The sequence below is a fragment of the Salmo salar genome, chromosome 08 (genome assembly GCF_965601325.2).
Source record: "Salmo salar chromosome 08, fSalSal1, whole genome shotgun sequence".
Classification (NCBI taxonomy): domain Eukaryota; kingdom Metazoa; phylum Chordata; class Actinopteri; order Salmoniformes; family Salmonidae; genus Salmo; species Salmo salar.
The window spans coordinates 22,094,312-22,166,400 of NC_138298.1; the positions used below are offsets into that span (position 1 = coordinate 22,094,312).

The 72,089-nt window shown below is 45.9% G+C and overlaps 2 protein-coding genes across 2 annotated transcripts in view; both read left to right on the forward strand.

Moving 5' to 3' along the window:
- The first annotated feature begins 1,177 nt into the window (after positions 1 to 1,177).
- LOC106610218 (hedgehog-interacting protein) lies at positions 1,178 to 46,225 on the forward strand. The gene is made up of 13 exons (XM_045722765.2): positions 1,178 to 1,885; positions 6,941 to 7,133; positions 12,223 to 12,367; positions 14,457 to 14,658; positions 23,737 to 23,888; positions 25,842 to 26,015; positions 26,720 to 26,863; positions 27,931 to 28,052; positions 31,530 to 31,653; positions 32,469 to 32,605; positions 36,056 to 36,137; positions 42,655 to 42,803; positions 43,072 to 46,225. The coding sequence occupies exons 1-13, from the start codon at positions 1,613 to 1,615 to the stop codon at positions 43,266 to 43,268; spliced, it is 2,094 nt and encodes a 697-aa protein (XP_045578721.1). The 5' UTR covers positions 1,178 to 1,612; the 3' UTR covers positions 43,269 to 46,225.
- Positions 46,226 to 65,398: 19,173 nt separating this feature from the next.
- The window catches only part of si:ch211-194g2.4 (nephronectin), a 17,174-nt gene continuing 10,483 nt past the window's right edge, over positions 65,399 to 72,089 (forward strand). Inside the window, exons 1-5 of the mRNA XM_045722766.2 lie at positions 65,399 to 65,604; positions 66,292 to 66,603; positions 70,693 to 70,817; positions 70,922 to 71,014; positions 71,209 to 71,331. Coding sequence (XP_045578722.1) covers positions 66,497 to 66,603; positions 70,693 to 70,817; positions 70,922 to 71,014; positions 71,209 to 71,331 — 448 coding nt within the window. The 5' untranslated portion in view covers positions 65,399 to 65,604; positions 66,292 to 66,496. The remainder of the gene's footprint in view (positions 65,605 to 66,291; positions 66,604 to 70,692; positions 70,818 to 70,921; positions 71,015 to 71,208; positions 71,332 to 72,089) is intronic.

Sequence of the window (72,089 nt, forward strand, 5' to 3'; positions counted from 1 at the left end):
GGAGAAGTATGTCCATAATAAAGCGCTGCTCTACCTTCTTAACAGCACTATCAACAAGGCAGGTCCTACAGGCCCTAGTTTTGTCATATCTGGACTACTTTTCAGTCGTGTGGTCAGGTGCCACAAAAAGGGACTTAGGAAAATTGCAATTGGCTCAGAACAGGGCAGCACGGCTGACCCTTGGATGTAAACTGAGAGATTATTTTAATAACATGCATGTCAATCTCTTCTGGCTCAAAGTGGAGGAGAGATTGACTTCATCACTACTTGTATTTATGAGGTATTGACATTGAATGCACCGAGCTCTCTGTTTGAACTTTCTGGTGCACAGCTCGGACACCCATGCATACCCCACAAGACATGCCACAAGAGGTCTCTTCACAGTCCCAGAGTCCAGAACAGACTATGGGAGACGCACAGTACTACATAGAGCCATGAATACATGGGACTCTATTCCACATCAAGTAATTAATGCAAGCAGTAAAATTAGACTTAAAAAACTGATAAAAATACACCTTATGGAACAGCGGGGACTGTGAAGCAACACAAACATAGGCACAGACATATGTATACACACACACACGATAACATACGCACTACACACATGTTAACATGGATTTTGTACTGTAGATATGTGGTAGTGGTGAAGTAGGGGCCTGAGAGCACAAGGTGTGTTGTGAAATCTGTGAATGTATTGTAATGTTTTTTATTGTATAATCTGCCTTAATTTTGCTGGACCCCAGGAAGAGGGATCCATAATAAATACAAATACAAATAGTGTATGTTAATGTTTCAGAGAATTGGTGTGTTTACTTTTACATTAAGATATGTAACCTAGTGTTGGCTAATGCTTGCCATTATGTAGATCACATTCCCGAAATATATAATCAAGTAAGTGCTATAGATAGGGGATGCAGAATACACATGAAACGACATATGTAATAGACTTTACAATCCTAGAAAGAATCATTTCTAGAATGTATTCTCAAGTGCACTTGACTTCTCAATCTCACCTCTTCAATTCTTCTGTAGGCTATCACTGACGACAGCCCGTCCAGTGCTGACAGCCAGGTATTCGTCGTTCCGTTCCACCGTAGTGTACAGCCAAGTGCGCGCTCTCGTGCTGTCTTACGTCACTGTGCTCGCTCCTCTTCTCGCGCGCTGGTTAAAAAGAAGGAGGAAAGAGCAAGGGGAAACATGTGAGCGCTCTGAGGATCTAGTGAGAGACAATTTTGTGCTTACTTTTTTGACCCAATGCACTGTGCTGAAACGGATTTTAAATCAGAAGGAAGGACACAAATTAAGCTTACTGCAATTCTCAGAGTTTGCTTATTATTTGCTTTGTTTTCTTTACGAGAGAAAAATGTGTATTTCTGGGGTATGCCATCATAACCAGCACTACCATTAATTTATTTTAAATAACTTTTTTTTTCTTTAGCAAATATTTAATTCTGATTATTTTATGCGTATACCTTTATTAAACTAAATGATTATAATCGTTTACCTGTGATACAGCATATATAAATATAGAGAATATAGTATTTTGTAGGTTTGCACCGTTGCTTTCAACAGTGATTGCTCTCATATCTTTTGGTTTCAACGTTTTTTCAATATGAGGCATTTGAAATTTGTACTCGTGTTGGCTATTGCAGTCAACGTTTGGGAATGTGGGGATTCGAAATTTGGCGAGAAGGGGGAAATAAGCCCGAGGAGAAGGAGATGTTACGACGGGAGCATGCCCAAGCGACTGAAGAAGAGGGAAAGAAAACTGTCAGTGGACAGCGGTGCAAGCAGCGGGGAAGTTTGTCACAGGTTGTACCCTCGTGTGTCATGCTGCCCAACCAGGCGTGCTGCTTATCAGATAGTCCACCGGCGTGATGCCAGGGTATGTTGGGCTCGTTGCATTCTTTCATTGTGAGAGCTGTCTGTAGGCTAATGCCAAACGCCCCGGGGAATGTATTTACTGCGTTGTGTGTCTTTTCGACTTGTTGTTAACAGTAGTAGAATTAACGATATATGAGGGAGGTTGGGACTGTGAGGGGAAAATTCAACCGTAGCCTACTTACAAATTCTGGCGTTGTCCTGCTACTCCAGGCTGTTTTTGAGGTTTCTTTATCAGTCACATTAAATATGTAGAAAATCCATAAAACTGTAAAAACAAATGAACATGATTTATCAGCTAACTATGTTGTTTAAAAGTGTTGAAATGATATAAGCCTCCTGATTGTTGGTCTCGAGCGTGTCCAAAGCGTTACCGTGTTACCATGGTTATGTTATAACCTTTTACGTTCATCCCAGCGCTACAAAATAACACCACAGGAGCGCAGTGAGTCAGCACCGTTCACTATCGTTAAATTCTACTAAGTTATTATTTGAGTCACACGCCACAGTTATGCGCACGTGTGGCATGTTTGTCAGCGCACTTACAATGTATTCTGCAACAATGTTGCATGTTATGTTTTTCTTATTTCCAATCAGTTCCTGCACAGAATGTGCGCGTTTACTGTACATATCCTACGCAGATGCCCATTATAGACAAATGATTATCGTCATGTTTAACTGCATGGATAAATCTTTAACACAGTCTTCATAGGCTACGTGGAGTTCACGGTAGAATTCGCCATATTCTCATGTAAACCGCTCCCAACGAATCGACATAGGCGGCTGGGTGGTATCTCACTTTGTGTTGTGACAAAAAGCCATATTGCATCATTTAATTTGCTCAAGTCATGCAAATAGGAGGAAAAACCCTGAACGGAACAAAAATAACCTCGACTTCTCCCTACTACACTGCCCACACACAGAGCTCTTTTTGCTTATGGCAAAAAGAATAACAACACCACCATTGTGTTTGTTAGTTTCACTAATGGGTGATGCTGGAGAACATCACTCTCCCCCTCAGTCCCTCTACTCTGTCCAAGTGTTAAGGCTGCTGAGAGGGTATTATTTGTCCTTCACCCCCCTCTCTCACACCCACCCCTCACTAACTTACACCTATTCCCAAAGGGCAAGTGTTTTGTTTAAGATTTTTAACACCAGTCTTAGTGTTGCCTACAGCACAGCCTCTTTTCTCTATAGAGGCTATGTGTGGTGGTCTCTCTCTCTCTCTCTCTCTCTCCCTGTGATTCCTGATGGTGAGACCTTATGAGGCTTGTCTAAGATTGAATGACAAGCAAATGTTTTCAAGTGTGACCTTTGTGCATTGATATGTTTGTTCCGGCAATTTCACTGACAAAAGCCATTGTGCAGATCCTATCAAAGAAATGAGTCCTCCTGTAACAGCTGCTCCTCTACAGTGAGCTACTTACACGTTGGCTTTTTGATCAAGTCTCTGTGAGGAGGACAACGACCAGCATAAAGGAGCTTATGGAAATGCATTTTGCATTTGGGCTGTCCATGTGAACTGGCAACCTTGTGTTATTGATGTGTTACGACACATTTCCCCCCACATGCCAAGGTATGTCACACAGATGGATGTTGTGCGTGTGTGTGGGTCGGTTGTTTACCTTCGGAGACGTGTGTCCCTTGCATTTCTGTTCCCCCAGTAATGCTATAATAGCGCTTGTACAGACCGGGATCGAGCCTACTGACTGAGAATTTCTCTTTCTCTGCTTTTGAGTAGCGAGTCAGTGGTGAAATTTTGCTGCTAAACACAACAAACAAAGGTCCTCTTGTTCTGGTTTGTGGTGATGGCAACATTGGAGCCCATCCCAGCAACATATGGGCACAGGGTATGGCTGAGAGCCCACAAATGCTCCTCTCCATGGACTGTGCCAGCCCATGGCACGCCGAATCAATGGGCAATTTAGAGCAGGAAGGCGGGTGGTTAGGAATGCCCACGGCGGTAGTACTCACATGGATTTGGATGGGTTAGTAGTAGTAATAGTATAGTAACATATACTGTACCACTTAGCAGACACTGTTATCCAAAATGACTTAAAATACAGTGAGTGCGCACGTTTTAGTATCTGTATACTGCAGGGATTAAACCCACGTCCCTGCCGTTGTTGGCGTCAATCTCTTACCAACTGAGCCACACCTGACCACTACAGTTACAGAGACCGAGAGTAAGTAAAACACACAAACATGGACAACCAGGTTTTAGCCCCGTCTAAGCCTACCCTGCCTAATGCTGACATGTCAACACTTCTAAAGGCTAACGGCTTTTAGCTGCTCTGCACTCTTTATTAGTATGGTATTAGTATGAGTATATGAATATATTTATTGCTTGTTTATAGCCGGGTTTATCAACCTCTGTGTGTGCTTCTGGCAAGTCCTAATCACCCGTGTTTTACACTGTCCCGGTAAGAGGAGTAGAACAAACATTCTTTGGCCATCTCTAGTCGTGGTCCTGAGGGGCTATAAAACAACCAAAGGGCCTGTGGTCACAAAACGGTCTCGAACACGACCGCAGGGTGGCTTTATCGTTAAGAAACAGCTTTCTCTTCCAGACCTAGTCCGGTTATTGTTGAACTGAGAGAGAGAGAGCGAGAGAGAGAGAGTGAGTTAAAGAGAGAGAGGGGGAGGTGTCCATATGTTGGACCCAGGTCTGTAGGCCTAATTGACTAGGACAGACTGCTAATTTGTTGATACCAGTGCGGGAATGATGTGCCTGTCTATCTCTAAATTGGTGTTTACACACGGACGGACCTCACACAGTGCAAAGCACTACCAGCCTGCCTGCTGCCTAAGCAGCACACATGTCTGGATGCAGGACAGATTACGTTGTGTTTTATTACACCTAATTTGCTACGTAAATAATCCCTGCTAATTTCTGGGGTCTAAATCTCTTGTTTACTTTTGTTTAGCGACCTAAGTAACGCTTCAAACCCTCTAATTCGGCTCCATCCATTTTGGCCCCAGCCGCCCTGACATATGAAATGTAATTTGAACTTAACTGTTTGTACACTTAGGTAAACAAGTCGTGAGGGAGAGAATCTTTTTCTCAGAAAGTGCCGCGTATTCTGGGTTTAAAAAGTGACATTAAAAGGTAATCAAGTCTAATTTTGGTGTGGGCTTAGTTTCTCTGGAGAATATTTTTTCAGTGTACCATCAATAAAGCTGCAGCGATGGATAATTAAAGTTAGGTTATATCATCTCCATGCTAATGTCTTACAATAATGTTTATTATAAACTGGGTGGTTCGAGCCCTGAATGCTGATTGGCTGAAAACCGTGGTATATACTTCTCTGATAGAGTTCAATGTGTCAAATCGGATGGCCTGTTTTCCGGGCCTCTGGCAGTCTCTATGGGGGTGCCACAGGGTTCAATTCTTGGGCCAACTCTTTTCTCTGTATACATCAATGATGTCGCTCTTGCTGCTGGTGAGTCTCTGATCCACCTCTACGCAAACGATACCTTTCTGTATACTTCTGGCCCTTCTTTGGACACTGTGTTAACAACCCTCCAGACGATCTTCAATGCCATACAACTCTCCTTCTGTGGCCTCCAACTGCTCTTAAATACAAGTAAAACTAAATGCATGCTCTTCAACCAATTGCTGCCCGCACCTGCACGCCCGTCCAGCATCACTACTCTGGACGGTTCTGACTTAGAATATGTGGACAACTACAAATACCTAGGTGTCTGGTTAGACTGTAAACTCTCCTTCCAGACTCACATCAAACATCTCCAATCCAAAGTTAAATCTAGAATTGGCTTCCTATTTCGCAACAAAGCATCCTTCACTCATGCTGCCAAACATACCCTCGTAAAACTGACCATCCTACCGATCCTCGACTTCGGCGATGTCATTTACAAAATAGCCTCCGATACCCTACTCAATAAACTGGATGCAGTCTATCACAGAGCCATCCGTTTTGTCACCAAAGCCCCATATACTACCCACCACTGCGACCTGTACGCTCTTGTTGGCTGGCCCTCGCTACATACTCGTCACCAAACCCACTGGCTCCAGGTCATCTACAAGACCCTGCTAGGTAAAGTCCCCCCATATCTCAGCTCACTGGTCACCATAGCAGCACCCACCTGTAGCACGCGCTCCAGCAGGTATATCTCTCTGATCACCCCCAAAGCCAATTCCTCCTTTGGTCGTCTCTCCTTCCAGTTCTCTGCTGCCAATGACTGGAACAAACTACAAAAATCTCTGAAACTGGAAACACATCTCCCTCACTAGCTTTAAGCACCAGCTGTCAGAGCAGCTCACAGATCTCTGCACCTGTACATAGCCCATCTATAATTTAGCCTAAACAACTACCTCTTCCCCTACTGTATTTATTTATTTATTTATTTTGCTCCTTTGCACCCCATTATTTCTATTTCTACTTTGCACTTTCTTCCACTACAAATCTACCATTCCAGTGTTTTACTTGCTATATTGTATTTACTTTGCCACCATGGCCTTTTTTGCCTTTACCTCCCTTATCTCACCTCATTTGCTCACATTGTATATAGACTTATTTTTCTACTGTATTATTGACTGTATGTTTGTTTTACTCCATGTGTAACTCTGTGTTGTTGTATGTGTCGAACTGCTTTGCTTTATCTTGGCCAGGTCGCAATTGTAAATGAGAACTTGTTCTCAACTTGCCCACCTGGTTAAATAAAGGTGAAATAAATAAAAATAAAAATATCAGAGTGTATACCACGCGTATGACAAAATATTTATTTTTACTCGTCTGATTAAGTTGGTAACCAGTTTATAATAGCAATAACGCACCTCAGGGGTTTGTGGTATATGGCCAGTATTCCACGGCGAAGGGCTGTATCCAAGCACTCTGCGTTGGTTCGTGCATAAGAACAGCCCTTAGCCGTGGTATATTGGCCATATACAGCACCCCCCGGCCTTATTGCTTAAGTATACAATATCGCTGACATGCCAGCAAATTACAAGCCATGTTGAGGTGTAAAACATGAATGCTCACTAAGTCCGTATTTTAATCAGTCATTGTTTCTTGTTGCGTGTGGTCCCTCCCCCTAGATCTTCTCCACCAATAACACGGAGTGCAGCCGTCTCCTGGAGGAGATTAAGTGTGCACACTGTTCGCCCAACGCCCAAGTGCTGTTCCACTCCCCCGAGTCGGACAAGGTCCCCCTCAGGGAGCCCCACCTGCCACGCCTCTGCCAGGACTACTGTCGAGAGTTCTACTATACCTGCCGCGGACACATACCAGGTAACCATTCTACTACACCTACCACTAAGATATACCAGGTAACCATTCTACTACACCTACCACTAAGATATACCAGGTAACCATTCTACTACACCTACCACTAAGATATACCAGGGAACCATTCTACTACACCTACCACTAAGATATACCAGGTAACCATTCTACTACACCTACCACTAAGATATACCAGGTAACCATTCTACTACACCTACCACTAAGATATACCAGGTAACCATTCTACTACACCTACCACTAAGATATACCAGGTAACCAAGAAGGATGATGATAGTGCCATCACTACCTCAGTCAGTGCTTGCACTGTATAGGCGGAGTGAGGCACACATATGAACACAAATCTCTCTCTCTCTCTCTCGCTCTCTCTCTCTCACACACTCTCTCTCATTCTCACTCACTCTCTCCCTCCCTCCCTCAATCTCACTCACTCTCTCTCTCTCTCTTACTGACTTCATGACACACTACATACAGCCTAATGTCTGAATAAGGCAATATTACATTTCTGAGCAGGTCTCCTCAAGGTCCCCTAATTCAAAGTCAGCAAACAGTGTTGAAAATATAGGTAGCTTGGTTTTACTTATGCAAGACGCAGTGGAGCGTAAGGACTCAAGAAGGAATATTTATTTATGTAGGCTTACCTCATCTGACCTCACCTCCACTTGGTGGTAGAGCCTGCCTGCCTCACGCCCCCATACACTGGGAGAGCCTCGTCTCAGTCTACCCACCCTGGCTGGCAGACGTTGCCTACTGCAGCCATCAGCCTAGCACTTTGTTAATTAGTCTGACTATACACTTTAGACCGGGCAATCAGGTCTCTCTCTCTCTCTCTCTCTCTCTCTCTCTCTCTCTCTCTCTCTCTCTCTCTCTCTTTCTCTTGTCCCTCAGACTGCTGCAGGTTAAACCAACCCAGTACAAGACGTTGTTTTATTGCACCAAGTGGACAGGATTTATTTTCTTGCGCTAGCCGAGTTGTACAAATGTGTAAATGTTTGTGGATTTTTTATAGATTTCTGAGTGTGGCAGCATTGTCAGTATTTTTAGTCCCACTTGGACTGGTTGTAGATGTGTTTTAAGGAACATTACTTTTCTTTACTCACATTTACTCAAACTCTTCCTCAATCTATTGAATTTAGACATAAATTGTGTACACACATGCGCGCACACACACACACACACACAGACACACACACACACACACACACACACACACACACACACACACACACACACACACACACACCACACACACACACACACACACACACACACACACACACACACACACACACACACACACACACACGTAACCACACGCCCTAAACAAAGCCTCTACAATCTGCCAGAGCTGAAAATGATTGATTTTATGACCCTTTCCTTCCCTCGCCCCGTCCTTCTTTGGCAAGCCCTCCTGAGCTGCCCTGGCTGACGTCAGGGGGCTGACGGTGCTGTGTGCTGTTTGGGGATGTGTAAGCTGTAAGCACCCTGGCTACGGTCTAGACATGACCGGCTCTGACACCTCGCGCCACCAAGGGAGCTCCTCACACACAGCCTCAGACACACACAAACTACGACCTGTTTAAAAAACGCCACTCACACCATCAGTTTGTTTTCCTTGGTGATAAATTCGATGGAACGTAAACACAATCAGAGCTGCCTCGCTGGACCCGGGCCTCGCCTCGGCCCTCGAACTGTTCCCCCGTACGCGTAGGCAAGGCAACACCAGCCCTGGAGGGAGTCTCCTCCCGATGTGGAATAAGCGAGGAGATGACATAGAGATGACATGACGCGCCGTTTCCTCCTGGATAGGATGGTATTGTGAGATGATAGGAGACCTGCTTGATAGGCCGCCCTCCCTGAAAGCTCCCCGTCCTCAGAAGTAGGGCCTTTGAAGGGCTGTTACCTGTCTGCCGTGCCTCCCAGTGAAGTGCACATTCCTTGTGATCAAACGGCCGCTGCTTGCCCCCAGCCAATTCTTCTTCCTATCTGTGTCGCCACGGCAGATTCAATCTGCTCGCGATTTGCTGAACAGAGAACAGTTTCAACCACACATGTGGTGGCTCTACACCACCACCAGCACTATCAACATCAACCCCCCCTCCCCCATGTACATATTACCTCAATTACCTCAACTAACCTGTACCCCCGCACATTGACTCGGTACCGGTACCCCCTGTGTATAGCCTCGCTATTGTTATTTTATTGTTGCTCTTTCATTTTTTACTTTAGTTAATTGAGTAAATATTTTTCTTAACTCTTATTTTTCTCAAAACTGCATTGCTGGTTAAGGGCTTGTAAGTAAGCATTTCACCTGTTGTATTCGGCAGAGAGAGAGAGGGATAGAGAGAGATGGACAGAGAGAGAGGGATGGAGAGAGATGGACAGAGAGAGATGGTGAGAGAGATGGAGAGAGAGAGAGACAGCAGCCAGTGAGCTGACAGACAGCAGTGAAAGCTTAGAGTTAAACCCAGAGCTTCATACCAGGAGCTTGAGCCAGAGAAGGAGTCAGTCACCCCCCCCCCATCAATCCTTCCCTCCCTTTCTCCCCCTCTACGCAGATCAGCATATGTGGTGACGAATGACACATTTATTTTTCTACAAAGGTTGTGTATATGTAAAGCTGCTGAAGTGCATCAAGATGTCAAGTACTTTGGGTGGCCACCCAGGTTGTCTTGGAAGACAACCAGATGGAAGTAGAACTATAGCGCTAGCTCACTGCCTGGGATGTGGACAGAGGTTTTTCCCCCCTCTATCTCTCTCTTTCTCTCTCGCTCTTTCTTTCTCTCTCTGTCTCTCTTTCTCTCGCTTTTTCTCTCTCCCTCTCTTTCTTTCTTTCTTTCTTTCTTTCTTTCTTTCTTTCTTCTCTTTCTCGCTCTCTCTCTCTCCCTCTCTCTCTTTTTCCCCCCAGGCCAGTACAATAAAACTGGTACATATTGTGGAGGGAGAGAGAGAGAGGGAGAGAGAATGCAGTGCTCGGTGCCACATGTTTATGGAAGTAGTTAACCTTAAATTGTCTAAAATTAGATGGCCCTCTAAGTACATATCATTCTGGATACAGACAGAGGTTTCTCCTCCTATGGATTTAAGAGTCCCTTTCTGGATTTGTGTCCTTATGTATTTTTCTGTTTTTACAGTTTGTTGGTTTTCTGTTCAACTTAAATTTGCATTTGTAGTAATCACTATTGCCTCTTAAGAACATGTTTAATTAAATCTAAAATATAAAGCACTGATAAACATTAGTTTTTTGGGCTCATGTACAGTATACATCACTAAAGATGAAATTCAGAACCCTTCCAGAACTGTACTCTGCATCAACACATGCAAAGTGCTGACCAACAGTATTAAACCTGAACGGTAGCCTTTACTGTGCCTTTAAATGTCCTCCTGCTCCCGTGAAACTCCCTCTCCAGCTCCCCATTAGGCTGTGTACTTAGCCCTCATTTCTCCATAAAGACATTTATGGCCTGAGTCTCACTTTAACCTAGAGGTCCCCCACCCCCCTCCCCTCCCTCCATCCCCCACTCTGTCTCTCCCCTCTGCATCTGAGGTCCTGGGACCAGCATGGTTAAGATAACTGCAGGCACAAAGTAGGTGGGTGGCATATGCCTGGGAGTGTTTGTGTGTGTGTGTGTGTGTGTTCTGAGTGTGTGTTTGATCTCCGTGTTGTATTTAGATGTTTAGTGGGATATCCTATCACCTCCAGTGGTAGTGTGGTCAGCCTTGTGGTCGGTGTGGAGGGGCCAGGATGGAGGGAGGGAGGGATGTGTGGGGTCCGGAGAGCGAGATGAAAGAGGGGAGAGACAGTCCTGTTTGTGTTTTTATCACTGCTGTGTTTGCTCTCCTCCTCCGCCCCTCTGAGGGTTGTGTTAAGGGAAACAATATTGGCACGGTTGTTTTTAGGTCACGCGCAGGTTTTAAGATACGCTGCTTGCTTGCGTTCTTTTCACCCTGTTAGTGGTTTGCCCTGCTAGCACAATAAGAAAGGGGGGGGGGGGGTTCCTAGAATCTTGGAATAATGTTGTGACTGTGGGTCTCTGAAGGTGGTCAATCAGGCGGGGTTGGGGCTGCTGTGTCTAATGAGGATATATTCCCAGATTACTTTGTGCCCCAGACCCTGGTGTTGAACCAACTTTAGCTCTAGTACAACTAGCCGCTCCAAGAGAAAACAAGGTGGTCTTGGGAAATAGCCGTGTGATGGGGACATTTTTGCTTTGAACTTCCCCAAAGCACAAGTAAGCAGTGGAACACAATCAATCAACATTTGGGAACATAATTTCTTGATTTGGGTTTTGAGGCAGACAGAATATTTCTATCCCTCCTAAAAATGTGCAAAGTTAGTGTTTGGAAGACTGGGCTGTTAATTAAACATGGTCAGTTTTGAATTAGAGTTTCTCACATTTCACATGCTGTGCCCATATGCCTGCCTCTGGGCTGAGGAGGGCGAAAGCATCTAGGCTGTGGCCCAAATAGGCACTGGTCAAAAGTAGTGCACTATAAAGGGAATAGGGTGCCATTTGGCACTGGCCCCTAACAGTGCTTTAATTGTATGAGAATTTCAGCCTATGTTATACTTAATATTCCAAATATCTGGAAAGCTATTAGGTATCCACAGCAGTCACCCAGGTGAGGTAGAGCTGCGAGGCATAGCAACAGGGGTCAAACAGCCATAGCAACAGGGGTCAAAGAATAAAGTTAAAGATGGATGGGGCCTCAGTGGTGCACTGCTGCAGAGTTGAAGACCTGAGGAACAGTCTGAACAGCATATTCCTCACATTCTGCTCGGATCTAACTCAGTTGGCCTGTCTGGCCAAGCGTTTCTTCACTTGTTCAGCCCAGGCCTAGCCAGGATTTGGTTTGGCTCATTCAGCACAACTCTCAAAAACAACTGTCTGAAAACTTAAGGAACTAAAGCTGGGTAAACATGAATTAAGGGAGACTAACTAGGAGGGGATTTAGCTTCAGCTCGCTGGTAAGTTGGATGATGTTGCATCATGGTTTGAACGAGGTGTGATGTCACTTGACTTGAATCGTCTTTCTCTGCCTGCGGGCCGTTGTCTGTGTCCATGGTGTTTTTCAGAGCTGTTCCAAGCCGATGTGGATGAGTTCTGTCAATACTACGGACGGAGGGACGGAGGCCTGTGCTTCCCAGATTTCCACCGAAAGCAAACACGGGGACAGGACTCCAACTACTTGGGAGATGAGAAAGTCGAAGACATCAACAGGTTTGTAATGTTTCACTTTCAAAATCTCTTTTACTTGTGTATGTTAGGAAGAGTGCATTTAAGGTATGCTTTTTAAATATTGAGTTAACCATGCAAAAAGGTCGCCTTCAGTGAGTTGAGGAAAGAGAGGCCATAGTGTGTATCGTGGCATCTCCACACTCTGAACCATGGGAGACACGCCAATGCCAAGCCTGGATGACCCCCCCCCCCCCCCCCCTCTTTTTACCCGTCACCCATCTCCCCAGTCATCACCAAAGCCTGCCGTTTGTTCAGGGTGCATTGGGCCAGGCTTTGGCCACACAATGGAAATGCTTACCCTGCAGGCCAACCCTCCCTCCCTTCTAGCTAGTGGCTGTACGTCATAGACAAACTTTCACCTTTTTTTTTGTCTGCTCCGGTGGAGAGAGAGCCTCTGAGCTCCCCGTCTCCGTCCCAAATGGCACCCTATTCCCTAGTGCACTAGTCCTATGGGCCCTGGTGAAAAGTAGTACACCGTATAGGGAATAGGGTGCCATTTGGGATGCATAACTCGTTCTAGCCCCTCTGACGCGAGCTGAGAGCGCTGCTGCTGGACATGTGACCAACTGACCGTCCTGCTATCTCGAGCCGGAATAGACCAGACCAGACCAGAGAAACTATGCTGATGCTGTCTGTCTATGATGTCTAGCTAAGTGCTGTCTGCATTCCTGGGGTTGATGGTGTTCTACTCTAGTCGTTTCTAGTAATGACCCCTTGCTATGCTAAAGAGCACTGTAATTGTAATTGCACTGAACTCTAGGATGGATGGCCGGGATGGCTGAGGAGAGATATAGAGCTTCTGTTGGCAGCCGCTCATCTAAAGGGAGTCTTGTTGAGCTGACTCCCCTTCTCATCTTCCGCCTGGGGCCGGCCAAGAGATGATGAGCAAGGAGAGAGGGCCAGGTTTTAACCACCGATGTCATCTAACATCGTAAGTCTTAATCAGACCTCCCACTTCAAAACTGGCCTGAGGGAGAGAGAGAGGCAGAGAGAGAGATAGAGAGAGAGAGAGCCAGGAAGGGAGAGAGAGAGGCAGAGAGAGAGATAGAGAGAGCGAGAGCTAGGGAGGGAGAGAGAGAGGCAGAGAGAGAGAGAGAGAGAGAGCGAGAGCTAAGGAGGGAGAGAGAGAGAGAGAGAGAGGCAGAGAGAGAGATAGAGAGAGAGCCAGAGTGAGGGAGAGAGAGAGAGAGCCAGGGAGCGAAAGAGAGAGCTAGAGAGAGAGGGCGCACATCTGCTGTGTGTATGAACTTGACACATGCGTCACGATGACAGCATAGCAGCAGACAGGAAACTGACGAGGCGAGATAACTGAACTGACACCCTTTTTCCTCCAATGAATATCCATCCTTCACTCAGGCTCTCAATGGCAAATTCCGCCCGGCGATTGGGAATGTCTTGAAACAAGTGTGTGAGGAGCGAGGATCAGCGTCACCGCCTTCATGTGTTAGCTAGCTGTCGCGATGTTGTATAATGGAGTTTGAATGTTCTGTTTCCCACATCAAATGTGTACTGTGGTTTTACGCAACACTTGTTGCACAGCTGGAGACCCCTCATCCCCCATTTAAGCATTGCTCCACTAAATTCACCCGTGGAGTGATATGTATGTATGTGTGCCCAATGCACATGAATCAAAGTCACTGCCTATGGAAGTGTCTAAACTCTTACTCAACCCTTCCCATCGTGTCATGCTATTGCTTCACTCTTACTTTGTAAATCACTGGTATTAATTTACTGTCAAGTCAACTCAATCAGTGTATGTTTATTGTGGGGGGTATTTTCTGTTTTTCCTCTCTTTCTCTCTCTCTCTCTCGCTCTATCTGTCTCTCTCACTATCTGTCTCTCATGCTCGCTCTCTCTCTGTCTCTTTCTCCTTCTCTCTCTCTATCTGTCTCTCTCTCTCTCTCTCTCATGCTTTCTCTCTCGCTCTCTCTATCTGTCTCTCACGCTCACTCTCTCTCTTGCTTTTTCTCCTTCTCTCTTTCTCCTTCTCTCCATCTCCCTACTTCCTTCCCTCTCAACGGGATTATCCATCGGTGACCCTTGACCTTTCGTTCCTCCTCCGGCCGCCCAGGAAGCACAAGCACAACTGCTACTGTGCCCAGGTGGTGTTGAGCGGGCTGAGGCAGCCAGTAGCCGTGGTGCACTGTGGGGACGGATCCCAGCGCCTCTTTGTCCTGGAGAAGGAGGGCTTCGTCCGGGTGCTGACCCATAACATGGAGCTGCTGAAAGAGCCTTTCCTGGACATCCACAAGCTGGTGCAGACCGGACTCAAGGTCAGTGAGGAACACAATACACATCCCTAATGACACCCTATTCCCTACATAGTGCACTACTTTTGACCAGGACCCATAGGGGCACCTGAAGACTGCTCCGAACTCTAATTCACATATAAGCGATGGTACTTGGTCGCCCCGTGTCTTCCCAATATAAACGCACCGTAACACCAGTTTTAACACCAAAACGGTTAACTATCAATGTAGGGAGCGGACACAGAGGGAGAGACACACTTAAGTGGTTTTATTTCTGTGTTGCAAACACTGAGGAGAGGGAGAGAGAGTGGAACACAGTCTTGGACACTCCTCAAACATTGAGGAGAGGGAGAGAGAGTGGAACACAGTCTTGGACATTCCTCAAACATTGAGGAGAGGGAGAGAGACTGGAACACAGTCTTGGACACTCCTCAAACATTGAGGAGAGGGAGAGAGAGTGAAACACAGTCTTGGACACTCCTCAAACATTTCTACTTCTAAGACCTACCTCTCTTGTCTGATAATTCCGACCAACCAAGACCCTTCCTTCCAGACTTAACCCCCCCCCCCCCTGGAGTCTGCTTGTTAGTCTAACACTTCATTAAACAATTAAACAAAACCATCAGCTATTTATTAATTGTCCCAACACGGCTAACTCACACGTTGTTATCTTTCAATGAGCTTAGCACACACGTTGAGAACATTGCTAATGTGCTGCTAATTTGTATAAGGTGGATAAATGGCTTTTTAAGTGTTACTCTGTACTCTCCCCCACCAAGCTGTTTCCGTATAGGTTAGCACTGTACAATCCCACAAGATGAAAAACGATCAGACTAAGACGTCACTGGCCAATACTTTATTTTGATAAATTGTGTCGTATGATATGATTTCACACAGCAATAGCCCCTCTCACAACAGTGGAAGACCAGCTGTATCTGTCTTTTAGTGGTCAAGCCTGTCTGCACCATCTCTCTCTCTCTCTCTCTCTCTCTCTCTCTCTCTCTCTATTCCCTCGCTCTCTCTCCCTCCCTCCCTCACTCTCTCTTTCCCTCTCCACCCTCGGTTGCTAAAGAAACATCTGGTGTCTGTCGAGACCGTTCTTCTAACGAGGGGTCTAAGGAGATGAACTGTGTTCACAGTGCACAAACACACACACACGAGAAGTACTCGTCACCCGTCCCTCTCCGCTGCAGTTTCCCCGAGACAGGAAACCATTGGCATGTCTGGTACTTCTGAAAAGAATTAGCACCTATCTGACATTTACTCACTCAGTCTGGTCTGCTCTGACCTCCCATCATCATGGAAATCTAACTTCCAGAGAACAGGGGAGGAGAAGAGGAGAGAGGGGCCTGGAGATGGGGCTCGGGTTGGCTGGCCTCCCCCTGAAAGATATGTTATACTGCCGTTTGGTTTGGAACCTTCTCCGAGAGAAGAGGAGCAGCACACCCACTAGAGCGAATCAAGAAGAAATACAATCATCACCGCCCGCCCGCCCGCCCGCCTACTCCTCCGTAGCTTTGTGTTGGAAGAGCCTCTGGGCAACAGTTGAATAGGAAGTCATCTTTTTTTTCATCGACGTCGTCTTGGAAGCCGGGGAGAGGATTGGTGTAGTGGAGCGGTATTCCATGTAGGCATCATTTCAACCTCAGTAGTGTGTGCACCATAGACATGCAGCGTCAGTGTCACGTCCTGACCAGGTTGTTTGTTTATAGTGTATTGTTTGTTTGGCTAAGTTTCACAATATAATAAAGATGGGGAACGATACGCACGCTGCGCCTTGGTCCGTTTCTACACACAATCGTGACAGAATCTCCCACCTCAACTGGACCAAGCAGCGTGCCCGGGAGGAGATGGCATCTTGGTCTTTGGAGGAGGTTGAGGAGAGAATAGCTTGGACTTGGAAGGAAGTATTGGAGAGATAAGAAAGCTTGCCGGGGAAGCAGGTGGAGGCGGCGAGAGAGGAACGACGACGGACCGGGAGTTCCGGCTCCACGTTCGAAGCGTCCAGTGATGATCCATGGCACGAAGCCTCCAGTGATGATCCATGGCCCGGAGCCTGTTGAGATGATCCATGGCACGAAGCCTCCAGTGATAATCCATGGCCCGGAGCCTACAGTGATGATCCAAGGCACGAAGCCTCCAGTGATGATCCATGGCGCAGAGCCTGTACTGATGATCCATGGCACGGAGCCTGCAGCGACGGTCCCCAGTCCGGAGCCTCTGGCGACGGTCGGCAATTTAGAGCCTCCGGCGACGATCTACGGTCCGGTTCCAAAGTGGGGGGAGCTCCAAGCGGAGAGGGTTCTTCGTCCTGCACCAGAGCTGCACCAGCACTAGACACCCCCCCTAACCCTCCCTCTTGGTTTCAGGTTATGCGGCCGGAGTCCGCTCCTTGGGGGGGGGGGGGGGGTGTTACTGTTACGTCCTGATCATAGTGTGCTCTTATTTTCTATAGTAGAGTAGGTCAGGGCGTGACTGGGGTTTTTTATGTAGTTTAATTTTTCTATGTTGTGTTCTAGTTTAGTTTTTATGTTGGGGTTTTTGTATGATTCCCAATTAGAGGCAGCTGGTCATCGTTGTCTCTAATTGGGGATCATATTTAAGTAGTTGTTTTTCCCACTTGGTTTTGTGGGAGATTATTTTGAGTTAGTGCATGTTGCACCTCTGTCGTCACGGTTTGTTGTTTGTTTATAGTTTATTGTTTGTTTGGCAAAGTTTCACAATATAATAAATATGAGGAACGATACGCACGCTGCGCCTTGGTCCGTTCCTACACACAATCGTGACAGTCAGGTCCAGTGCCAGTAGTTGGAAACATCTTTATAGCTGTGTAGGATTGTTAAGCTTTTGAAATGGCCTATAATTTACCATGTAATTTCAGGTTCAGTTTCAATTTCTCACCTGCTAGGACCTGTTAATGCTATCGTAGCTCTTACCAGCTCTTACCACATAACTTTACATGGAGACATCCACGTCTGCCACTGACGGTTAGCTATGTGTCACAGACAGGTTTGGGGTCAATTCCATTTAAATTCTAGACAATTCAGGAAGTACACTGACATACCAATTCTCTTCAACACTTTTCAATGAAGAACATTTGGAAATGGAATTGGAATTCGTTTTTTGGAATTGACCCCAGCCCTGCTCACAGACAGTTACATCTAGCGCTGTCTCCGAGAAGGAGTACTGATCTCAGATCATCTTTCCCCCTGTCCATGTAATCAAAGTCATTGTGTGAGCTAAAAGGCAACTCTTAATACATATGGCCCCTGATGATGTTTATCCGTATCCAAGGCGATAGCTGTAGTTCTTGAATTTGAGAGTGAACTGATAGTGTCCAGAGATAGGGAAATGGGGAAGAGGAGGAGGAGGGGGCACACTTTTTGGACAGGAAGTTTATCTATCACGCATGCCTCCCACTGTTCCTTTAGAAAGAGGACAGCGGAGATTACAGGGAGTGAAGCGGACCCTAGCGAATGGACATGCCAACAGGCCCACAGGGAGCCCAGGACGACCCTCCTGCTGTCTTATCATCATTAAACCTAACTGCTAGCGGATAAAACAATCATTATGACAATTAGAGAGTGGCTTGAGACCCGGCAGGCCGGCCGGTAGGCCCCCCCAGAGTCCTATTCTGTGATGTTGGCTGTTGGCTGCTACAAGACTCTGGCCGCACGGGGCCCCCAGCACCAGGGGACCAGGGGGGCTTCCAGAGGGGGCTACCAGGGGGGGCTGAGGTGTTTACTCACTGCATCAACAGGACATAGTTCCCTCTATACAGATAGAACACCCAGGAGCCTCAGGGGAAGTGGGAGATGAGAAGGGGGGGCTGGAGTGAGACTCACTGAGAGGGGAAGATAAGGGTTTATCATTGCCCTGACTCCCCTAGCTACCACATGCTTTGATTGTAATGTTCTGTGGTTCCTTCTGCCGGCCCGGCCGATTCCCCCCCCCCGTGACAATTAAGATGACCCGCTCAGACACAATGCTGCCGAAGGGAGGGAGCAATGGAGGCTCTCCTTCTCCTCTCTTCATTGCACCGTGGGTGTTCCCTGACACCCAATCTCCCCTTCCCCTCCTGTCGTTACTTGATTGTGTGTGTGTAACGCACTTGCTGGCGTCCTCTTCCCGGTAGGAAGCCTGCTAATTCCCTGTCACCCCTTCTCCCACACACAGTGTCCTCTCTCAAACTTTCCCTGTTTGACATTGTTTCTGTCCATCTGTCCCGGAGGTGTCACAGTCACCATCCTCCAAGCCCATTGCATCAGATACTCTCATCTCTAACAACTGATTGACTGATTATATTTCCCAGCTGCTTGGTGATTAAACGGAGGCTTGCGCCACCACTGCCAGGCTGTAGCTCAGATGTGGTGAAGGCGGCTCAGCGGCTCGGGGGCACGGTGGAAACCGTGTGGCACAGTCCTGATCAGGGCGCTGTTTTTCGACTCGTCACTACCAACTGTACCACACGGCATGTTCAGCACGTCTCAGCTCAGTACCAACACCTGATAGTGTCATGCTGACTATAAAGCCATCACGGCGCGTTAACTGAGGTGCTCAGCCAGTTAACTTGTTTTGGGTGTTCTGTTTCAAGCGGGAACCACTTCCAGATGCTGTTGAACGAGAGAGAACGCAGCCCAACATCCATACTTAATCTCCCTGTATCCAGCGGTGGCTGACAATATGCTGGCTTTGATTTCATTCATGGTGACACATTGCCTATGTACAAATAGAGCGACACCGTTGTTGGTTGCTTACATCAGCCAGCCTCAAAGGCAATGGGGCGAAAGCGGTTTGGAATGAAGACATCTGCTTTGAGCAGTGTGGGTTCGCCTAACACTCTTATTGAAGTGTGTTAGCCTGTGTGACAGGGCTAGAGGCGGGGACGCGCAATAAAATATATTCACTGTGAGACAAATATCTCATGCTGTGTTCTTGTGCTCTGTCACACTGCATCTACAGCTGTTGGGCTAACTCAGCCAGAGAGAGTAGAGGTTCCTCTCAGACTGTCAGGCTAACTCAGCCAGAGAGAGTAGAGGTTCCTCTCAGACTGTCAGGCTAACTCAGCCAGAGAGAGTAGAGGTTCCTCTCAGACTGTCAGGCTAACTCAGCCAGAGAGAGTAGAGGTTCCTCTCAGACTGTCGGGCTAACTCAGCCAGAGAGAGTAGAGGTTCCTCTCAGACTGTCGGGCTAACTCAGCCAGAGAGAGGTTCCTCTCAGACTGTCGGGCTAACTCAACCAGAGAGAGTAGAGGTTCCTCTCAGACTGTCAGGCTAACTCAGCCAGAGAGAGTAGAGGTTCCTCTCAGACTGTCGGGCTAACTCAGCCAGAGAGAGTAGAGGTTCCTCTCAGACTGTCGGGCTAACTCAGCCAGAGAGAGCAGAGGTTCCTCTCAGACTGTCGGGCTAACTCAGCCAGAGAGAGCAGAGGTTCCTCTCAGACTGTCAGGCTAACTCAGCCAGAGAGAGCAGAGGTTCCTCTCAGACTGTCAGGCTAACTCAGCCAGAGAGAGCAGAGGTTCCTCTCAGACTGTCAGTCTAACTCAGCCAGAGAGAGTAGAGGTTCCTCTCAGACTGTCAGGCTAACTCAACCAGAGAGAGCAGTGGTTCCTCTCAGACTGTCGGAGATAAGTGCCCTGCGGATGATAAATTAGCTCTTACTCCTACTGTTGACTCCATCTGAGAACTGAAGTGCTGAAGCTGAAGGGGGGGGTAGCAGCAATGTTAATCATACTATTATCCTATTTATGTGATGGGAAGAGGAACATACGCTGGAATACATCAAGAGAAAGTTCAGTGAAAGTCATAGTTTATCAAGATGGAGTCGTAGACCCAAGACATTACTCTGTTGGCTGACTTGTCGTGTGATACAGGAAATTGCCTGGCTGCTTCCTCCATTATAAAAGTGGTTTTGCATCCAATCTGATTGGGCTGGGTGGTTTGGTCTCTTTAGTTTTTTCTCCTCTCTCCCTTCGTTATGAGACTGAGTGATCTCTGGTCTAAGCTCCGACCTTGTCATAGGATTAATGTGTGTTAACAGGTGGGGTGGGGGGGGGTTGACTTGGCTCCCTGGTTTCATTGTGCTGGAGTAACCAGGGGGAGGTGGGGGGCTGAAAAGAGTGTGAACATTTCAGATTGCCTTTGAGGTAAAAGGGACTGCATTGTTTTTCTCCAATCAGCTCTCCTCGTGGTGGAATGTATTTTTGTGGGGATTGCCAGAGCCAATGAGGATCAAAAGGCGCTGGGCTAACAATGCAGGGAGCCAAACCATGCATCATGGAACAGAAAGGCAGCTGCCTGGCGGGATTGGAAACGGTAGCCACTCACTATGCTCCACTCCCTGCTCCGGCTCCCGTTCCACAGCTCTATGGAATGCTGCTGATGTTCTGGTGAGAACTCCAACTCTGCCTCGCCTGGCTCTTGACACCAAAAAAATGTTAAAAACGGAAGAATAAAGTCCGGCCTACGCTGTGAATCTGGAGGCAGGTGTTGGTGGAGCATCAACAGACAGACAGACAGGCACAGCCCCATGAGATTCCACCAGAACCCACTACCACACTGGGAGGAAGAATGATGGTGGTTGTAAAAAAAGGAGGGAGAAGGAGAAGAGCGGTTTAAGGAGAAAAGGAGGGAAGCTTGTTTTCAAGTCAAGGCGATGAAGTGATTTGTGGAGGGCCTGACAGAAGTGTCACAATGACATCATCGATGGCCATTGTCCCCCCCGCTACTAGGCTTTGTTCTCCCATGACCACAAACGGGGTGGTCAGAGGACATGTGGGAGGAGCTATAGGAGGATGGGCTCATTGTACTGGCTGGAATGGAATTAATGGAACGGTATCAAACAGATATCTCAACTGGAACTAATACTCAACACACGAACACTTCCAATGAGCTCTTTTGTCGCAGAGCTGCCTACTTACGTTGTCATCAATATGTCTGCTGTAGCTTTGGCAGTCATTTGATAGCGATCCAATGTATTTTTTTCTCTTCTCCTAATCAGGAGTTAAGATTGAATGGCACCCTATTCCCTATAGGGCTTGGGCCAAAAGTAGTCCGCTATGTAGGGAATAGGGTGCCATTTGGAACTCAGCCCTAGTTCCAAGTGTTTGTTTCTTATGACCTGGTGTTAGCTCTGCTGCCGTCCGTATGCCTTCTGGTTATGACGAGCAGTCATTAGCGAGAGAGCTAATATTTCAGCCCATTTACCGCTGCTGTGTTTTAGTGGTCTTTTAGCTGAAGATCAAACGGCTCCTTCCTTTTGGAATTATTGTCTTGACCCGCTCCTTCCCAGTGTTTATGTGGGGAATTCGGGTCACTGCAACCCAAATCTGACATATGGGTCAATAATTTTAAGTTGAGGGACGGGAATGGTTGTCTGTGGCAAACTGGAATCATCTCCCACTCATTACTGTCAATGTGCAGTTGATTGGACTCACTACCAACCCCACATAAATCCTGTTATTTTGAGCAACACGGAATTTACATTGAGTAGTTCTCATAAATTCTCGTTGAGAGGAACTCTCTTTATTCGTCAACGTTCACATTTTTTTTATCTTAACGGCGGTATTGAAAGGACCCCGGTGTCTGATCACTGTAGGCCTAGCTCGTACTTAACAGGGCTGACGACACGGACACTTCCATCACATTCCCATTGGAATGTTTGACTGGGTTCTGCCCTTCGCCGTCCAAACAGTTTCTGGGGGATCCAGTACACTTGAACCAATTTATGATCTGTGTTGCTTGGCCTGTGACCCGGGACTACACCTCTGCTAATGCCTCCACACTGTAGGCCCAACACAAAGGCCAGACCTCCTCGCTCTCTTTGCCTAAATTCCCTTTTAAATATTTTGAGAGGGAATTCCAAGAGGTTGACGCAGGCAGATCGGCATTGATTCTGGCTGATGTTGATGCTGCTGCTGGTTCGCCTCCTTCAGTGAGGTAGCCGTTCTAGGGGGGTTTGAGGTCGATTTTTTTGCTTCCACGCCAGCCAGCATCAATGCTTCTGTTATTAAGGGAGGAATGGGGCTTGAGCTGTTTTGGAGAGGGGGGGACAACAACATACGGCCAAAAATGTAAGGGGGCACGTTTTAAACATTGTTAACACCTAAGCCTGGCATTCTGTTCATTCTTTTGTTAAGAGAGGGAGAGAGAGAAACACAAAGACCTGATTGCATTGCCTAGGGACTGAAACGCTATAGCTGCTTATTACAGCTAACTATGATGGGAGGACCACCAGAGTTGTGACTGATGTAGCTGCCTCCGGGGTGAGACAAAGGTTTACGTATTACACAAGCAATTTAGATGGTTTCTAAACATGTTGCCAAGACACTGGGTGCTGGCAGCCCTGTCCTTGTTTAGGTTCTCTTTCTCTCTCTCTCTCTCTTCCCCCCTCCATCTCTATCCGCAAATTTTGCATGGTGCGGGGGGTGGGTGGGTGGGGGAGAAAAAGGACTGAAGGACTCTGCACTTTTGTGTTCTCTATGAACTACGAGTGAGCTAATAAATTCTTTCAGCCACTCAGCATAGCATTCACGGATATCCCCCAAAGATTACACACACAAATCACCGGACAATGGAGGCCGCCGGGATGGCCTGGGCGTCGCAGGGGCCCCGAGGACAAGCTGGAGAGAGAGAGAGAGCGAGAGAGGGCTGGGGTGGGGTGGACTGGAGGGGGATCGAGGGGGAGCACTGGCTGGAGTCAAATGTTTTATAATGGTTTGTAATGCAGTAGTCAATGAGGGCGGTAGTGGAGGTACGGTATGTGGGGAGGACAGAAGAGGGGGATTCGGTTGGGTGGGGTGGGCACTGGGTATCAAGATGGAAGGAGACAGAGAGAGAGAGAAGGAAATATAGTGAGAAAAGTAGAGAGAACGAGACAAGGTGGAGGGTGATTGGCTGTGGGTTATGGGTTGGCTTTGACTTTAGTTACTATCAGCACAAGCAGCAGAAAGAAAGAAAGAAAGAAAGAAAGAAAGAAAGAAAGAAAGAAAGAAAGAAAGAAAGAAAGAAAGAAAGAAAGAAAGAAAGAAAGAAAGAAAGAATGAAAGAAAAAGTAGGGACATAATTAACTTGTTGGTCCTTTGTGTTTGTCCTCTGACTGCAGGCAGGAGATGAAAGGGGTTTGCTGGGTCTCACATTCCACCCCAATTACAAGAAGAACGGCAAGCTGTATGTCTCCTACACCACCAACCAGGAGCGCTGGGCCATCGGACCGCACGACCACATTCTGCGCGTGGTCGAGTACACCGTCTCCAGGTAACTAGTGGAGAAACCCATGCCAAACATTTACCATTTACGGTTCAACCACTGATAATACAGAAACGTCCTGCGTGTGGTCGAGTACACCGTCTCCAGGTAAAATCTGTGAAATTACATTGAACCAAAGTTGAATAAACGTTGAATTGACATCTATGTCCTGTGGGCACCGTCTCCAGGTAAAATGGGAGAAACCAAACCAAACCACCCCCTAGATACATTCATTGACCACACATGGTTCAACCAATGATGCTGCAGAAACAAGCAAAGCCTAAATAAGATGGATTCCCAAGATAAATGTTTGCAGGTATAAAGAAAGGCTGGGAATTGCCAGGGACCTCACGATACGATATTATCATGATACTTAGGTGCCGATATGATATGTATTGCGATTCTCACTATTCTATGTGTATTGCGATTCGCACTGTTATTTTATTGCAATGTTATTCGATGTTTCAAACATATTGCTCACAATATGTCTGCTGCAGAGGGACAAGCGAGAGCCATGAGAAAACAAGTTTTGATCAGTCATGGAAATAGAAGTGCTGAAAACATATTGGCTCCCTATTTTAAAAAGAAGATGGAGAACAAGCTATGAGGGAAAAATCCTGGAGTTTTGGAGCAGTTACAGCCAACTAGTGCACAAATAATATTGCAATATTGCCAAAACAATACGATATATCGTCAAAAATAATATCCCGATATGTAACATAACAATTTTGTCCCCATCACTAGTATAAAGTACAGTTGATGAACAGGAAATGTTTATTTTCTAGTGAGTTTTGAATGCAGCCGGCGTCGGCTTGCTGCCAAGTCAAGTCCCGCACCGTGAAACGTGTTTTCTGACGGCGACAGCTTTTTCTTTTATTGAAAACTGTAATGGCGGCGTATAATTCTACAACGCCGCTAATGACAACATGTAGATGTTTGTGGCTTTGCTGGTGATATACCAGAGCTCCGTTGCACAACAAGCCGTGATTAACAACACAAACTTCTCGTAACTATACTTGTTAAAGTATTACGTTTTTATTATCATAATCACTATATGGTTGTATGGCTCGGTTTAAAGACTTCATTTTTCAAACTGTTATAATCTTGGAGGTGGTGGCGTTTTGAGGAGAAGCCATGGCGTTGGTGTTTGTATGTCACTCAGTGTGAAATAGTCAATCTCTTCCTGGCAGAGCAACGACCCTGAAGGAACAAAATAAGAAACTCTCTGTCTAAATACCCTGCCCAAAATAACACATCATTAAACATTTTGTGGCTGTTAATATGAAGCCAAATCTTTTCTCTGGACTTGGAAAGTCATCACTTTATGGGTTTGAGTTACAGCTTTGAGTTGAGATTCACCCCAACATCGTAATAACGTCCTAACTCTGAGCTTTAATGAAGCGTCAAATCCAAAACCCAATGTCTCCAGACAACAAGCTCATCAAACACTCTTCTCGTTGGTGTGTTGTCAGTGAGTTAGCTTGTTTTTACATGTCAGCATTTTCTCCTGCAGTGGTATCATCTTACTCACGTACAGAATTGCTCTTTTTCCATCCATTACATGAGCACCTCTCTGTTTAATCAGGACATCCTTTAAATATACGTTCTTTACCTTTTGTCTCAATATGTGTAGTAGGCCCCAATAGTGTCAACATATGTTTAGGGCTCATTTTGGTTAATGCAGGGGTGTGTTAGGGCTGGGTTGGAGAAAAAGCATGCACACACTATCCACCCTTGGTATGTAATGTATTGAAACGTCACGCCAGCCTCTGACAATACACTCTAGGTTCCTCTCATAGAGATACAAAACAATACACTCTAGGTTCCTCTCATAGAGATATAAAACAATACACTCTAGGTTCCTCTCATAGAGATATAAAACAATACACTCTAGGTTCCTCTCATAGAGATAAAAAACAATGCATTTGATCGAACGCTTTTCAATTTAATTTTGTTGATCAGGAAAAACCCGAACATGGTGGACAGTAGGACCATGCGGATGCTGATAGAAGTGGCAGAGCTGCACAGGAAGCACCTGGGAGGACAGCTGCTGTTTGGCCCTGACGGCCTGCTGCACATCGTCCTGGGAGACGGCATGATCACCCTGGACGACATGGAGGAGATGGACGGCCTCAGGTGAGACCCAGGGGTCAGGGGGTCAAAGGTCAAGGGCAATGTGTAGGCTATTATGGGATTAGTCTGTGGGGATCATTCTGTCAGAATCTTTAGCATGTGTATCTTTCTATGGCCATCTTTCTATGGGTATCTTTCTATGGCCATCTTTCTATGGGTATCTTTCTATGGCCATCTTTCTATGGGTATCTTTCTATGGCCATCTTTCTATGGGCATCATTCTATGGCCATCTTTCTATGGGTATCTTTCTATGGGAATCTTTCTATGGGAATCTTTCTATAGCCATCTTTCTATGGGTATCTTTCTATGGGCATCTTTCTATGGGAATCTTTCTATAGCCATCTTTCTATGGGTATCTTTCTATGGGTATCTTTCTATGGGAATCTTTCTATAGCCATCTTTCTATGGGTATCTTTCTATGGGAATCTTTCTATGGGCATCTTTCTATGGCCATCTTTCTATTCGCATCTTTCTATGATTATCTTTCTATGGCCATCTTTCTATGGGTATCTGTCTATGGGAATCTTTCTATGGACATCTTTCTGTAGGCCATTTCCCCAAAACTTAAAGGACAGTAAGTCTTCTAACATTTGGCAAGATGAAGCAATATGGAAGCAGTAAACCAAGACAGTAGCTACAGTTTTTCCACCTCCACCACTTTCCTCCCACCTAACCAGTTGTCCTTTCTTGTGTGTGCTGTCTGCAGTGATTTCACAGGGTCTGTGTTGAGGGTGGACGTGGACACAGACTGCTGCACGGCTCCCTACTCCATACCCAGGAACAACCCCTACTTCAACAGCACCAACCAGCCACCAGAAATCTTTGCCCACGGATTGCATGACCCAGGCAGGTGAGTGAAATGCTCCATGGCCATGATGTACCTGATGTTACTTCACATACCTGATACCTGTACCCACCCAGAGAATACCACCAATACTTCACATACCTGATACCTGTACCCACCCAGAGAATACCACCAATACTTCACATACCTGATACCTGTACCCACCCAGAGAATACCACCAATACTTCACATACCTGATACCTGTACCCACCCAGAGAATACCACCAATACTTCACATACCTGATACCTGTACCCACCCAGAGAATACCACCAATACTTCACATACCTGATACCTGTACCCACCCAGAGAATACCACCAATACTTCGCATACCTGATACCTGTACCCACCCAGAGAATACCACCAATACTTCACATACCTGATACCTGTACCCACCCAGAGAATACCACCAATACTTCGCATACCTGATACCTGTACCCACCCAGAGAATACCACCAATACTTCACATACCTGATACCTGTACCCACCCAGAGAATACCACCAATACTTCACATACCTGATACCTGTACTCACCCAGAGAATCCCACCAATACTTCACATACCTGATACCTGTACCCACCCAGAGAATCCCCCCAATAATTCACTATGGTGTGTGTGTATCTTCTCATATATTAATATTAGTATATAGTATGTCGTTTTTTAATTGTGAGTGACAGTTCATTCTGAGTGACAGTTAATTGTGAGTGACTGTTGCACCTATTCCTTTGTAGTGTGTATCTTCTCAACCATGGACATGATCAGATCACTCCGTGTGTTACTGCCTCGGTTGTTCTGTGTCTTCACATGGTAAAAGGTTGATCATGGATTGACTGTACTAGGCTATGAGCTTCATTAGAACGTGTTCATCAATCTTACTGAGTTGTAGCTGGGTGTGTGTGAGATATGCAGCTATTGATTTACTGTACCCCCGTTGCATGCCACCGTTTTATCATGTGGCACGACCACCCCAAGGTGATCGTTGATGCTCAGGGAGTGACGCATCATCGCAGATGGACAGTGCCATGACGTTCCAATGTTTTTCCCACTTATCCGTTCATTCCTGCCTTTCCCCAGGTGTGCCGTGGACCGGCATCATACGGATAACAACGGGAGTCTGTTGATCCTGTGCACGGACGCCAGCGGCAGGAACGCGTCAGCAGGGAGAATACTGGCGATCACTAAGGGGAAAGACTACGGTGAGTTCCTTCTTCTAATGGTTTTCCCTAACAGCACTGAGGATGTGTCCCAAATGGCACCCTATTCCCTACATAGTGCACTACTTCAGAGCAGAGTGCACGAGCCCCGGTTAAAAGTAGTGCACTTTATAGTGGGCAGGCTGCCATTTGGGACCTTTAGGAGCCTGAGAGTGCCCTTTAGGAGTCTGTCTGGAATACATCAATGGGACATTAATGTTGCTTGTTATGAAAATAGCTCTGTCTGCCTTACAGTCTCATGTCATGTCCTCTCTCACCTTGGGAAAGTGTGGAAGAATCTGATGGAATTCCTCACAAATGACCTTTTTGGATAACCTTTCATTTTACTGTGTGTTCTGCACGAGAAAAACGATGTCTGTTCTTTTGGAATACAACTGGATTCCTTCCTATTGTGAGAATGCGGTATTTGGTCAGCCTCCAACTTGTTCAGTACACAGTGTATCTGAGTAAAAAAATAGTTATTGTACAGGTATCAGAAGTTATTGTGATCCACAAACGATTCGTCCTCGCATATCGTTGCCAGGGGAATGTGAGTTTGTGTCCATGAATATGATTTATAGTTGTCAGCCACGATGAATATCTTGATGATGGGTTAGTATAGTTGAAAGCACTCTAAACAGAGCCATGAGGACCTGGGGTTCATATTCTCCTTGGTGCACGTCAAAAGAGCATAATCGACACCAGAACCCTCTTTCTAACACAATTAAGAAATTAGTGCTTTGGTTTGAATCATGTAGAGCTGTTTGTTTGATTCTAATAACCACACAATGAGTGCTATTTCAGCCACCCGCAAAACAACCCCCCCTAACCCCCTCCCCCCCAGCCCCTCAGCCTAGTTTAAAGCCCCCACCCATTCCATTGGCCACCTCTCACCCAGGACGACCAGTGATTGGGCCAAATTACCCCCGGCCCCGATTATACTATTGCCATGATGGAGGTGGAGTTCATTACCTATCTGATTACACCCTAATAGGGGCGAGAACTCCTCACATCATAATGTCCATTATTCCCATAATGACTACATAACGATTCATGTTGTCCCAAAAATACACAAAAACTCCATCATCAACCTCCTGCGCAATTTAGTACAACCATCACTTAATTTGTTCAGTTTCAACGTTAATGAAGAGGTATGGTGGCAGTTAAAGCCCTACATTGACATTACATTTTAATCCAGTTTAGCAAAGTTGTTTTTAACAAGGCAAGGCCTCAGTCACAGTAATTGAAACCACCCTCCACTACATACTAATGGACTCGTGACAGATGGCAGTAAACATGGATATCCTTTTCTCTTCCTACACCAACAGAGAAAACAGGACTCATTAGAGTGGGCATAAATCACACCCAGGTCTCAGGGAGTCACAGTCATTAGGCTAGGGTCTGACCATGGCAGCTCCAGGTCTCAGGGAGCCACAGTCATTAGGCTAGGGTCTGACCATGGCAGCTCCAGGTCTCAGGGAGTCACAGTCATTAGGCTAGGGTCTGACCATGGCAGCTCCAGGTCTCAGGGAGCCACAGTCATTAGGCTAGGGTCTGACCATGGCAGCTCCAGGTCTCAGGGAGTCACAGTCATTAGGCTAGGGTCTGACCATGGCAGCTCCAGGTCTCAGGGAGTCACAGTCATTAGGCTAGGGTCTGACCATGGCAACTCCAGGTCTCAGGGAGCCACAGTCATTAGGCTAGGGTCTGACCATGGCAGCTCCAGGTCTCAGGGAGTCACAGTCATTAGGCTAGGGTCTGACCATGGCAACTCCAGGTCTCAGGGAGCCACAGTCATTAGGCTAGGGTCTGACCATGGCAGCTCCAGGTCTCAGGGAGCCACAGTCATTAGGCTAGGGTCTGACCATGGCAGCTCCAGGTCTCAGGGAGTCACAGTCATTAGGCTAGGGTCTGACCATGGCAGCTCCAGGTCTCAGGGAGTCACAGTCATTAGGCTAGGGTCTGACCATGGCAGCTCCAGGTCTCAGGGAGTCACAGTCATTAGGCTAGGGTCTGACCATGGCAACTCCAGGTCTCAGGGAGCCACAGTCATTAGGCTAGGGTCTGACCATGGCAGCTCCAGCTCTCAGGGAGCCACAGTCATTAGGCTAGGGTCTGACCATGGCAGCTCCAGGTCTCAGGGAGCCACAGTCATTAGGCTAGGGTCTGACCATGGCAGCTCCAGGTCTCAGGGAGTCACAGTCATTAGGCTAGGGTCTGACCATGGCAGCTCCAGGTCTCAGGGAGCCACAGTCATTAGGCTAGGGTCTGACCATGGCAGCTCCAGGTCTCAGGGAGTCACAGTCATTAGGCTAGGGTCTGACCATGGCAGCTCCAGGTCTCAGGGAGCCACAGTCATTAGGCTAGGGTCTGACCATGGCAGCTCCAGCTCTCAGGGAGTCACAGTCATTAGGCTAGGGTCTGACCATGGCAGCTCCAGGTCTCAGGGAGTCACAGTCATTAGGCTAGGGTCTGACCATGGCAGCTCCAGGTCTCAGGGAGTCACAGTCATTAGGCTAGGGTCTGACCATGGCAGCTCCAGGTCTCAGGGAGTCACAGTCATTAGGCTAGGGTCTGACCATGGCAGCTCCAGGTGCAGAGTGAAGGTATGGTGCCATGTTTGCCACCACAGAGAATACTATTGTACACTCTTAGAAAAAAAGGTGCTATCTAGAACCAAAAAGGGTTCTTCGGCTGTCCTCAAAGGAGCACCCTTTGTAGAACCCCAAGAAGGGGTTCTACCTGGAATCGAAAAGGGTTCTCCTAAGGGGACAGCCACAGAACCCTTTTGGAACTTTTTTTCTATGACTGTAGGGAATAAACAGAGTGAAACTCCCTGCAATACCCATATTATATGTGTAATATCTAAGATGTAGCTAGTCATATTTTGGTCAAGCTGTCAAATGACAGCTATCTTAGGCTGAAAAAAATAACTTTTGACAAATGCTATATGTTCCAAAAGTTACTTTTTTGGGAGGGATACTCAAATTGACTTAAAATACCACAATCGTTCTGCATTTGTTTTTTGGAGCTTGTAGAGATCTAACTCTGTCTAAGTGTCATATGGCACTATATACTGTGTATAGTGCACTATATGTATAGTGCACTACTTTTGACCAGAGCTCTATGGGCCTTGGTTAAAGAATAGTGCACTTTAAAGACAATGGGGTGCAATTTGGGACACAGCCTCTGTAATTACACTGATCTGAGGCCTGTGTATCTGTATTTATGTAGAGAACGAGGCGTCCATCTTAATGATACTGATCTGAGGCCTGTACCTGTGTGTTTCTGTGGAGAACGAGTCGTCCATCTTAATGATACTGATCTGAGGCCTGTGTATCTGTGTGTTTCTGTAGAGAACGAGGCATCCATCTTAATGATACTGATCTGAGGCCTGTGTATCTGTGTGTTTCTGTAGAGAACGAGGCATCCATCTTAATGATACTGATCTGAGGCCTGTGTATCTGTGTGTTTCTGTAGAGAACGAGGCGTCCATCTTTGACCTGGCGACCAGTGGAGGAGCAGCACCTGTGGGAGGGTTCATCTACAGAGGCTGTCAGTCCAGAAGGCTCTACGGGAGCTATGTGTTCGGAGACAAGAACGGGTAAGTTTATAAGTTCTAAATATTATAACAGGGTTTTTATTTATCGTCAAATGATCTAGATTAAATGTGTAGCTAGTTTGAATCAAACGTCATTGTTTTCTCATTTGGAACATTCTCAAACGGTTCTAGTGTTCATTGACTTTGGATTGAACAAACACAAACAGCTGTGTTCAGTAACCCAACTTTGCTATGGTGAACGTAACTCTGAGGTAAACACTATGCCAATTGACGTCCATCCCCTGATTCTGTCCATGGTCACCGTGCCAACATAAACCCAGTGTTCCATCCACGTTGGGGGGAAAACATTACTATCACATTACTGACACTACTACTGCTCAGGCTCATTCACTGTAAATGGAGACGTGATTTCCTGCCCCGGTTGGTTGGTCCGTTTGGCTACGGCCTCGTGTTGTTCACACGTCTCATTGGTTGATAATTAATCTTCCTCTCTTGCTGAAGTCAAACCTCGCCTCTTGAATAAACAAAGGAAATAAAGACTCTGAAGGAAGTACGCTATTGAGACATCATGGCAATGTGTTTGGAAAAATGACTCGCAGCCACTTAGTCTCATTTCAGTTTTTGAGGGGCACGTTGTTGTGAAAGGGCGAGGAGGATTTTGGCATCATGTTTATTTGGAAACCAAAAGACTTCATGCACACTAAGGCACTGAAACACAAGACTGTTGTGCTGTGACCTGGAAGGAAACAATGTGCCGTTTTTGCTGACCCCTGACCTGTGCTTAATGCTAGCATTACTGTAACAGTGTGCTGATGTTGTGCTGTGTTTTTGTGTGTGTGCGTATGTGTGCGTTTCAGGAACCTGCGGATCCTCCAGAAGGGCTCAGCGGCGGCGAGGGACCAGTGGCAGGAAAAAGCTCTGTGTCTGGGGACCAGCAGCTCCTGTGGCTCCGCTCTGGTGGGACATATCCTGGGCTTCGGAGAGGACCAACTAGGTCAGTAGAACCAGCACAAAGGCTGTTTCCAAAATGGTACCCTATTCCCAATATAGTGCAGTCCTTTTTGACCAGAGCACTATGGGCCCTTGTTGAAAGTAGTGCACTAAATAGGGAATAGAGTGCCATTTGGGATTTAACCCAACTCTCTCTAGTCTAAAGACTGGCCCCTACATGTATAGCCACATTATTATATGGCATTTTCTGTGTGTTTCTGGGTGTCTCTCTACATCTGAGCTGATGTTATGAGTGAAAGCTTTTGTCAACAAAGGGTCTGGATGCAGTAGATAGATTGCAGAGTGTCAAGCCATCCTGAAATCCGTGTTTACACCCAATGACAGATTGTCAAAACTGTGGAAAACTCTAGTTCAGAATCATTGGGGCATTGTATATGGAACAATGGTACATGTATTTACATAGTACATCCCTGGAGTGAGATGTCAATGTTCAACATGTTTCCACTCGGTTGGGTTTAGAAACAAGACGGCTCCAATTGAGTTTCCGAGATTAGGAAGTGAGGGGAAAAACGTCGGCGGAGTCTCAAATTCAAGCCGTTATTCGAGTGATATTCATGATATTGGACCAGAAAACCAACAGAGGTCACACACGCTGTGTGAGGGAAACTAATACCTCCATCCCTTCCCGCCGTGTCACCTTTCCTCCATGGCACGTTCCAGCAGCAGGATATTAAAGTCTCCCTGCTTCCTGAAGGATTATATGGTCATTTCCATACGATAGCACCAGGCCTCAAAGAGCCTACTGATATGACATGTAGTTGGCCACCTGGTGATGAATGTTTCTGGTCTGTGTTATTGTTTACCAGCCTGCCAGTCATACCATCTTAGGTGAGGTTAGGTTCGCTACATCAACAAACCCACTGAACCCAATTCATTGTATCCCCGTTTGACAAAAGGACTCACTGTGAGCTCATGTTTTGCAGAAAACTAATTATCCATATTGGCATACAGCGGGCACACAGGGTTAACCATGGGACTTGCCAGTATCTTGGCGTGGTGTTAGTTCAAGATTTTTGCTTTTGTTCATGATTTGTAAATGGGGCGGGGGTAGGCGAATGGTGGAGGGCTGTGCTGAGCTGGGCTGGCTTCCCACAACAGGGCCCCATTGACACATGTTTACAATTTGTCCTCTTATGGAGCCGTGTTGTGGGCTTGCTCCTCATTAAATGACTCGCCTGGTTCCAGTCAGGAGTATTCAGTTGTCCCGTGATACTCACTCTCTCCCAAGTCCCATGGCAAGTGCAGCGCTGCAGGGACCCTGAGCAGGGCCTCTTCTCTTCTCTCTGTTTCTCTCTCAATTTCAATATCAATTTAACGGGTCTATTGGCATGGGAAACATACAGTTGAATTTGGAAGTTTGCATACACTTATGTTGGAGCCATTAAAACTTGTTTTTCAACCACGCCACAAATTTCTTGTTAGCAAACTATAGTTTTGGCAAGTCGGTTAGAACATCTACTTTGTGCATGACACAAGTTATTTTCCCAATAATTGTTTACAGACAGATTATTTCACTTATAATTCACTGTATCACAATTCCAGTGGGTCAGAAGTTTACATACACTAAGTTGACTGTGCCTATAAACAGCTTGGAAAATTCCAGAAAATTATGTCATGGCTTTAGAAGCTTCTGATAGGCTAATTGACATAATTTGAGTCAACTGGAGGTGTACCTGTGGATATATTTCAAGGCCTACCTTCAAACTCAGTGCCTCTTCGGGAAAATCAAAAAAAATTGTAGACCTCCACAAGTCTGGTTCATCATTGGGAGCAATTTCCAAATGCCTGAAGGTACCACGTTCATCTATACAAACAATAGTACGCAAGTATAAACACCATGGGACCACACAGCCGTCATACCGCTCAGGAAGGAGACGCGTTCTGTCTCCTAGAGATGAACGTACTTTGGTGCGAAAAGTGCAAATCAATCCCAGAACAACACCAAAGGACCTTGTGAAGATGCTGGAGGAAACAGGTACAAAAGTATCTATATCCACAGTAAAATGAGTCCTATATCGACATAACCTGAAAGGCCGCTCAGCAAGGAAGAAGCCACTGCTCCAAAACCGCCATAAAAAAGCCAGACTGCGGTTTGCAACTGCACATGGGGACAACGATCGTACTTTTTGGAGAAATGTCCTCTGGTCTGATGAAACAAAAATAGAACTGTTTGGCCATAATGACCATCATTATGTTTGGAGGAAAAAGGGGGAGGCTTGCAAGCCGAAGAACACCATCCAAACTGTGAAGCACGGGGATGGCAGCATCATGTTGTGGGGGTGCTTTGCTGCAGGAGGGACTGGTGCACTTCACAAAATAGATGGCATCATGAGGGAGGAAAATGATGTGGATATATTGAAGCACCATCTCAAGACATCAGTCAGGACGTTAAAGCTTGGTTGCAAATGGGTCTTCCAAATGGACAATGGTTCCAAGCATAGTTCCAAAGTTGTGGCAAAATGGCTGAAGGACAACAAAGCCCTGACCTCAATCCTATAGAAAATCTGAAAAAGTGAAAAAGTGTGTGCGAGCAAGGAGGCCTACAAACCTGACTCAGTTACATCAGCTCTGTCAGGAGGAATGGGCCAAAATTCACCCAACCTATTGTGGGAAGCTTGTGGAAGGCTACCCGAAATGTTTGACCCAAGTTAAACAATTTAAAGGCAATGCTACCAAATACAAATTGAGTGTATGTAAACTTCTGACCCACTGGGAATGTGATGAAAGAAATAAAAGCTGAAATATATAGTTCTCTCTACTATTATTCTGACATTTCACATTCTTAAAATAAAGTGGTGATCCTAACTGACCTAAGACAGGGAATTTTTACTAGGATTAAATGTCAGGAATTATGAAAACTGATTTAAATATATTTGGCTAAGGTGTATGTAAACTTCCGACTTCAACTGTATGTTAACATTGCCAAAGCAAGTGAACTTTCACAAAAGTGAAATAACCAATACAAATGAACAGTAAATATTACACTCACAAAAGTTCCAAAAGAATAAAGACATTACAAATATCAAATTATGTGCAAATAGATAAAGTACAAAAGGGAAAATAAATAAACATAAATATATGGGTTGTATTTACAATGCTGGTCTTCACAGGTTGCCCTTTTCTTGTGGCAACAGGGCTTCTTAACTGGTTGCCCTTTTCTCTCTCTCTCTCTCTCTCTCTCTCTCTCTCTCTCTCTCTCTCTTTCTCTCTCTTCTCTCCCTCTCTCTCTTTCTCTCGTTCTCTCTCTTCTCTCCCCCTCTCTCTCTCTCTCTCTCTCTCTCTCTCTCTCTCTCTCTCTCTCTCTCTCTCTTTCTCTCTCTTCTCTCCCTCTCTCTCTCTCGCTCTCACTTTCTCTTCTCTAATTTGCTCTCTCTAGATAGGGCTGATGCCTGGACTACATTTCCCATGTAACCCCTGTTCTCCTCACCCCCAGGTGAAGTGTACATCCTGGCCACCAGTAAAAACATGGCTCAGTCACACAGTGGGAAGCTCTACAAGCTAGTGGACCCTAAAAGGTAAAGAACACAACTTTCTTTGTGTGTGCGCGCGCATGTGTGTCTGTGGCCTGCCCATATATCTACACACAGCAGATATAGTGGCAGTGCAGGATCACAACTTCACAGGGAGAGGGAACGTCATACCTCCCTCCATCCCTTGTTTTCTACACCTCTCCAATACATCACACACAGGCACGCACACACCAGGGCTCTTATCCCCTTAAACAAATCATCACACAACGGCCGGTTCCCCGGCCAACACAAATCTCAGCGTGGTAATTGGAGAGTAAGCATACCGTTTCTAACACCAGCACTACCAGCGGGCCCTGTTAGAGAGAGAGAGGGAGGATAGGAGAGAAGAAAGAGAGAGAGGAAAGAGAGAGGAGAGAGAGTGAGGAGAGGGGAGAGAGAGAGAGAGAGAGAGAGCGAGCACACGTGGCTCGCTGGGTATTTTCGTAGCGTTTGACAGGGCTGCTTATACACTCCTAAAGAGAACGGAGGGCACCTGTCGACGAGTGGTAATGTTTTCCTCATAGTCGTAGGGAGGGATTTGTTACATGTGACTGGAATATCTGGTGGTTTGGGTTTTAATGAAGGGATGCTGTGTCCCAACAATGTGCTCCGCTGCGTCCCAACAATCCAGGTGGCACACAGCTGATAATGTGCTGGAGTTCCTGGTGGTAAATATTACTAGAGGAGATGGGTGCCTGTTAATCATTGTTGTATGCGTGCTAAACATTTTACCATGTGTTTTACTCTATTCAATATTTTCGATAATCATGAATCTTTAACAAATGGTGTTAGCGTCAACCCTAGTACATGTGAAAAACATTTCTCCCAGCACACCAGGAGGTACGTACATGGGGTGTATGAAGTCCCCCTCCACCGCAGCCAACATCTGAGACATGTGTAGGCCTTGAATGTCACTCATATATAGTCTGAATCATGAGAAATTACATTGAACACAACCAGATCCTCTCACTTTCTAATTCAAACCAATCGCTCATCAAGCTGTGTCTTTCCACCCTCAGCCACCCAGAAATCATCCAGTCCCCCTTTTCAGCACACTGGAATGGAGAACTCGAGATCCTCATGTAGGTTTAGGTTCTTCAGCTTAAGTGAAGTTGGCAAGGAGGCATGTGGAGCATCTAAAAACATTTCACTGGGCTTACAGTGGGAGTTAAGTCCAGGAAGGCGACAGAATAATGTTTCCTTAAGTCCATTTCACTTTATTGGAGTGTGTGTGTGTGTGTGCTTGCGTGTATGTGTGCTTACCTGTGTGGGACAATAGAAACAGATCCCTGGTGAATTATTGCTAAGGTGACAACAGTACCAACCAAGTCACAATTAATTACGACACAGATGTTTCTACGGGCCCCTTGCTGCCCCGCACAACGTTTTATTTATGTTTTTTGGCATGGACACATTTTTCCCAAACAACAATTCTTTCCACCCATATTTTGGGCTTGTTTAGTCTGTATAGTGGCCTGTGTGGTGCTGGGAGTCCGGCTTCTACGCACGCGCACACACACACACACACACACACACACTCACTCACTTCGTTATTAGTATCTCGTTACAGGGAGGATGGAGAGGGGGAGGGAAGGGGGCAGCTAATGTTTCTGACCTTGCTGCGTTATCACGTCTGGTGGGCCACCCGTCCTCCTCTACCCCTCCTGGGGTACCTGGCGCCCCCTCACCCTCCTCCTTTACAGAACACTTGTATTTCTGAGAGGCGAGCCTGTGGTGGTCCGGGGGTCCCACAACATCCACCATCCACCCACATGGTGTTTTCATTACATGTATGTTTGGGGAAGAGGAGGGGGGCGTTAGGAGGTAGGAGACTGCGGAGGGGAGTGAAAGAGGAAAATCACCTAAACCCCTCTGCAATGTTTTGGGGTAAACACACGTCCCGGCAGCGCGCCGACTTCATTTGTAGGTATTTGTTTGTCAGTCGGGTACCGTCCAATAATAAATAGGCCACCATGCGTCTCAGTAACATCATTATATGTTGTGTCTGTCCCATGTGGACACTGCCGTGGAAATTCTGGACTGAGAGAGATTTCATTTGTAAATATACAACACAGAGGCAGAGTAGGATCATGTGGCATTGTTTACTGGCTCTACTGTGGAAGGAGACAGAGCTGTTTAAAAATACCTTGCGGCCTTGCCCGGGATTGAAACCTAGTCCATATGCATCACACTCACACACGATATGCTGTCTTCCCCAAGGCTTCAACGGGTTTCAGCTCTGTTTTTCATTTTTCCTTTTCCCCTCTTTTCTATAATTAGATCAGTATAATGTCTGATTGAGACATGCAATGCTTCATTGAATATGTCTTATCTCAGGTCCCCATGGGAGAGAGAGAGAGAGAGAGAGAGAGAGAGAGAGACTTGTATTTATTTCTGGTGCTAACATCCATTTAGAAGCAGAGGAGGAGGCTTCATTCCTTGAGAGAGGAGAGGCACAAACAAACACAGCCTCCAGGTATTGGGTGGGTTGGTTATGTGGGGGTTGTCAATGGCCACATTGTAAAGCTGTACAGTATGTAACTGCCAGGTTGTTTATCGCGTATAAGAATGGAAGGGACAGAGCCACGTTTTATTCAAAACCAAATTCTATCCAGTCCTCACCATTCCGTCTGGAACCTGAATGGGGGAGAAATCCTTTTCGTAGCGAGACCATTGAAACAGTAACAACTCCTGCTGATAACAGTAATACATTTTTTGGTCTTTCCATCTAAACAGGCTTTTGTCCGAAGAGGGAGGAAATGGTTATCCTGTGTCATAATATACTTTTCACACAGTTTAGGGTTTAGTTGAGTCAGGTGCAGTCCTCTGATTGAATTGTGTTGAGTAAAGAGGTTGAGAAGACCCAGTGGACAGAGAATAGGGCTCTGGGACCTCCTTTATGAAGTCACTATGGAAGTCACAAATTACAGGAAGTACTGGGGGGGGAGGTGTGTGTTTGTGTGTGTGTGTGTGTTGTAAGATAGCTCCCAGCTCCCGATATGCTGGCTAAAAAAAGCCAGCTCCTTTATTCAGATGTCCCTCCTAAATCTTGCTGCTGCACTACTGTGGTCCTGCCCTTGACAAAGCTGCTCCACTGAATGGCCCTGGCTCCTACAATACACAGTACATTTCTGACACAATTAAAACAAGGGATGAAGCCACAAAGAAGCCCCCAAACAATGGAGCCGGATGACAAAACAGCCAAAGGACTCACACTGGGCCGTTTGATTTAGCCATTGTTGGGAGGCACAATGTACACCACTCCAGGGCTTTTTTCTCACATACACCTCATGCCAATCAAGCAAGCCCCAGCACATAGCCCCAACACATTCCTTCCCAAAGCCCTCCCCACCAACTCCCAGGCTACCAGTCACCCATCACTATCAAAGCTTTAAGTGAAATAAATCTGATAGTCGCTAGAGTATCCCTCACTAATAGCATCCCCTATATCAATCAGCTGTATGATTTGATCTGGGGTGACTTTTGAGGCGGTGAGATCTTATAAAGAGGGCTGTGTTGTGAATAAGAGGGAGCTGATCAGGGATCAGGCTCAGCATATGGTCCCTGGCTGATGTCTCCTGTTCTGGAACAAAGGGGGAGGTGGGAAGGGAGGCAGCTGAGCCAAGCAGAGCTCCATACATCCCTCCCCCCCCCCCCCCCCCCCCACCACCACCCCGCCTCCCTCCTCCATTCAGCCACTAGGACTACACTTTGAAAAAAAGAAGCTATCTAGAACCTCAAAGGGTTCTTCAGCTGTCCACATTTGAGAACCGTTTGAAGAACGCTGTATGGTTCCAGGTAGAACACAGATGGTTCTAAATGGAACCTAAAAAGGTTCTACATGTAACCAAAAAGGGTTCTACCTGTAACCAAAAAAGGTTCTCCTATGGGGACAGCCGAAGAACCCCTTTGGAACCCTTTTTTCTAAGAGTGTTGGGAACCAGCCAATAATGTATACAAGCACTAGATGGCTGATGATATGCATTGGCCATTGAGAGGTTTTTGAAGCCACCGGTCGGCCATATTGGCCCTCCCCCAGTAGGAGCAGTCCTCCATAGGAATTAATGGAATTCTACAGTATTTCAATTAAATGTTTTAAGTTCAAAATTACATGTATTGAAGTATTTTTTGGTTGTAGCGGGGACAGTAACATTAGTAATAAAAAATATATATACTTTATGTTTTATATTTTTTTTAATTTTAAATTTTTATGTTTAGCTCACATAATATAATTTAAGATGATGCATTAAGGTGTCTGTAATAGAATGAATGTGGCAAAAAGCGAATGTAGACATTAATAAATGCATTTCTAAAGCTTCCAATTTTTTTTTTACAACGATGGAGGCTCAGGGGGCTTCAAAACAGCGCCCCGTATTAGTCATCTAGTGTATATATAAATCATTGGGACCAGCCCGGCCCAGCCCCGTGGACACTCAAACTAATAAGCAGCCCTCCTTTAAATTATCAGTCTTCATCAGTCTGTGTTTTATGCAAGTGTTCTCGCCGAGTTTATACATTCCCACAGTGCCTGTTGACCCAGCTGCCTTTGTCAAGTGGCGCTCCGGCAGGTGTTGTTTTCACCCGGGACCATGGCCACCCATGGCACTAATACAAACTGATGAGGGGCAATAGCCGTGGCTGACCCCTGCCCGCCTGACACTATTAACAGTGTTGTACCCCAATCCTCCAGGGACTAGCTGTCCCCCTTTTCTCTCTCTCTCACCCTGGTCTCTTTCTCCCAACTCCATCACTCTCCCACCCTCTCTCTTTCTGTCCCTCCTTCTCTCAGTTTTAACTACGTGCAGCCTGTCACAACAAAGGCCCAGAGTGTGGATGAGAAAAGGCACAGGGTTGGGTGGGTGCTGAGGGGAGCGGAGCATGGGAATCGCCCCCCCACCCCCCCACCCCTCCACCCCCCTACAGACCCCCTCTAGGCTCTGGTACTGCCCCGGGACTGCCATCAGTCAATGTGGCTGTCAGAACAACACTCTCCCAGCCACGGTGTCCGACGCCCCACTCACATACCCCCAGAACCCTGACTAGGACCCCCTAACTCACTCACTCACTCACTCACTCACTCACTCACACACACAACACAGGCCAGGAGCCCCTCCTTTGAGCACTAACCAACCACAGTCAGTAAGTCAGTTCATTCACAACCAGACCCCAATATCACATTCAGTTGTGGCTCCTGTCTGTCCATTGGTCATTAGATCTCCTTAGCATTATTTCTCTATAGCATTATCTCTCTACAGCATTAGAGCTCTCCCCAGCATTATCTCTCTACAGCATTAGAGCTCTCACCAACATTATCCATGTACAGCATTATCTCTCTACGGCATTATCTCTCTACAGCATTATATTCTCTCCAGGATTATCTCGATATAGCATTAGATGTCTCTACAGCATTATCTCTACAGCATTCTCTCTCAGCGTTATTTATCTACAGCGTTAGGTCTCTACAGCGCCCAGAGAGTCCGGCAGGCAGAGAGTCCGGCAGGCAGAGAGTCCGGCAGGCAGAGAGTCCGGCAGGCAGAGAGTCCAGCATCATTATCATCATAACAGACTCTACACACATGCACTGACCACTCCACAGCACTCCCACCAGGCTCTCTGTTTTCCATACCACTGTGTGTGTGTGTGTGTGTGTGTGTGTGTGTGTGTGTGTGTGTGTGTGTGTGTGTGTGTGTGTGTGTGTGTGTGTGTGTGTGTGTGTGTGTGTGTGTGTGTGTGTGTGTGTGTGTGTGTGTGTGTGTGTGTGTGTGTGTGTGAGTGCCTGATGGATATGTCAATACACTGCCTGGCTGAGGCTTGTCTTGCCTCATTAGTCGATGCTGTTTGGCCCCATCCACACACACAGAAACACACACAAGCCAACAGGCAATTCACATTTGAATTCCATCACGTAGAACGCGTCATGCTGAATTGCAGCAGCGAATGGCTGTTCCCGGTGGCCTGTTCCCGGTGGCTTAGACACACACACACACACACACACACACACACACACACACACACACACACACACACACACACACACACACACACACACACACACACACCACACACACACACACCACACACACACACACACACACACACATGTCCTCAGTGGAAATAAAACCCTGGTCCAGCCATTCAGTCAGTCCACCATTCCCCCAGCCTCCCAACCTCTGATGATCCAAATGAATTATTATACTCAAAAACTCATTAACAACATTCCAGAAACAGAATATTCCAGAAAGAACCCTGTCACACACAGAGTCTGTCCGTACTCAAACATTCATTCATTCTCCCTCCATGACTCCTTTCCATCACATCAATGTTATGTAAAGGCACATTCTGGTGGAGCCAGTTAAATGTTCTGCTGCTATGGCACCACTGCTGCTGCCTCTGTGTGTGTGTGTGTATGTGTGAGAATATGGTGTGTGAAAGAAAGGCCACATATCCGTATGTAATGCCTCAGAACAGTGCGCATGAGCCTTTAGAGTGTGTGACCGTTGCCCTCCCTGTGTGGCCCCTGCAGGCCCGCGGTCCCTAAGGAGTGTCAGAGACAGGTGGAGGCCCCGGAGCTGCTGGGAACGGCCTGCTCACGGCAGTGTAAGAACGGACACTGTACCCCCACCGGGAAGTGTTGCTGCAGCACCGGCTGGGAGGGACCCTTCTGCAGAGTGGGTGAGTCAGAGAAAAGTGCTGTTTGAAGTGTTCAACCATAACCTAGGATATTAGTATAACATTACATAATAACCCTCTGCAGAGTAGCTGAGACCTACTGTATAACAAGAGTTACACAATAATGTGAAGAATTCTACTGTATATCTTGAGTAATGTTTATATGTATCAAATAGACTACTTTGGATCCATAGTGGACCCACATAACGTGTTTATTAATGTTTTGTTATCGCTTGTCAAGATATCCTCTCTGTCTCTCTCTCTCTCACAGCTAAATGCGAGCCGGCCTGTCGTAACGGTGGCGTGTGTGTTGAGCCCCACAACTGCCTGTGTAAGAGCGGCTACTCGGGCGCCCAGTGTGAGAAGGGTGAGCGGGGCATGCCTAGCGACCAGGAGGAGGACGGCATCCTGGACCACATCATAGACATGACCTCGTACCTGCTGAACCTCACTAGCTACATGGTATAGGGGCATGGGGAGGGGGTCTACTCCCACTCCCCCCCCCCCCCCTTCTTCCCCCGGGCCCCCTTACTCAACCACCGGAGAAGCCCAAGCAGAGCCTCCCTCCTCCGTGATTCACCCCAGAGACACACCCCCCTGTCTGGACGTACCCTGTCCCCGTCAACACCCAGACTCTGGTCATCTTCCTGCCCATAAGCTCCGGTAGGCTACGTACACCAGGCATCCAGGCCAAGCATCCCTCCAGAGACCATCACACAGACAGACACAGCAACGTGATGGTTGAATGCATGGCAATCGTCGTCTATGGTCTAATGGTTGGACCTCCACTGTGGCTACATAAGCTCTTTTATACTCTTCTTCTCCAGGAGAAAGTTCCTCTCCTTCTCTCTCTCCCACTCTGGAACCCCCATGCAGATGACTTGATATTAGCACTGCACCCCTGCTGAGAACAGAGGGAGACCCCCTCGCGTTCTCTCCACACAACAACAAAAAAACAGCGGCCATTTTGACTGAAGCCTTACAGAGAGCGAAAAGGAGTCGGCTGAGCTGAAACACGGCGAGGCGGGCGGAGGCGTGGTGACATAAGTTATCCCCCGGGACTGGAGAGTGGACAGCCGAATACTGAGGGTTAGCTTTGGGTCTGCCTTCACCAACAAAACACAGTCTATATACAGCCTTTAAATGAACATGCCAATCTCTTCAGCATCAGCAATGCAATAATACTGACACTGACTGAAGAGTTTCTGATAATCTTACTGTGCCGTGTATAGAGCCCCATACAGAGTCCTGTACTATATTGTCTAAAGGCACTAATATGAACGACCAATAGACCAATGTCACAGTAATAATAATGATTATTGTTATTTTGACCCACTGTTCTCTCCGGGTGATGTTTTGTGGGCACATCTTCATAGAAAAAGCTACGTTATGATACAGCGGTATAGATTTGTTGTTCATCGCTCACTTGACATGCTGCCAATGTACAGAATGGATCCATAGCTGAAGAATGAGTGTCTTTGGACTCAACAGGTATCTATAGATCTATAGAGTTTATATGGTTGTGTCCCAAATGGCACCCTATTCCCCGTATAGTGCACTACTTTTGGCCAGAGCCCTATGGGCCCACGTCAAAAATAGTGAGCTACATACGGAACAAGGGTGCCATTAGGGACAGAGCCTATGACATTGTTAGGATAGAGCTCGTAGCTTTGCACTCCCAATGTCAACGCCAGTTTCATACATTTGAAATGGAGTCATCAACTCCACGCACTGTAATGTAATGATTTTTTGTGTTTCACAATCAAGGGCAGACGATTATGTTGGGACTAGTACGGTGTCCTACAGCAGTGACATTGTCGCACACTAACACAGTGGCACGCAGCAGGTCAAATCTCACTCTTAATCTCTCTCTCTCTCTCTCACACACACACACACACACACACACACACACACACACACACACACACACACTCGCTACACAACTTCAGTGGTAGTTATAAAGGGACAGAAGCTGATGTATATTTCATACATAAAGAGCTGAACTAAGTACTACTTAGCCTTGCTAAATAATATAGCATTACTATTGTTTTGATAGAGGAGGGTTTATTTTTTTAACTGTGATAATGTATGGGAGAGGACGGTGTTTGTAGAAAGTGGTTTTGCATTAAGCTTAAAATAAATCATGTTTTTTGTTGTTTTTTTTGCTAACACAAAACGTATGCAGTGTTTTTCCACTGTATAAAAACACACAGCGACATGTGCAGTACAGATCAGCACCGTGTGTTAAAGGCCATGCATGTCTACACCTGAATGGAAGAGTTTGGAACCGATCACTGAGACACAACACAAGGGTCTCTCTGTGTTTCCTTCCCGTAGTACGCCTCTGTCTGTGGCATTCAACTGCAGCGTAACGGTCGGTGTTTGGTCTTTGTTTTAGAAATTACCCGAGTTTCGCTAGGCCACCAACTTATTGGAGCCTGTTCACAATCGGATGAGAAGAGTTCCTCCAGGTAGATCAGATGAAAGATGGTTTCACACCAGACGCTCTACTCTACATACTGTGAGACGTTCAGATAACACAGATGGAATGATAAAATGTGTCAAGTATGAACCCAGACTTCTTTGATCCACTTTGTGGTGAACTGTGATCCCTTAACAAATGAACAGCATAAAGAAGACCTTGCTCATCTCAAAGCCGGGAATCAAAACCGTTTTCGGCGAGCCAAACGATAATTAAAAAAAAGACTCTAATTATGTTGGAGCCCATCTGTGTTGTCTTTCTTCAGAAGACGGTATAAAACACATCGCATAATGCCACTAATCTACAGGTTGATCAGGATTGGTTCATTTGATATAGTGCCATTGCAAATTCCTTGATACCATATTAATCTTGAGTCTCCTGACAGTAGTTCAGCAACGAGCAAAGCAACCTCTTACATCTTGTGCCAATGTTGTCTTTAAGTGCCTGCCCCCCACACAATTGGAATGTCTTTATTTCTATGATCATATTTTGTTTTGAGTTCCCGTTCTAAGCATGGTTAGAAGTGTTCAGGGTTTTCCAATTCCTCTCACTCTCTCACTCTCTCTCTCTCTCTCTCTGTTTGTTTTCTCCTCTGAATCCTCAATGACAGCAGTTGTTGAACCTCTGTCTCGCCAGTGTTCTCTCTGGTCTATAATGCGTCAAATGGAACTCATGCTGTAAAGTCGATACTATAATTTTAGCACTTAATGTGAAACTTGCATTTTAGCTGCTGAGACGGCGTGGTGTGAATAAAATAGAGTAACCGTTTTCATTATTTAAGTAGTTACGCAAACAAAGTTATTTAAGTTCTCTACAATTGTTTTTGCCGCTGTATGTGACGATTTTGATTTTGATCATGTATTGTAAATAAAACCTAGGGCTATCTTTTGTTTCTTTTCAGAAATATCTATATGTCTATTAAAGTTTATAGCATGTCTGAAAACCTCGTCACAGTGTCTGTTTGATGATGACGTCTAGGATGACGATGTAGCACAGAGCAGAATTTGTCTTCTTGAATAACAACCTGTAGAAAATAGTCATAGAATCTATTCATTCTATTTCTATGTGACTAACAATCCTTGATTCAGCAGGAAAGGAAATGATAGGTTGTTGCAGGATGATTACAAATGGAGACAGATTGAGGCCTTCTGCCAGGGTGTGGAAGAGTGACCTCACCTTAAATGTATCCTCGTAATGTTAGATCTGAGCACACAGAGGTTGTCTACAGGAGCTAGTCTATTTGGCCTTAGATTTCTACATTTCTGAGATTGGCATGTTGAGCCGGACAGTCTTTTACTGTTCTATGAGTGTAAATCAATAGTGTAACATCCTTCCACTATTAGTATTAACAGTGTAAGCAAGTGATGGTTGCTTAGTAAAAGAACACTATCCATTGACATAGGTTGCCCCCTCTGTCTGTCTGTCTGTCTGTCTGTCTGTCTGTCTGTCTGTCTGTCTGTCTGTCTGTCTGTCTGTCTGTCTGTCTGTCTGTCTGTCTGTCTGTCTGTCTGTCTGTCTGTCTGTCTGTCTGTCTGTCTGTCTGTCTGTCTGTCTGTCTGTCTGTCTGTCTGTCTGTCTGTCTGTCTGTCTGTTGTGGCCCAGTGCTGGGAAGTGCTTCATTAAATGTACGTCACTGAGCATTTCACTATTACACTATTATTCTACACTCTGTTGTTTACGAAGCATGTGGCAAATAAAATTTGATTTGACTCACCACATTTCCACCGTCACAGAAGGTTTTTTCTCTAGCTAGGTAAAGTGTACAGAGGGATGTTGAGGAAATGTTTGGGGAAAGCCAGCCCAAGGGCCAATGTGGATCATCGGCCAAAGTTTTCCCTAAAGTTTACTTGAATTGAAAAGTCTGTTAAGCAAAGCTACTGTTCAGAGAGGGAGGGAGAAAGAGAGAGAAGCCCCGTTTAAATCAAATCAAATTTTATTTGTCACATGCTTTGTGAACAACAGGTGTTGACTAAGAGCTTACTTACGGGGCTTTTACTTCCGGGTCTTCTATAAACTGTCTCCTCCCCTTCATCTACACTGATTTAACAAGTGGCATCAATAATGGATCATAGCTTTCACCTGTAAGTAAGCATGGGACAAATACAATTTGATTTGATTTGATTCACCTGGTCAGTCTATGTCATGGAAAGATCAATGTGTTCTTGTACACTCAGTGTACACGGGGCACCAGTACCGAGTCAATATGCAGGGGTATGAGGTAATTGGAGTAGATATGTACATATAATGTAGGTAGGGAAGTTACTAGGCAACAGGATAGACAGTAAACAGTAGCAGCAGCATATGTGATTAGTTAGTACAAAAAGGGTCAATGCAGATAGTCCAGGTAGCTATTGATAACTATTTAACGGTCTTATGGCTTGAGGATAGAAGCTGTTCAGGTTCCTGTTGTTTCCTGACTTGGTGCATCAGTACCGCTTGATGGTGCCCACATTTTTAGACAGGTGAAAACTATCAAGACACATTGTGATCAGATCTTCAAGCCCACCTCCGGAGGAAGTCGCTCTGGATAAGAGCGTCTGCTAAATGACTTAAATGTAAATGTAAATGTAAGTCAAGCAGACATTGTGTAGATGGATCTGGACAGGGAAACTGGTTATTATCCCTCCCTCTAAAATCATTGACTGTCATTAATATGTGAATTCAAATAAATAAATACATATTTGTTCGAAATAATATCTGTCAAATCATTTGCATACAGGGAAGGACCAGGATAATATGGTCACAATACGGACACAGCAAACCGATAAGAGTCACAATTTAAAACATGTGGACAAGATCAGGACACAGGACGCCTGTTAGCTCCAGGTATAAACGAGACTAGAGAGAGAGACATATGTCCCTGATATAGACTTGATAGACAAGAGCACTAGAAGATATTTAGTGAGTATCATTGGAAGACTTGCATACAATGGCTATGGAGTTCACTACTACTTTCCCAGGATTTCCTTTTCAAAGGAAGAGTTTTTATGATGAGAATGTTGATAATGTTACAAATGATCCTGTAGTTATAGTACACAAAAGGGTTCTCCGGCTGTCCCCATAGGAGAACCCTTTGAAGAACCCCTTTTGGATCCAGGTAGAACCCTTTTTGGTTCCAGATAGAACTCTTTTGGGTTCAATGTAGAACTCTCTGTGGGAAGGGTTCTACATGGAACCCAAAAGGGTTCTACCTGGAACCAAAAGGGATTCTTCAAAGGATTCTCCTATGGGGACAGCCGGAGAACCCTTTTTGGTTTTATAGCAGCTTGTTTTATAAGTGTGTAGGTTTAAGGCATACATGTCATTAAAGCACCTTAATAAAATTTCACGGACTAAATGCATTGAGCATGAAGCTCAGACCTAAACTCTTAATTTCACCTCTCCCTACACACACACACGCACACACACACTCACAAATACATACACACAAACACACTGAAGCAACAGCCATCACTGATGGCATTATTAATTTCCTTCTGGAAATATCAATCAAGCTCCCTGGTTGTAAGGATAGTGGAGTTGGACCACCCACCTCACCACACAGTCCTCTCAGGCAGCTCCCTCCGTATTCAGAGTAATGCAATACTAAGTTGTCTGTGCACTGTTTAGAGCCAATCAAAATTGCGTAAAGTGGAACTGGGCAATTGTGCTTCAAGGTCCAAGCAGCTAGCAGGCAGCGTATATTTTAGTTCATACACTATCTGTGGCATGAATCATGACTTTTCCTTTGGAATAGTTTTCTTTTCCCCCTCCCATAGGGCCCTGGCCGGCATATCTGTCATAAACAGTGTAACCCAGCACTTTGAATAAACATGAGGAGTCTGAATGCTAAATATTTGTAGGACCAAGATGGCTAGAAGTGCATGTCATAATATTGTATACATGAGCTGAAGAGGTAGTCCAACCAAATACTATGTGAGGACAGACAGACAGAGGGAGACAGACAGAGAAAGAATGACAAAACATTTGACTCTTTGTGATTTGAATGGGAAAGAATACATTTAATCCTTTTCCCCAGAAACATTTTATTTCAGTGAGTATAACTTTTATAGAACTGCAATACCTCTCAGAACAAATGTAAATCTTTGGTTTCAAAATGTTGCTTTTCAAAAATCGGACCACAGCCTGTCATTATCGTATTTGTAGTATAGGGGACTGAAATGGTATATCTATCCAAAATAGTGCACTACTCTTGTCCAAACCACACAGGGCTACCTCATAAGGTCCTGGTCTAAATAGTGCACTACAGTGAGCTCCAAATGTATTTGGACAGTGACTCATTTTGTTGTTGTTTTTGCTCGGTACTCCAGCACAGCACTTTGGATTTGAAATAATACAACGACTGTGAGGTTCAAGAGCAGACTGTCAGCTTTAATTTGAGGGGAATTTCATCCATATCGGGTGAAACGTTTAGAAATTACAGCACTTTTTGTACATAGTCCCCCTATTTTAGGGGACCAAAAGTATTGGGACAAATTCACTTGTATGTGTATTAAAGTATTTGTTCCCATATTCATAGCACACAATCACTACATCAAGCTTGTGACTCTACACATTTGTTGGATGCATTTGCTGTTTGTTTTGGTTGTGTTTCGGATTATTTTGGGCCCAATAGAAATTAATGGTAAATAACTTTTGAGATTATGGAGTCACTTTCATTGTAAATAAGAATAGAATATGTTTCTAAACACTTCTACACTCATGTGGATGCTACTATGATTACGGATAATCCTGAATGAATCGTGAATAATGATGAATGAGAAGGTTACAGACGCAGCAAATATCATACCCCCCCCCCCAAAAAATGCTGGCTTCCCCTGTTATTGAAATGGTGAGAGGTTAGCATGTCTTGGGAGTATGATATTTGTCCGTCTGTAACCTTCTCATCCATCAAATCAAATCAAATCAAATGTATTTATATAGCCCTTCTTACATCAGCTGATATCTCAAAGTGCTGTACAGAAACCCAGCCTAAAACCCCAAGCACGGTGGCTAGGAAAAACTCCCTCATTATTCACAATTCATTCAGGATGATCAGTAATCATGGTAGCATCCACATTAATGTCGAAGTGTTTAGAAACATAGTATATGCTTATTTACAATAAAAAAAGGACTCCAAAATGACACAATACATTATCACTCATTATTATTTAAAGATGGCAGTCTGCACTTTAACCTCCAGTCATTGTATCATTTCAAATCCAAAGTGCTGGAGTACAGAGTCAAAACAACAATGTGTCACCGTCCCAATATTTTTGGAGCTCACTGTACATAGGAAAAAGGGTGTGAGTTCAGATGGCTACTGATGTTCCTCTATATATCATATAGTATTTCTACAGCGCTGCAACAGATGGCTAGTAATACAGTCTAGCCGTAGACATAATGGCTGAGGCCACTAAGGTCTGTCAATGACAATGTCTTGGAAGGGTGGGTACCGTATACAAATGATCACTATGGCGTCGGCTCCAGCCTGACTTGACATCTAAACAGACTCCTTCAGGATGAATCATGGTTTCCATAGTAATCTAATGGTACAGTTCCATTTTACAGTACTGCGACAACTGGCGACTGAAGGATACACCATACAGATATGCTGTACGCTAGGCTCTCAGTACTAAAACAACACATTTTACTGCACCTATCTGGTGTACGTAACATAAAAACATCAATTTAATCAGTGCTTGTGTCATATGTAATGAAGCGTTTATGTCACGCTATGGAGAGGTCATAACATAACAGCATGAGAAAGATGATTTATCAAGTTGGGTGGATTTATGTACATTATCTACATTGCTCTCATGTATTCCAGTATTCCTATTGCTCTATTGGCTGATTTAAAACAACACAGCCCACACCGCTTTGTAACAATATTGATTTATGTGCGAGAGCTGGATTTGGCCTGTATAAACATCGATGGTGGTTTCCGTGTGTGTCAATCCCCTGGTTGTGTATCTGGTTTTGTCACACCCCTAATTGCGTAGTGTATTCTATTACTTCATGTGTTTACATGGCTGACTCAGGGACTACTACTGGTGTAATGCATGACCGACCCAGGCAGCTGAACTCTCATATTCCCCGGACCGAGCCACCGACTGATGAAGACATGCTTTCCTACAAAATGTGCACCTTTCTTTTCCTTCCCCCCTCTAAACATTCATCCCAAACCCTTATCACATATCAAAACAAACAAGGCAGAACCAAATCACTGCCCGCCATGTGTCGTGTTTGATTGTGAGCCTATATCTCTCTCGCTCTCTTAGCCTGAGAAGTCTTGGTTTTTTGGCATCTAAACTGAAAAAAAGGCCTCTCTCTCTCCCCCTCCCTCCCTCTCTCTCTGGCCCTGGATCCAGATCCCTGTTTACCTTTTCTAGGCCACCGCACTGACTCGCATCCATGAAATGATGCAATTAAGGTTCCCACTGGGGAGCAATCTGTCATGTAAACACAGAACGGGGTTACAGGCAGGGAGGATCGGCCCAGGGAGACAGGTAGGTAGGAAGGAGACAGGTTGAGGATGGGAGGAGAGAGATGGAGGAGGAGAGAGGGCTAGAAAGGGGGGAGGAAGGGAGGGAAGGAGTGGTGCGATGCGTACCCCTTTTGCTGCAGTGGGGCCGTACATTTGAATTAATACCCCCTCCCTCCCTCCCTCCCACCCTCCCTCCCTCCGTCCGTCCATCCGTCCGTCCGTCTGCCTGTCTGTCTGTGATTCTCAGCAGAGCTAGGTAAACAACTGCTGTGGGTCGGAATGGACCACCTAGGTACAAGTTTCCACGTTGAGGTAGGCTTTTCAAACGAATGCGGAGAAATTTTCCCAAACACATTAAAAAGAGTTGTGCAAATGGATTATGGGGGCGCTGGCGTGGTGCATTGTTATATTAATCTGTATACACTGCTTCTCGTCTTGGCACGGAGCTGTGTTTGCCTTATTCTGTTAATCTGCCCGTCTCATCGGAGCTTACATCACTGAGAGTCAACACTTCCATCCACCCCAGACCCACTGAGAGTCAACACTGTTCCATCCACCCCAGACCCACTGAGAGTCAACACTGTTCCATCCACCCCAGACCCACTGAGAGTCAACACTGTTCCATCCACCCCAGACCCACTGAGAGTCAACACTGTTCCATCCACCCCAGACCCACTGAGAGTCAACACTGTTCCATCCACCCCAGACCCACTGAGAGTCAACACTGTTCCATCCACCCCAGCCCCACTGAGAGTCAACACTGTTCCATCCACCCCAGCCACACTGAGAGTCAACACTGTTCCATCCACCCCAGACCCACTGAGAGTCAACACTGTTCCATCCACCCCAGACCCACTGAGAGTCAACACTGTTCCATCCACCCCAGACCCACTGAGAGTCAACACTGTTCCATCCACCCCAGACCCACTGAGAGTCAACACTGTTCCATCCACCCCAGACCCACTGAGAGTCAACACTGTTCCATCCACCCCAGCCCCACTGAGAGTCAACACTGTTCCATCCACCCCAGACCCACTGAGAGTCAACACTGTTCCATCCACCCCAGCCACACTGAGAGTCAACACTGTTCCATCCACCCCAGACCCACTGAGAGTCAACACTGTTCCATCCACCCCAGACCCACTGAGAGTCAACACTGTTCCATCCACCCCAGACCCACTGAGAGTCAACACTGTTCCATCCACCCCAGACCCACTGAGAGTCAACACTGCTTTACCCACCCCAGCCCCACTGAGAGTCAACACTGCTTTACCTACCCCAGCCCCACTGAGAGTCAACACTGTTCCATCCACCCCAGACCCACTGAGAGTCAACACTGTTCCATCCACCCCAGCCCCACTGAGAGTCAACACTGTTCCATCCACCCCAGACCCACTGAGAGTCAACACTGTTCCATCCACCCCAGCCACACTGAGAGTCAACACTGTTCCATCCACCCCAGACCCACTGAGAGTCAACACTGTTCCATCCACCCCAGACCCACTGAGAGTCAACACTGTTCCATCCACCCCAGACCCACTGAGAGTCAACACTGTTCCATCCACCCCAGACCCACTGAGAGTCAACACTGCTTTACCCACCCCAGCCCCACTGAGAGTCAACACTGCTTTACCCACCTACCCCAGCCCCACTGAGAGTCAACACTGTTCCATCCACCCCAGACCCACTGAGAGTCAACACTGCTTTACCCACCCCAGCCCCACTGAGAGTCAACACTGCTTTACCCACCTACCCCAGCCCCACTGAGAGTCAACACTGTTCCATCCACCCCAGCCCCACTGAGAGTCAACACTGCTTTACCCACCCCAGACCCACTGAGAGTCAACACTGTTCCATCCACCCCAGCCCCACTGAGAGTCAACACTGTTCCACCCACCCCAGCCCCACTTAGAGTCAACACTGCTTTACCCACCCCAGCCACACTGAGAGTCAACACTGTTCCATCCACCCCAGCCCCACTGAGAGTCAACACTGCTTTACCCACCCCAGCCCCACTGAGAGTCAACACTGCTTTACCCACCCACCCCAGCCCCACTGCTAACACTGGAGCCCTGGGGTCAAGTGGGCAGAGATGTGTGTGTGTGTGGGAGAGGAGGGTGAGTGTGTTGACCTCAGTGACACACACACCAGAGAGGGGTTAGCAGGTTGAAGAGTCATGTCCACACCCTGACCACCCTAACAGGACAACGTCCCTCTGTCTATACTCTGTGTAGCTCAAGGCATTGGTTGCCAGACGCAAAGAGCAAACCCTCCTCTTCCGCCTTCTTTTTCCAAACACTCTGCCTGTCTCATACATAATTGCTGTTCAAACAGTGGGTGACTAAGCTTGACTCTGCTCCAGAGCTCCCCGCCCAAAGAGAACGGGAGAAAGAGGACAAAGTACAGGTGGAGTTCTATGCTACCAAAAGATGTGGTTTTCCTTCTGTGTTCTGGCTGGCAGCTTGGCTGTATCATTGAAGGGGAGCCAACGGCATCCACCATCCATCTGTACATTGGTCTGTCTGTCCCTCAGTCCTGACACGGGAATGTTCCTCCTCTTCTTCTTGCATTACAATAGCAGTGGATCGAAGGGATACTCTGTGGTTCTGACTGGTGATGTTTACCATCTAGCCCCATGTCATCCTCTGTCATGAAGCTAGAGTGTGGGGACGGTTTAGATATTATAATAAAACGCCATACATATTTTTTTTTTAAGGCGTTTGTGAGCTAACACTCGCACCTGACTCTTTTCCCCTTACTACCGCTGACTTTGCTGATAGCTACTTTGAGGAAAAATGTACTTTGACTGTGATATGTGGTTGTCCCACCTCTCTATCTTAAGATGACTGCACTAACTGTAAGTCGCTCTGGATAAGAGTGTCTGCTAAATGACAACTTTTTTTATCGAGTGACTTACTGTTCTCATCAGCAGTAGCACATTGTTACTGTATGGCTGCATTGGTATTGTCTCTCTGGCTTCCTCTGACATGGTGGTGTAGAAAGAAGGAGGAAGAGGAAAGTGTGTGTGTGTGTGTGTGTGTGTGTGTGTGTGTGTGTGTGTGTGTGTGTGTGTGTGTGTGTGTGTGTGTGTGTGTGTGTGTGTGTGTGTGTGTGTGTGTGTGTGTGTGTGTGTGTGTGTGTGGTGTTTATGAGTCTCCTATCATACTGAATTGCAGCAGCGAATGGCTGTTCCTGGTGGCCTGTTCCCGGTGGTTTAGACACACACACACACACACACACACACACACACACACACACACACACACACACACACACACACACACACACACACACACACACACACACACACACACACACACACACACACACACATGGCACCACTGCTGCCTCCTCTAAAGCTAAAGGAATAATCCTTGGTTACAGATGTAGGATCTTAATTTGAGCCAGTTAACTACAGCAGGAAAGATAATCCTGCAGCAACAGGAAATGTGAATTATTATATGGATTATAATACACTGCTCAAAAAAATAAAGGGAACACTTAAACAACACAATGTAACTCCAAGTCATTCACACTTCTGTGAAATCAAACTGTCCACTTAGAAGCAACACTGATTGACAATACATTTCACATGATGTTGTGCAAATGGAATAAACAACAGGTGGAAATTATAGGCAATTAGCAAGACACCCCCAATAAAGGAGTGGTTCTGCAGGTGGGGACCACAGACCACTTCTCAGTTCCTATGCTTCCTGGCTGATGTTTTGTTCACTTTTGAATGCTGGCGGTGCTTTCACTCTAGTGGTAGCATGAGACGGAGTCTACAACCCACACAAGTGGCTCAGGTAGTGCAGCTCATCCAGGATGGCACATCAATGCAAACTGTGGCAAGAAGGTTTGCTGTGTCTGTCAGCGTAGTGTCCAGAGCATGGAGGCGCTACCAGGAGACAGGCCAGTACATCAGGAGACGTGGAGGAGGCCGTAGGAGGTCAACAACCCAGCAGCAGGACCGCTACCTCCGCCTTTGTGCAAGGAGGAGCAGGAGGAGCACTGCCAGAGCCCTGCAAAATGACCTCCAGCAGGCCACAAATGTGCATGTGTCTGCTCAAACGGTCAGAAACAGACTCCATGAGGGTGGTATGAGGGCCCGACGTCCACAGGTGGGGGTTGTGCTTACCCAACACCGTGCAGGACGTTTGGCATTTGCCAGAGAACACCAAGATTGGCAAATTCGCCACTGGCGCCCTGTGCTCTTCACAGATGAAAGCAGGTTCACACTGAGCACGTGACAGACGTGACAGAGTCTGGAGACGCCGTGGAGAACGTTCTGCTGCCTGCAACATCCTCCAGCATGACCGGTTTGGCGGTGGGTCAGTCATGGTGTGGGGTGGCATTTCTTTGGGGGGCCGCACAGCCCTCCATGTGCTCGCCAGAGGTAGCCTGACTGCCATTAGGTACCTTGTGAGACCATATGCTGGTGCGGTTGGCCCTGGGTTCCTCCTAATGTAAGACAATGCTAGACCTCATGTGGCTGGAGTGTGTCAGCAGTTCCTGCAAGAGGAAGGCATTGATGCTATGGACTGGCCCACCCGTTCCCCAGACCTGAATCCAATTCAGCACATCTGGGACATCATGTCTCGCTCCATCCACCAAGGCCACGTTGCACCACAGACTGTCCAGGAGTTGGCGGATGCTTTAGTCCAGGTCTGGGAGGAGATCCCTCAGGAGACCATCCGCCACCTTGTCAGGAGCATGCCCAGGCGTTGTAGGGAGGTCATACAGGCACGTGGAGGCCACACACACTACTGAGCCTCATTTTGACTTCTTTTAAGGACTTTACGTCAAAGTTGGATCAGCCTGTAGAGTGGTTTTCCACTTTAATTTTGAGTGTGACTCCAAATCCAGACCTCCATGGGTTGATAAATTGGATTTCCATTTAATATTTTTGTGTGATTTTGTTGTCAGCACATTCAACTATGTAAAGAAAAAAGTATTTAATAAGATTATTTCTTTCATTCAGATCTAGGATGTGTTGTTTAAGTGTTCCCTTTATTTTTTTGAGCAGTATATATTTTTGTGTAGGGGTTGATACCTTTTTTTTATTAGAGTATATCAAGTCTGTCATCTAAACCTAGAATACACTACAAGTTTGCATTTCCTGGTGTACAGGAAAAATCTCAGCAACAAAAGTGTGATCAAATAAAGATCCTACATCTGTAGGTACAGAAACAGCCTGTGGAGGTGTTGTGATGTGTTGTGTTGTGTTCATCCCTACCCTAATCTCTCCCAAAGCTCTGTGTCCAATGGCTGTTTTCTGTTCTGTTCTCTGTTCTATTCTCCCTGCTGTCCCCACAGTCTCTCTGTACACCATGTCCTTCCAGTCTGAATGAAGCCAAAAGGCATCTGTGGCATGGTTGGATAGAACATAGCGCAACCTGGTCTCAGAGCATTTTGTATTATTCTGTACGTAAATCCGAGACACACAATTTAGTATGATACTGTATGCTACGTTTCGTATGATATGTATTAATTTGTGAATGTCCATCATCCATTTTGTATGATATGTTACGAATTACAATTTGTATGATATGTTAGGAATTGCCATTTGTACAATATGTTGCAAATTGTAATTCGAATTCACAAAACATACAATATGTAATACAAATGTATTACATATTGTATGATATGTTACAAATTCCATTTTGTTGTTAGCAAACTTTAGCTAGGTGGCTAAGTGGCCAACGCCAACGTTAGCTAGCTGGCTTACGTTAGCTAGGCTAGGGGTTAGGGTTAGGGGTTAGGGTTAAGTTTAGGGTTAAGGTTAGAAGTTAGCTTAAAGGGTTAAGGTTAGGGGAAGGCTTACCTAACATGCTAAGTAGTTGCAAAGTAGCTAATTAGCTAAAATACTAAAGTTGTCCGTAATGAGATTTGAACACTGAACTCTTGGGTTACTAGATGTTCGCAATATACACCCACCCAACCACCCCCCTTAAATGTTTGCCTTAAGTAACGTTCTGTCTTATGTAACCATATACATATCACATATCATACACATCTGAGGAGAAAAACTGTGATTTTCATGGATAAACCCATCAAGCACACACTGGAAGAGCATAAAAAGTCAAGCACTCAGAAGGCAAAAATACAAATTTCCCTGCATAAAAAAAACAGCTGGAAAAAAGCAAGCCCAGACAAACCACACTGAACAACAACAAAAACTGTCCTGCTTAAGAAAAGAGCCAAAACAAAGCACATTGACCCAGAAGATTCAGACTCCTCCAACGAGGAAAACTTCTGCACTGTGTGGATGGACCACTTTAACAATTCCAAGTCCAAGGAGGTCTGGGAGCAGTGCTGGGAATGCAAATTATGGGCCCACCAAGCCTGTAGCCCAGGATAACCATACCAATGTCACAACTGTGACTCTGATTATGTGACGTCCAGTCACACACACAGACACGCATGCGCGCACATCACACACCTAGCCTAGTTGTTGTTTGGTTGAGAAGACCATTTAGTGGAGGGGAAAATAATAAACATTTTATTATTTACATTTATTATGATTTCTACCAAATGAAATGTTGAACAAGGCAATGTTGCTCTCATGGTCTCAATAAAGGTGTACAATAATTAGTTGCGTGCAATGATTTCTGCACTTTTTCATTCTGTTACAATTCACCCCAAGCACTGTTACAACTAACCGAGACCATGGGGTAAATTGTAACACTTCACTCCTTGTACTTAAGAAAACACCATGAATTTGCGATTTGATTTACATATATAATAACCACACCAATTTGTAAAGGACAGGTGTAGGTTGTTTGTATCAAGTTTTGAATATACTACCATAAACGATCTCTGAGAAACTGACGAGAAGGTAAAAGTGTTACAACCATCCCCAGTGTCCCTACATTCAGATTATCTTCTGTCATTAGCATGTACAGTACCAGTTAATAGTTTGGACACACCTACTCATTCAAGGGTTTTACTTTATTTGTACTATTTTCTACATTGTAGAAACTATGAAATAACACATTATGGAATCATGTACACTTGAAGTCGGAAGTTTACATACACCTTAGCCAAATACATATAAACTCAGTTTTTCACAATTCCTGACATTTAATCCTAGTAAAAATTCCCTGTCAGGTCAGTTAGGATCACCACTTTATTTTAAGAATGTGAAATGTTAGAATAATAGTAGAGAGAATGATTTATTTCAGCTTTTTTTTCTTTCATCACATACCCAGTGGGTCAAAAGTTTACATGAACTCAATTAGTATTTGGTAACATTGCCATTAAATTGTTTAACTTGGGTCAAATTGGGTGAATTTTGGCCCATTCCTCCTGACAGAGCTGGTGTAACTGAGTCAGTTTTGTAGGCCTCCTTGCTCGCACACGCTTTTTCATTTCTGCCCACAAATTTTCTACAGGACTGAGGTCAGGGCTTTGTGATGGCCACTCCAATACCTTGACTTTATTGTCCTTAAGCCATTTTGCCACAACTTTAGAAGTATGTTTAGGGTCATTGTCATTGAAACTGGCTCTCATGAGGACCGCCACAGGAAAGGAAGACCCAGAGTTACCTCTGCTGCAGAGGAAAAGTTCATTAGAGTTACCAGCCTCAGAAGTTGCAGCCCAAATAAATCCTTCACAGAGTTCAAATAACTGACACATCTCAACCTCATCTGTTTAGAAGAGACTGCGTGAATCAGGCCTTCATGGTAGAATTGCTGCAAAGAAACCACTACTTAAGAACACCAATAAGAAGAAGAGACTTGCTTGTGCCAAGAAACAGGCAATGGACATTAGACCAGTGGAAATCTGTCCTTTGGTCTGAGGAGTCCAAATTTGAGGTTTTTGGTTCGAACCGCCATGTCTCTGTGAGACGCAGAGTAGTTGAATGGATGATCTCCACATGTGTGGTTCCCACCGTGAAGCATGGAGGAGGAGGTGTGATGGTGTCGGGGTGCTTTGCTGGTGACACTGTCTGTGATTTATTTAGAATTCAAGGCACACTTAGCCAACATGGCTACCACAGAATTCTGCAGCGATACACCATCCCATCTGGTTTGCGCTTAGTGGTACTATCATTTGTTTTTCAACAAGTCAATGACCCAACACACCTCCAAGCTGTGTAAGGGCTATTTGACCAAGAAGAAGAGTGATGGAGTGCTGCATCAGATGACTTGGCCTCCACAATCACCCAACCTCAATCGAATTGAGATGGTTTGGGATGAGTTGGACCGCAGAGTGAAAGAAAAGCAGCCAACATATGTGGGAACTCCTTCAAGACTGTTGGAAAATCATTCCAGGTGAAGCTGGTTGAGAGAATGCCAAAAGTGTGCAAAGCTGTCATCAAGGCAAAGGGTGGCTACTTTGAATAATCTAAAATCAAAAATATATTTTGATTTGTATATACATTTTTTGCTTACTACATGATTTCATATGTGTTATTTCATAGTTTTGATGTCTTCACTATTATTCTACAATGTGAAAATAGTAAAAATAAAGAAAAACCCTAGAATGAGTAGGTCTGTCTGAACTTTGACAGGTACTGTATGTTGCCCTAAAATACTAAATGATCCCTTGCTCACCAGAATGATGTCATAAATCGATAGAATGAATGCTTCAATCTGGTTTATATCAGTTGACATTCATAAAGTTTTCTCATCCATTCACGTTTCGGGAGAGTGGAGAAACTGCACAAAAAAATAACATCTGAATGACATCAGTTTGACTGGTTGTAAGGAAATATAAAGCTGTAAAAACGACCCATCAGATTTCAGTTCAGCTTGGATGCATATTCTATGTGGTTGAAATACTATCAAATCAAATCAAATTATATTGGTCTCATACACATGTTTTCAGCAGATTTTATTGCAGGTGTAGTGAAATATTTTCTGATAGCACCTCTACAGATGGTACAGTATCTAACTGCGCATTCACATTCTTTGAAGATGCTAAAAGAAAGAAATCATATTTCTCTACTCCTGTTCCCAAGTCAAAATTTAGCATACAATTGGTGTATCATTTTTTGGCAAGAAATGCTTAATTCTGAGATAATACTATGGCTATGTGAACCGTATTTTAAATCCACATCTTGTGAATGTCTAATTTGTATATAGCCTCACAGCACTGATATCATCTCTTTTACCACTTCACCAAATCTTTCCCAAACATGACTTTTCTGTCCCTCCCTTCTCTTTATTTCCAACTCTCCATTTTGTAGCTTTCCTCTTATTGAATTAAACTCTGATATTGCCCTTTTAGCCTCAGTAGATCGAAGTTAACTTATTCTGCCCTAAAGCTTAGGCTTATGCACTAATGCTAGATAGACAAAAATAATGAAAGAAAAACCTGAATGTAACCTATGCACAACAATGATACATTTATGGATTTTTTGAAAGGTATTGTTTTCTCTTTATTCAACCCGCCCTTCATCCACACAATATTTCATGACCCTAAACCAACCCTCCCCACTGCAGGTTATGAGTCACCCCCTCATCACTAGTGTGTGTATGTATGTGTGTATGCATGCATACGTGTGTAGGCCTGTGCATGTATGTGTGTGTGTGACCTCAAGTGTCTGTGTGCATCCGCCGGAAGGGCTAAAGTTACCAACTGACTGGGTGGGTTGAGTCAGAGTCAGTCGTTGAACCCACATCCATCCAGTGACCAGACCACATAGTGATGGATGGAGTGATACTTCAGACTTCCCCCTCTTCCCCCACTCTTCCCGTTTAGCTGGGGATCTGTCATTCAGCCCCTTCTGTCCCATGTCTCACCCTTCCTCCCACCCTTCCACACTCCCTCCCTTCCTCCCTCCCTGCCGCTCTCATCTGGCCCTCGCAGGTGTCCCTCCCGTCTGGTGACCTGAGCCTTGACCTATGCCCTCTCACACCTGGGAGACTCCTCCCACTGCAGCACGCCCTATGAACTCTGACCCCAGCCTGTTGTCACTCTGCCTGGCTACCTGCTAAACACATTAGGACCCAGTCCAGGAGCTGGTTGGTACCGGAACTTTCTCTGTGTTCTGAAATAAAGAGCCAGAGGGTTGATTCTGATTGGAATGTTGCTTAGGGTCTATTGGAGGTGGGTAGAGACCAAGGATTTAAAAGCAAGTTACTATTTTTAACTGCTGACTGGGCTCCTATTCATAAAGTGTCTCAGAGTAGGAGTGCTGATATAGGATCAGTGTTGCCTTTTAGATGATTATGCATAAGATTAAATGGACAGGGAAAACCTGATCCTAGATCAGCACTTCTACTCTAAGATGCTTTATGGGCCCTAGCCTATAGGAGACGGTGCTACGAGAAAAAAAAGGGGTCGTCTATCTTCCTGAAGCAGACAGAAGGTGGCAGTCCTCCCTCACAACTCTGGTTGACTGAACCACACTGACACCCTTAGAACAACCTCACACTGTCACTACCATCACTGCTGTTTCAGGTGTGGGCTCCCGAGTGGCACAGCGGTCTAAGGCACTGCATCTCAGTGCAAGAGGCGTCACTACAGACCTTGGTTCATTTCCAGGCTGTATCACAACTGGCCGTGATTGGGAGTCCCATAGGGCAGTGCATAATTGGCACAGCGTCGTCTGGATTTGGCCGGGGTAGGCCGTCATTGTAAATAAGAATTTATTCTTAACTGACTAGCCTAGTTGAATAAAGGTTAAATAAAAATAAATATCATTGCTTCGGTGACTAAATGGTTGGAGCATAATAATAATTTGGTGGGTGCTTATATTTGTCAAGTGTGTATTGGAAATGTGTTTCATGCATATCCTATCTCCCCCTGAGACACCATGGGAGAGTGGGTTCTCCAACTCCCCCTGAGACACCCTGGGAGAGTGGGTTCTCCAACTCCCCCTGAGACACCATGGGAGAGTGGGTTCTCCAACTCCCCCTGAGAGACCATGGGAGAGTGGGTTCTCCAACTCCCCCTGAGACACCCTGGGAGAGTGGGTTCTCCAACTCCCCCTGAGACACCATGGGAGAGTGGGTTCTCCAACTCCCCCTGAGACACCCTGGGAGAGTGGGTTCTCCAACTCCCCCTGAGACACCCTGGGAGAGTGGGTTCTCCAACTCCCCCTGAGACACCATGGGAGAGTGGGTTCTCCAATTCCCCCTGAGACACCCTGGGAGAGTGGGTTCTCCAACTCCCCCTGAGACACCCTGGGAGAGTGGGTTCTCCAACTCCCCCTGAGACACCATGGGAGAGTGGGTTCTCCAACTCCCCCTGAGACACCATGGGAGAGTGGGTTCTCCAACTCCCCCTGGGACACCCTGGGAGAGTGGGTTCTCCAACTCCCCCTGAGACACCATGGGAGAGTGTGTTCTCCAACTCCCCCTGATACACCATGGGAGAGTGGGTTCTCCAACTCCCCCTGAGACACCATGGGAGAGTGGGTTCCTCAACTCCCCCTGGGACACCCTGGGAGAGTGGGTTCTCCAACTCCCCCTGAGACACCCTGGGAGAGTGGGTTCTCCAACTCCCCCTGAGACACCATGGGAGAGTGGGTTCTCCAACTCCCCCTGAGACACCCTGGGAGAGTGGGTTCTCCAACTCCCCATGAGACACCCTGGGAGAGTGGGTTCTCCAACTCCCCCTGAGACACCATGGGAGAGTGGGTTCTCCAATTCCCCCTGAGACACCCTGGGAGAGTGGGTTCTCCAACTCCCCCTGAGACACCCTGGGAGAGTGGGTTCTCCAACTCCCCCTGAGACACCATGGGAGAGTGGGTTCTCCAACTCCCCCTGAGACACCATGGGAGAGTGGGTTCTCCAACTCCCCCTGAGACACCATGGGAGAGTGGGTTCTCCAATTCCCCCTGAGACACCCTGGGAGAGTGGGTTCTCCAACTCCCCCTGAGACACCCTGGGAGAGTGGGTTCTCCAACTCCCCCTGAGACACCATGGGAGAGTGGGTTCTCCAACTCCCCCTGAGACACCATGGGAGAGTGGGTTCTCCAACTCCCCCTGAGACACCATGGGAGAGTGGATTCTCCAACTCCCCCTGAGACACCATGGGACAGTGGGTTCTCCAACTCCCCCTGAGACACCCTGGGAGAGTGGGTTCTCCAACTCCCCCTGAGACACCATGGGAGAGTGGGTTCTCCAACTCCCCCTGAGACACCATGGGAGAGTGGGTTCTCCAACTCCCCCTGGGACACCCTGGGAGAGTGGGTTCTCCAACTCCCCCTGAGACACCATGGGAGAGTGGGTTCTCCAACTCCCCCTGAGACACCCTGGGAGAGTGGGTTCTCCAACTCAAATACTGAATATGTGTGTTGTGCAGTCGCTATTCCAACAGTTTTGACGTGACTTGTTGCACATCAGATTCCACCACTGTTTGATGGTGTTTCAGCCTGTCTGGTGCCTGTTTTGACAGTTGCCGGTTTCTTCAACCCTGAAGGCTTTGGTGCATCCGATAGAAGGGTTCAATAGACTGTAAAATACTCTTAATTTGATCCAGTTGGGCAGTCCCACCTTTGCCTTTATACCTACCATGATGCCATTGATCTACTCAACTGTCTATTCCATACCTGGGGTCTGAGTTATGGAGAAGTGTCTGTATGAATGATCTACTCTAATGGAGAACTGTCGGTTCCTATACCTTGTGTCTGAGCCACGGTGTACTGTCTGTCTGTCTGTCTGTCTGTCTGTCTGTCTGTCTGTCTGTCTGTCTGTCTGTCTGTCTGTCTGTCTGTCTGTCTGTCTGTCTGTCTGTCTGTCTGTCTGTCTGTCTGTCTGTCTGTCTGTCTGTCTGTCTGTCTGTCTGTCTGTCTGTTTGGCTGTCTGGCTGTCTGTATGGCTGATCTATTCTATTCTTTCTGTTTCTTTACCTTATGTCTGAGCTAGAGTGCACTGTCTGGCTGTATGGCTGATCTACTCTGTCTGTATCTATACGCAGCGTCTGAGCGGTGGAGTTCTGTCTGTATGAGGCTGATCTACTCTGTCTGTATCTATACGCAGTGTCTAAGCGGTGGAGTTCTGTCTGTATGAGACGGCCCCCCCAGGTTGAAGAGACAGACCACCACTGCACTGTATAGCTATGATGTGGTGGGAGAGGAGGACTTGGTGATTTGGTGTACTTTGTGGAGCTGCAAATTAACCATTCCCACAAAAATGAATGTGGGCATAATCGACGTAGAACAATCTCCTCCAGTACATTACTGCACTTCAAGTACCCCAGGGCTTTTAAAGCAAACAGAGTCAGAGACAGAGGGATGAAGAAGAGAGAGATGAGAGAGAATTTTACCATACAGAAGAAAACCACAGAGCATCAGAGAGAAAGTGGGAAAAAGACAGAAAGAGAGCAAGAGAGAGAGAGAGCAAAAGGGAGCGATTAGAGAGAGAATGACAGGAAGAGCCGCAGCACTTGCCACACATTGCGCTATCCACACACACAGACTACCGTCCCTCCCTTCCTCTCCTCCTCCTGTTCACCATGGTCACTAACTACACTTATCTTTTATTCTTCCCTTCTTTCGTTGCCAGGCAGGATAGTGTTTAATTGTATCATAATGACGAACGAGGTCTGAGGCTTGGCTGGGATTTTACTGGGTGGTTTCTTCTACCTCGCGTGGTGATGCGCAGCGGTGCACTTGACAAAAAACACACCGTGCGTGTGCGTTTCTCAAAAGAGCGCAGTCCAACCCCACCCCCGATGCCAAATGATTTAATCACGGTGATTGGTTAGATGTTGGAGGTTGGATACCATGTGTGGTTGGGGAGGTTTAAATGCCTCACATGTGTGTGCTCCCTGTACAGTGCGTGGTGGATGGTGGCTCTGCAGTCTACTCAGAGGAACCCTGAGGCGATCTATCTACCACAGTCATCTCATAATTAGCACAAGGGGGTTTGGAGAGCGCTGCCAAATATGTGCCATTTACAGTAAGTCTTTACTTGTTTTGGGGTCGGACAAATTGCGGTGTTGATTTGGAGCAGGGGAGCGTGTTCCCTCTCAGGATAAACAAGCTTGATGTAATGCAGGCCTACATAGGGATGCAATCAGCTCAGCGTTTTGAAATAAATACATCTAACTTTCGTCCTTATCAGAGGAAGCAATAGGAAAAGCATGCCTTTGCATTGCCCATTGAAGTAATGTCCCAAATCAATGCACAGCTTGTTTCCCTTTAACTGTCCTATATAGTGCCTGGTGTGATCACTATTTGTTTCATTCAGCCCACCATGCAGGCGATTAACCATGATTTCTGAGTCTAATGTAACTGATTGCTCACTGGTCATGCCTGGAAATAGTTAACGGTTTAGCGTGTTACTTCCAATGCTTTGGTTCTGCCGTTGTCACTGGTGATTCTCGCGCTTATTATCACAAAATGGGCCTTTAAACTCTTATTCCCATAAAAAATACATGTTTCCTACATGATAGAGACAGACCATGGGTGAGACCTTTGGTCCAGTGTCAGTCACGTCCTCATGTGGGTTTAAGATTCTAACTAAATTAGTGTGAATAAAAACTGAAATTGTCTCGCTATTTTCTGTCTGTGTATTTATTATTTAAATGTGATATTCAAAGTTGTCCATCTCTCTCTCTCTCTCTCTTTCTCTCTTTCTCGCCAGCCAGGTAACCTGTCCCACCTATTGGACAAAATTCCAAAAGTTCCAAGACACTCAATCATAAAATGAACTAGGAGGTGACCACGCCTTACTCCAGACTCACCGCAGGAGACATGCTGGCACAATAACGTGTCTCTGAAATGCGCTCATCACAAAATAAGGATAATAATATGTAGCTGTTTTATGAGCTGACAATTACCTTCGTGATATGATGGTATTTACGGTTGTCAGCGCGCGTCTGGTGCGCCAGTGGTTGCTGGTTATCACCGTGCGTTTTATTGCGATCTCCATGGCTTTTCAACAGGACAGGAGCAGGTATGAAACAACTATAATTTGCAGTTGCCGCTAATTAAATGATGTGCGGTGATGATGCAGGCTAAATCGCATGATTTATTTATCTACTGATCATGACTGTAGGTTATTCATCTCATGACACCTGACTATCCATGTTTAGAGACTCTTCTTTACTGTTCTACTACGTACAGTTACTATATTCTAAAGTCTGTGAATTGTTAGACCCACTTGGTTTGGGAGTAATCACTCAATAGTCTCCTTTTCCTAGCCTTATTATATACCACTTTGGTGTGGAGGTATGCACCCCTCAAAATGACTGCCTCTGGCATTTTGGACTGAAGATTGTAGGAAAGGTTTAACATCAGCTACACAGTAAATGGTATCAAATCTCCCCTGCAGTTTTGTTTATTTCCCTCTTTTTAATGAAACAGCAATTATTGCCATTTGGAATACAGCATGTGTGTGTCAAGGCTTCTCTCCACTGCATGTGAATCTAGAAGGTGTTTCATAAGTAGTTACAACAGCTCAAAATGACTTCCAGTCATAGAAATAGAATGTGTGTTCCAGAGTTCTGCTGTATTTGCTACAATGCTTTGTAATAGTGACTCCTTATGAATATGTTGTTACCAATTGATTATAGATCCTCTTCCACAAGCCTTAGAGAGCCTCTGCACTCTCAATTATACAGTAGGTTGTCCACATTTTGGACACACCTACCCACTGCAAGGTTTTTCTCTATTTTTACTATTTTCTACATTGTAGAATAATAGTAAAGACATTAAAACTATGAAATAACCCATATGGAATCATGTAGTAACCAAAAAAGTGTAAAACAAATCAAAATATATTTTATATTTGCGATTCATCAAAGTAGCCAGCCTTTGCCTTGATGACAGCTTTGCACACTCTTGGCATTCTCTCAACCAGCTTCATGAGGTAGTCACCTGGAATGGATTTCAATTAACAGGTGTGCCATGTTAAAAGTTAATTTGTGGAATTTCTTTCCTTCTTAATGTGTTTGAGCCAGTCAGTTGTGTTGTGACAATGTAGGGGTGGTATACAGAAGACAGCCCTATTTGGTAAAAGACCAGGTCCATATTATGGCAAGAACAGCTCAAATAAGCAAAGAGAAACGACAGTCCATCATTACTTGAAGACATGAAGGTCAGTTAATCCGGAAATTTCAAGAACTTTGAAAGTTTCAAGTGCAGTCACAAAAACCATCAAGCGCTATGATGAAACTGGCTCTCATGAGAACCGCCACAGGAAAGGAAGACCCAGAGTCACCTCTGCTGCAGAGGATAAGTTCATTAGTTACCAGCCTCAGAAATGGGCAATTAACTGCACCTCAGATTGCATCCCAAATAAATGCTTCACAGAGTTCAAGTAAGAGACACATCTCAACATCAACTGTTCAGAGGAGACTGCGTGAATCAGGCCTTCATGGTTGAATTGCTGCAATTAAACCATTACTAAAGGACACCAATAAGAAGAAGAGACTTGCTTGGGCCAGGAAACACAAGCAATGGACATTAAACCGGTGGAAGTCTGTCCTTTGGTCTGATGAGTCCAAATTTGAGATTTTTGGTTCCAACAGATGTGTCTTTGTGAGACGCAGAGTAGGTGAACGGATGATCTCTGCATGTGTGGTTCCCACCGTGAAGCATGGAGGAGGTGTGATGGTGTGGGGTTGCTTTGCTGGTGACACTGTCTGTGATTTATTTAGAATTCAAGGCACACTTAACCAACATGGCTACCACAGCATTCTGCAGCAATACGCCATCCCATCTGGTTTGAGCTAAGTGGGACTATCATTTGTTTTTCAACAGGACAATGACCCAACACACCTCCAGGCTGTGTAAGAGTTATTTGACCAAGAAGGAGAGTGATGGAGTGCTGCATCAGATGATCTGGCCACAATCTCACAACCTCAACCCAATTGAGATGGTTTGGGATGAGTTGGACCGCAGAGTGAAGGAAAAGCAGCCAACAAGTGCTCAGCATATGTGGGAACTCCTTCAAGACTTTTGAAAAAGCATTCCAGGTGAAGCTGGTTGAGAGAATGCCAAGAGTGTGCAAAGCTGTCATCAAGGCAAAGGGTGGCTACTTTGAAGATTTGTTTAACACTTTTTTGGTTACTACATGATTCCAAATGTGTTATTTTATAGTTTTGATGTTTTCACTATTATTCTACAATGTAGAAAATAGTAAAAATAAAGAAAAACCCTTGAATGAGTAGGTGTCCAAACTTTTGACTGGTACTGTATATATATATACTGCTCAAAAAAATAAAGGGAACACTAAAATAACACATCCTAGATCTGAATTAATGAAATAATCTTATTAAATACTTTTTTCTTTACATAGTTGAATGTGCTGACAACAAAATCACACAAAAATATTAAATGGAAATCCAATTTATCAACCCATGGAGGTCTGGATTTGGAGTCACACTCAAAATTAAAGTGGAAAACCACACTACAGGCTGATCCAACTTTGATGTAATGTCCTTAAAAGAAGTCAAAATGAGGCTCAGTAGTGTGTGTGGCCTCCACGTGCCTGTATGACCTCCCTACAATGCCTGGGCATGCTCCTGACAAGGTGACGGATGGTCTCCTGAGGGATCTCCTCCCAGACCTGGACTAAAGCATCCGCCAACTCCTGGACAGTCTGTGGTGCAACGTGGCATTGGTGGATGGAGCGAGACATGAAGTCCCAGATGTGCTCAATTGGATTCAGGTCTGGGGAACGGGCGGGCCAGTCCATAGCATCAATGCCTTCCTCTTGCAGGAACTGCTGACACACTCCAGCCACATGAGGTCTAGCATTGTCTTGCATTAGGAGGAACCCAGGGCCAACCGCACCAGCATATGGTCTCACAAGGGGTCTGAGGATCTCATCTCGGTACCTAATGGCAGTCAGGCTATCTCTGGCGAGCACATTGAGCGCTGTGCGGCCCCCCAAAGAAATGCCACCCCACACCATGACTGACCCACCGCCAAACCGGTCATGCTGGAGGATGTTGCAGGCAGCAGAACGTTCTCCACGGCGTCTCCAGACTCTGTCACGTCTGTCACGTGCACAGTGTGAACCTGCTTTCATCTGTGAAGAGCACAGGGCGCCAGTGGCGAATTTGCCAATCTTGGTGTTCTCTGGCAAATGCCAAACGTCCTGCACGGTGTTGGGCTGTAAGCACAACCCCCACCTGTGGACGTCGGGCCCTCACACCACCCTCATGGAGTCTGTTTCTGACCGTTTGAGCAGACACATGCACATTTGTGGCCTGCTGGAGGTCATTTTGCAGGGCTCTGGCAGTGCTCCTCCTGCTCCTCCTTGCACAAAGGCGGAGGTAGCGGTCCTGCTGCTGGGTTGTTGCCCTCCTATGGCCTCCTCCACATCTCCTGATGTACTGGCCTGTCTCCTGGTAGCGCCTCCATACTCTGGACACTACGCTGACAGACACAGCAAACCTTCTTGCCACAGCTCGCATTGATGTGCCATCCTGGATGAGCTGCACTACCTGAGCCACTTGTGTGGGTTGTAGACTCCGTCTCATGCTACCACTAGAGTGAAAGCACCGCCAGCATTCAAAAGTGACCAAAACATCAGCCAGGAAGCATAGGAACTGAGAAGTGGTCTGTGGTCCCCACCTGCAGAACCACTCCTTTATTGGGGGTGTCTTGCTAATTGCCTATAATTTCCACCTGTTGTCTATTCCATTTGCACAACAGCATGTGAAATGTATTGTCAATCAGTGTTGCTTCCTAAGTGGACAGTTTGATTTCACAGAAGTGTGATTGACTTGGAGTTACATTGTGTTGTTAAAGTGTTCCCTTTATTTTTTTGAGCAGTGTATATATGTGTGTGTGTGTGTGTGTGTGTGTGTGTGTGTGTGTGTGTGTGGTTTAGTCATACTGTTGAAGAGAGAAACAGTGTAGCAACACAAATAAGGCATTGATGACAACAACTATAGCCAGAAACCTTGGGGTCTTTCTTAATTGTGGCTGATGAACCATTAACCATTAACCCACTCTTCCTCTCCATCCACCCACCTTTCCATCTTCCTCCATCCACCCCTCCATCTATCTACCTATCCATCCATCCCCCCAGGACAGTGACAGTGAGGGACGTGTCTGGGCGTCTCGGTGGGCCGTCGGGGTCCGTGGGGCTCTGCACCTTTGGCACGTCTATTGCCTGCTGTTTAGGCTGGAGGAATGTCATGGGTGTCTGCCAACGTAAGTCAGCGGCCACTGGGCTAGTCCTCCAGAAACAACAACAATGCAACAATACACCAGCCGAGGTTATCATATGTGTTTACCTGCTCTCTCTGACCATCTAGCTGTGTGCCACAAGTCTTGCAGGAATGGAGTCTGTGTGGGTCCAGACAAGTGCTCCTGCTCTGTGGGATACAAGGGCCAGCAATGTGACCAAGGTGGCTATATTTGACTCTATATGATTCATGCATGTTGGTTTCAGATTCTGTATGATTCAAGCATGTTGATTCCAGATACTGTGTGATTCATGCATGTTGATTCCTGGTTATTGATTCCAGATATTATGATTGATTCATGCATGCGGATCTTGATATGATTCCTGATCCTGATTGTTGTTGGTTGTTGATTCCAGATGTGAATGAGTGTGGTCTCCCAGAGCGACCGTGCTCCAACAGCTGTATGAACACCCAGGGTAGTTACCGGTGTTACTGCGACCCCGGATACAACCTCATGACAGATGGATCAACCTGCACCAGTACGTACCAGTTCAAACCGGTTTCTGCCCACTTTCCTGGAACATCATGTCCCAACCATTGATGGAATACCACGCCCGGGTAGAAGTTCCCCTCAGGCACTGATCTAGGATCAGCTCACCATCTTCTAAACTCTAACATTATACACCAGGGGGTACAATTTAAAACTGATCATAGATCAGTTTCTTGGGGGCAACTTCATCCTACTGTGAACACCACAGGGCTCAGTGTCAGGACTGCATGTACTGGCGTGCCGATATGGGTCAAATGTTATTATAGACAAGGGGCCAAGTTTCAGTGGTTCTGGATCTTGATTGGCTGCTCAGCTTCCCCGTCAGCTACATACCTCCAGTCTGGATGATATATTACCCAGAACCCCCCTGTTGTCCACGGGCCAATAGGGTCAAGTCTTATTCACTTGATCTAGAGTGTGATATTTTTGTATGGGGCACAGGGTTGGGTAGGTTACTTTATGTTACAGTCAGGGTTGGGTAGGTTACTTTATCGTACAGTCAGGGTTGGGTAGGTTACCTTATGGTACAGTCAGGGTTGGGTAGGTTACTTTATGTTACAGTCAGGGTTGGGTGGGTTACTTTATGGTACAGTCAGGGTTGGGTAGGTTACTTTATGTTACAGTCAGGGTTGGGTAGGTTACTTTATGTTACAGTCAGGGTTGGGTAGGTTACTTTATGGTACAGTCAGGGTTGGGTAGGTTACTTTATGGTACAGTCAGGGTTGGGTAGGTTACTTTATGGTACAG

Excerpts from the sequence above, each read along its gene's own strand:
- LOC106610218 (XM_045722765.2), top strand. The coding sequence starts at position 1,613 with ATGAGGCATTTGAAATTTGTACTCGTGTTGGCTATTGCAGTCAACGTT. Across the intron at positions 1,886-6,940 it reads TCCACCGGCGTGATGCCAGG|ATCTTCTCCACCAATAACAC; the intron begins GTATGTTGGGCT and ends CCCTCCCCCTAG. Across the intron at positions 28,053-31,529 it reads CACTAAGGGGAAAGACTACG|AGAACGAGGCGTCCATCTTT; the intron begins GTGAGTTCCTTC and ends GTGTTTCTGTAG.